Here is a 72,089-nt window from a genome sequence, read left to right as displayed (position 1 = left end):
AACTCATTAAGGCAATACCTAGAGCATTCAACATTCAGTCCTAACCGGAGCCATGTGGCATCTAGACATGGAAACCCAACTACATATGGAATCATCAAGTCTCTTCTACTGAATGGGGCAGATTAACTGTGGTTTACAGGTTCACAAAAAATCTCCCCAAGAAGTATCATCACGGAGGTGACACAGGACATGCCGACCACTGCAGCCATGATATACTGGGGTTGGGTAAATAAATTGTATGACCCAAGATGGGTTTGGGTTCTTTCCTGCTAAGGTAGCTTCCTGGTCTTGTGGTTAGACCATGTGGAGTATCTGTTCTTATCAGTGGTAGAACAGGGCCACGGAGAGAAACACCCAGAGGTGTATACCGGAGGCTGAAAGATTGCCACCCATAGGGGACCTCGGGCCTCTGGGTTGGAGTCATGAGCCAGGATGTTTAGAAGCCCAAGGTGCAGAAGTGCCCCAGGAGTGGCTCTAGAGGCTCTGCTTTCTCTGCAACACTCCACTTTAATTGACAGGGCCTGGCAGTGAAAATGTCCTCATGCCTAGCCCGGTCATTCAGAGTGCAGAGGGTGCAGCAGTTGCAGAGAGAGCAGAGCCTCTAGGTGTAACAAACGCCTCAATTTTTCTCAGCAATGCGGGCACATATGAACATGGGACCAACACAGATGCCTTCAGCTGCACATGTAACAGGTCAGCCAGTGTCATAGGTACAAATCTGCTGACAGATGCCCTTTAAAATACAGGTAGTTGCAGGGGTTGTCCCACAAACCCACAAAAAAAAAAAATATTCAACATTTTTCATACCTGTACTTGGATCTGAATACTTTTGGAACTGCATGTAGTTAAGCATTTTGTACAGCCACGGGGTTATTCACTGAAATCTATCTGCATACATGCTCAATTCTGTCCTTCCATTACCACCAGTTGAAGCAGAAAGGATGCGCTCCCTGAGAAAGGACACGCCCCATAAACTGCCAGCCTGAAATAAATCTAGCAGAGCAATTGAAGCAATAATTGGGGAGATCTCTGGATCCATATGAGGTACAGGGCTGGTTATAGCTTTGATAGAAAGAGATTGTCATTTACTACATGATTTCTGATTTTCATTTTGTTACATTAATCATGGGAAAACCCCTTTAACTCGAAAGACGTCAGTTAGCCACCGTTGCCTATTTAAAGGCAAACTTCTGAGCCGCTGGAAATTTGGTGAAAGAAATAAAAGCTGAAATAAATCATTGTCTCCATTATGATTCTCACATTTCCAAATATTGAAATATACGTAGTAGTGACCCTAACTGACCCAAGAGAGGGAATTTTTAAAAGTTGAGTTTTAATGAATGTGGCTAAGGCCGGGTTTTTAGCAGTTTCCATCTGAAATCCATTATTTAAGATGAAAAAAAAAAACTTTGTCTAAAATAAAGGAGCTCAGACTAAAATGGCTGAAACGGATGCAAAATGTGCATAACTGAGCATAACGGATGTTTAAAATACAGGATCCATTTTTTTTTAAATAATTACTTATGTATCAGAAGAATGGAAAACAAAATGGCGATGTGGACCTGACCTAAGGTGTATGTCAACTTATGACTTTAACTGTACGAGTAGATAGATAGATATCTGGCCCATTTTGGGCAGTAACTTTAGACATATCGCTGAGTTTGTCAACCCCCCAATGATGTCCAATAGACGCACACGTAACATCAAGGACCAGTTGGTGCGGGCGGACATTGGCACAAGTAAGGTCTCGTTTAGTGCATACTGTGGTGCGTCAAGAAAAGGTTGCTTTCCCCGCCATAGATGTGAATTGCCCATTGATGTTATTGGTGCTACTTTCACACATCCACGGACAGGGATGATTAAACATTACCTGACTTGTGACTCCTCCTACGTTGTGTATCTACTTGAATGCCCGTGTCATCTCTTCTATGTAGGCGAAACCACATGGGATGGTAAGACAAGATTGAACCAACATAGATACACTATTAGGAAAAAGAAATTAGACTTACCAGTGTCGAAACATTTAACGGAAGCGAAACACACTGAGAGGGATTTACGTTTCAGGATCATTGACCAGGTCGCCATGCCACGCCATGTGATAATGTACCCATACAAGGGGGCGTTTATTTATTTTTTTCTCCCTATGCATATTGTCTTCATATATCATTAATATGCAATTGACCAGAGAACAGGGGGATTTGACAAAAATGTTTTTTTTCCAAAAAGTTTTTCCATTGTGTGGTATGGCAATGTTATGTGAACTGGGCTTAGGGGACGTGCATTGGTCGTTGGATGAGGGAACTGAGGAGAGATGGCACTGAGGTGCCTCTGTCCTCGGGTCCGCACGGGCGCTTGCACGCGCCGGTGTGGAGCATTCACGACTGTACACTACCCCCTTATATCTGTATGGCATCGGGGGATGTAGTGGTTGAGACGGGGACAATGGCTTGCCCCTGAACCCTTACCACGACGGGGTTTATGCACTGAGGTTAATGCTTTACGTGTGTCCCGTTATGGACATCCTCCGGTCTCATATGACCTCTTGTTTTTCTTTGCCGCACACGATAATGGTTACTATGGTCACAGGATGACAACAACGTCAGACCCCGTTCCTCTGGTCATGCGCAGTGGTTGAATGCAACGCAGATTGACATATCCAGTGCAGGCGTGCGGTGCGCATGGGCGGGACGTGAGGAAATCTCGCGTGTCTGGGATATACGCCGGCGCCTGCGCCGTATCCGGCAAGGGGCGCCGAAGTTGGGTCACACGTGCGAAAATTCATGAAGTGGGTTCGTCCTCTTTTTTTATTGATTTATGATCTTGCACAGATGCACTTTATGTATGGATTAGTGGTAATTATGAATGCAACACTGAATCATGGATATAGGATAATTATTCATTATAATCATGAACACTATGTAACAACATTGTATTTTGTGCACATGTACTATACTGTAATGATGTTTTTAACCGTGTTTTTTATGGCATATTTGTATTTTCTTTTTGATGATCAATTATGGCACATTGATGAAAGTCACCTTTTTAATATGTTGAGAGCACTATATTCACTAGCTTTATTCACCACGAAGACTGGAGTGCTGCCCTCTTTTCATCATTTCTAGATAGATAGACAGACAGATATGAATTTAGATTGCCGACCCTGAATGGGGACAAGGACCGATGTGAGCGATTACAATCTCTGTACAGCTCTGCAGAATATGTTGGCACCATATAAATGCATTAGATAGATAGACAACGGTGAGTTGTCTTTCAGGTGCGAGTATGCATGAAACCTACACATTTGGCTTCCTTCCTGTGATACGGTTTCCGGCTTCCTCTACAGATAATGTCTGGAGGAGTGGTTATATATGGAGACTGCATACACAGGAGGGTCAGTTATTTACGGTGATCACCTGTGAATTTCGTAACTCATTGGCCACTTAGGTGGCATTTAAGAACTTGTCTGCACCACCTCTATTATTTCCCCTAAAATAAGCTAGAGAGTGAAACATACATGTCTGTTCGCAGGTCCGGAAGCCAGTGTCTTCATTGAACCTCATTTTGCAGTATTGCAAGGGTTAAAACTTCTTATGGTCCTGTGTGCAGCTGCTAGGCTGTTTCTAATGTGTTAATTAGCTTCTGATATATATACACCATGCTGTTTGTCTCATTCTCTGCCTGAGCAATTGGTCTGCTAGTTCCTGATAAGGTGTGCTGCATCTGATTGTCTGCCGATGTATCTACTTCTTCCAGATTTGCCCCAATCCTCTATGGGCCCCCTTGCTTCAGTCTGGCAGATCACAGTCCAGACTCCAGAGTGGGGAATTTCCAGGCTTAGGAGTCAGTCTATGGAACCTGAAATGGATATTACCAAGCATGGTCACACCCTGTTCCCCAGCTTAGGAGTCCCTGCTTTGACTCCATAATTTAGACTCTATTTTTGAAATGCTTCTGTGGGGATTCAAACTCACAACCATCTACATTAAAGACAAGAACCTAAACCATTGGCTATAGATCTCAGTGCTAAGTCAATGCTGAAAAACCTCATAGAAGTTTCTCTTGTATCATTCTATGAGGTTTTTAATACAAGAGAAACTTCTATGAAGTTTTTAATACAAGAGAAACTTCTGAGAGGGTTTTCAGCAATGCTTTAGCATTGAGCTCTATAGCCCAGTGGTTAAGTTTCTTGTCTTTAATGTAAATGGTTGTGAGTTTGAATCCCCACAGAAATATTTTAAAAATAGAGTCTAAATAAAACTTAAATACACAGATGTGACTTCATAAAAAATTTTTTTTTTCTTTTCATCGTGATATTCTGACCCTCATAACTTTTTTATAGTTATGTCTACATAGATGTATGGGGGCCAATTTTTTGTGGGACGATCTGTTGTTTTTGACAATACCATTTTGGGGTGTGTATGACCTGATCACTTTTTATTCAATTTTCTTGAATAAAAAAACGCAAATCAGACTTTTTTTAAAAAAAATTCTGGTACGGCTAACTTTTTAAAATATTTTAATAGTAGGGGTGTTTTCGCATGCGGCGATGCCCATAATGTTTTTTTTGTTTGTTTCTTTCTATTTTGGGGAATGGGGGTGATTCAAATTTTTACGTTTTTTTTATATTTTACTTTTTAATATTATAACTTTTTAATATTATAAGTTTTTTTATTTTTTACTTTTTGTTACAGAGGACCATTCATCTGTCATACTTATAGGAGCTAAATACCTGTACTTACGGGGGGCTGATGCTGCCACACAGTTAATTTTTTTTAAACATCGCCCCTATTGCTCCATTAGTCTGTATAGAAATCACTATATCACAGTTCAGTGCTGCCATCTAGTGGCCTAAACTGGGATATACTAACAATGAGCCTGGAAGCCGAGTACAGGCTGTGGCTTATTTATAGAACAGGGTGCTTTCTTCATTCAGCAGGTCCTGCGCTGACGTCAATGTGGTGAGCGTGATTACGTAATCAAAGGTCCTTTTGCAGGTCCTGAAAGAAGAAGCAAGAAGATGATGCCAGCTGCGCGATCAATTGGATAAGGTGAGTTAATTAATTTATTTTTTTAACCCCTCAATCCACATTTTACTAAGCATTCTGTATTAAGAATGCTATTATTTTCCCCTTATAACCATGTTATAAGGGAAAATAATAAAATCTACAGAATACCTAACCCAATCTCGAACTTTAGTGAAGAAGTCCGGGATCGGGTCTGGGTACCATATCCATTTTTTTCTCACGCGCGTGCAAAACGCATTGCACTCCCGCAGACGGCAATTGCGTGCCTACTCGCGCGGTTTTCCCTCAATGCACACGCAACACATCCGGGGCAAATCCGGAACGCCCGTGTGAAAGAGGCCTAAAAGGCAAATCAAGGTAGCAAAGATTGAAAAAGAGAGTAAAAATAATCCAAAAATATTGTTCAATTATATATATAATGAAAAATTTAAAACTGAAAGCATTGGCCCTCTCAAAAATTATCTGGCTGGAGGATGAGGAAAATGCTAAGGGACACATATATTAAGAGCAGTGTTTTAGACGCCGGTCTTAATAAGCCCTATACCTGGCGGTGGATCCACCGGAGTTATGAAGAGGCGCAGGCGAAAACTGAAACGCCGCCTAGTGTCCCATGTAGAAGAAATGTCCCCATAGTGGCCACCTTAGAATGTGTGCCAGTACAAAAAATGCTCCCATACAATGTGCGCTAAGTACAAAAAAATGCCCCCTTATGTGACAGCTCAAAAAATGCTTCCTTATAACGTGTGTCATTACAGAAAAACTACCCCTTTTAGTGCCCCCAGTACAACGAATGTCCCCATAGTGGTCCCCTTATAATGAAAGTGCTCATTGCCCATGGCCCTTCCGCTGCCCCCTCTTGGCCCTTACCTGGTGCTGCCTGAGGCGATCGCCTCACCTGGCTTCATTGATGGTGCACGCCTGCTCTTACATTTAAGCCATTTTCTACACCTAAAAGAGGCGTAGAAAATGATGAATGAGATGGGCCTGCCGGTCTGTCCCCTTAGCCCGCCCATGCCCTCTTTTTTAGACCTGGCATGAATGGGGAAAAGTTGCAGATTGTCAGCGCAAAAGACCTATGTGCCGCAATCTGCGCCATAAATACACCTAATTTAGGCGTATTTCTGTTTAATAAATGACCATCTAAAAACTAAATTATTACTACTAGATTCCTAAAAATTGGATGTTAATCCAGATATTTATTCTGATTTCCATATTTCAAGATGAGAAAGGATTGTTCCCCTAAATGTCAGTCACTTCATAAAGGTGTTTTTTTTGCTTATCTCTGGATTAACACAGTAGGGTTATTGTAGAACGTAATACACAGGTGTCCGCTTTAAAGAGGTTGTCCGGGTTCAGAGCTGAATCAAGACATACCCTTATTTTCACCCAGGCAGCCCCCCTGAGGCTAGTATCGGAGCATCTCATGCTCTGATGCACTCCTTGCCCTGCGCTAAATCGCGCAGGGAAAGGTCTCTTTTGTTTATCATAACACACTGCCGGGAGAAGCTTCCGCCCAGCAGCGTGTTCGGTGACGTCACCGGGCTTCCTAGCAGCCCCATGGAGATCCCCGGTACGTCACCGGATCTCCAAAAAATGCCTTTGCCCTGCGCATGCTCAAGTCAGGGGGGCTGCCTGGGTGAAAATGGAGGAATGGCCGGGTTCAGCTCTGAACCCAGACAACCCTTTTAATAAATCAAACCCCCCCCCCCTTCTTTTAAAAAAAACTCATGGACTGACAACACGAGCGAGTATTCTACGAGCAATGCGTGATCCGAAATACAGCCGGCTGGCACCCCATAGAACTGCCTATTATTGTCCACAATTGCAGACAAGAATAGAACATGTTCTATTTTTTTAGGGAGCCGCAGACTGGAAGATCGGGGCCGCGCCCTAGAAATGCGGATGCGGACAGAACACTGTGTGCTGTCCGCATCTCTTCCGGACCCATAGAGAATGAATGGGTCCGGATACGTTGCGGAACGGATCCGGATCCCATTCTACGGACATGTGAATGGACCCTTAAGGACTATTGTTTTATCTGGCTACCATATATATTATTAAATCAACCTGCGCTAAATTGCGTGCAATTGTTTGGCCGCTGCTGACAGTGACAACCTCTGCTACATCTGTTGTGTTACATTTGCGCATCCTAAATATCTGTGACATTCAGTGCAATTGTTTGGCCGCTGCTGACAGCGACATTACCTGCGCTACATCTCCTGTATAACATTAGCGCATCCGAAATAGTGACATTCATGTCAGTGACATTCAGTCTAATTTATTTGCGCATACACTTAAAAAACCTGCGCTACTGTACGTGTGACATCAGCGTCGGACTGGGGTACCTAGGGCCCACCAGTAAAAAATATTTTGGGGCCCACCGTAAGGATACATTCCAATATAATAATTAATCGAACACGTTTTTTATATCGTTTTATATGAACATAGGCTGGTTGAGGTGCTGTACATTGAATATATGTATGTAGTGCAGTAAATCTAATGTGTTATGTGCCACTTGTGCAGGGGTTTGAAGACTAGGGGCCCACCGGGGGTTTCCCCTGTACCCCTGTGGGCCAGTTCGAGCCTGTGTGACATACTTGCAAGCATATATACCATTTAATATGCTGAAGGCGAGCAGTAAGGGACGGGGAAGTGGCCGTGCTGCTGATGGTGAACGCAGAGGCCGTGGCCCTGGGCGCGGTGAAACTGTGCCTGCTGCCAGATCGCAAGAAACACACATTTATCCACGATACCTAGCTTCATGTCCCAGTTTGCAGGGTGGCGCAGGACACCACTCTCGAAGTCACACCAGTGAGACCAGGTGGTTGGTTGGATTATTATTAGATAATGCTTCCAGTCGGTTAAGCACCAACCTGTCTTCCACAAAGTCCAGTCTCAGTAGCCAAGAATCTGGTCAACAAAATCCTCACCCTGATCCTCATTCCTCCCACCATGGAGAGTCTTGGCAAGCAAGTGATTCCACACTCGGATATTCCGAGGAGCTCTTTTCATTGCCATTCCTTGATTTGGCCCTCTTGCCAAGCCCGCTTGAAGAGGGACATGAGGAGATCTTGTGCACTGATTCCCAAACTCTTGAGCATCCACAGTCAGAAAAAGATGACGGTGGGAAACGACAATTCGTGTTTCACGAGGTTGATGATGAGGATGAGACACAGTTGTCAATAAGTGAGGTTGTTGTTAGGTCAACAAGTCAGGAGGATGACCAGAGTGAGGAAGTGGAAGAGGAGGTGGTGGATGATGAAATCACTGACCCAACCTGGGAAGGTGGACAAGACGAGCGAGGACAGCAGTACAGAGGGGGAGGGATCCGCAGCACCGCAACAGGCTAGAAGAGGCAGTGGGGTGGCAAAAGGGAGAAGGTGGGCCACACCAAATAGGCCCGCAACTGTTCCCCGGAGCTGTGAAATGCTCGCTGCTCACAATGAAGACGGACGCTTTGCATGTGGAAGAGGTGGAAATGGGGGAAGACAGTAAACAGTGTGATATACAGACCACCCTCCATTCGTCTACCCATAGCAGGTTTATTCCATTGGTTCAGCGTGGATGGGCCGAAGAGAAGGAAGAGGATGGGGAGATTGAGAGTCATCCTCCTGATGAGGACAGTGAAGTCTTGTCTGTTGGGACTCTGGCAAACATGGCTGACTTTATGTTATGCTGCCTTTCCCGTGACCCTCGCACTATACGCACTTTGGCCAACACCGCTTACTTGTTGTTCACCCTTCTCAACCCCCGCTACAAAGAGAACTTCTTATCTCTCATCCCTGTGGTGGAGAGGACTAGCAAAATGGTGCAATACCTGAAGGGCTTTGTGGAAAAATTGCTACAATCATTTCCAGCTGACAACGCTGGTGGCAGAGTACGTAGTTCTTAGGCAATCGAGGAGGGTAGGGTGGGGTGGGGGACACAGCAGTTCCAACAGAGGCAAGGCAGCACTCTCCAATGCCTGGGACAGTGGCATGACACCCGGCCGGCACCCTGACCCTGATGCGCAGCCTAGTGTCACAAGGAGGGAAACGTTTTGGAAGATGGTGAAGGAGTACGTAGCAGACCATGTCTGCGTCCTCAATGATCACTCTCTGCCTTACAACTATTGGGTGTACAAGCTGGACACGTGGCACAAACTGGTGGTGGCCTGCCCTGCAGCCAGCATTTTGTCAGAGCGGGTATTTAGTGCTGCTGGGGGCATAACTGATAAGCTCATCCGACTGTCAACTTAGGTTGACTATTATCAAAATGAACAAGGCCTGGATTTCCCCTGACTTCTCTACTCCACCAGAGGAAAGCGGCTGAACATAAAGGCACTTTAAATGTGCCTTTTATGGTGTATTGAATACGCTGTATTCCCATGCACCCCTTCCACCACAAAAAGGGTATATGGTTCAATCTTCCTTTTCTCGTCCTCCTCCTCTTCCTCCATCATTTCAACATGCTTATTAGGCCTCATGCACACGACCGTATTTTGTTTCCGTGTCCGATCCGTTTTTTTTGCGGATAGGATGCGGACCCAAAAACCGTGTGCTGTCCGCATCAGTATGTCCGTTCCGTTGCTCAGCAAAAAAAATAGTGCATGTCCTATTTTTTTCTAGTTTGCGGACAAGGATAGGCATTATTACAATGGATCCGCAAAAAAAAGTACTGTCGTGTGCATGTAGCCTTAGGCTGCCCTCGCTCCTAATGTTTTTGAGGGTCAGCTCAGCAGCAGAACATCACCCCTAATGTTTTAGAGGGTCACCAGCAGGCCCTCGCCTATAATGTTTTAGATGGTCAGCTCAGAAGCAGACCCTCACCCCTAATGTTTTAGAGGGTCAGATAAGCAGCAGACCCTCACCACAAATTTTTTAGATGGTCAGCTCAGCAGCAGGCCCTCACCCCTAATGTTTTAGAAGGTCAGATCAGCAGCAGACCCTCACGACTAATTTTTTATATGGTCAGCTCAGCAGCAGACCCTCACGACTAATGTTTTAGAAGGTGAGATCAGCAGCAGACCCTCACCCCAAATATTTTAGAAGGTCAGATCAGCAGTAGACCCTCACCCCTAATGTTTTAGATCAGGCATGCTCAACCTGCGGCCCTCCAGCTGTTGCAAAACTACAACTCCCAGCCTGCCCAAACAGCCTACAGCAGGGCATTGTGGGAGTTGTAGCTTTACAACAGCTGGAGGGCCGCAGGTTGAGCATGTCTGTTTTAGATGGTCAGATCAGCAGCAGATCCTCACCCCTAATTTTTTTAATGGTCAGATCATGTCACGAGGGTGTCAAGAGCCACGCCTGACTCCGTTGTACCCGGGGTCAGGAGGTCGCAGCGGTTGGCTGCACGCTCTATGTAAGATAGGGATGTTTCCTTATTGTAGCTTTCTGGGTTTGCTTTGCGAACCCTTTTGGCTCACTCAGGGATCCGTAGCTCCTTCTCTCAGCTGTTCCTTGTCCAGCACTCCCAATCCTCCTTATATTCCCCTCTCACACTTCTCTGGTTGCCAGATATAGAGCTTCCTGCCTGGACATCTATTCTGACCCACTGGAGCTCTGTTGCTGCGTTCTCTAGTAGTTGATCCAGAACGCTACCCTCCGGATCCCTGTTGGACCTTTGTGGACAGTGTTTGTCGTCCACCTGGGTGTTTGTGTTTGTCTGTGTTTGTCTGTCCTCTCCCTGGTGTTTCCCTCTTAGTGTCAGTGGTGCGGACTAGCGATCCCACCGGCCTGTTCATTATCTAGGGTTCATTTCAGGGAAAGCCAGGGTTTAGGCACGTGATCGCCGCACGGGTGAGGAACCCGTCTAGGGACGTCAGGGCAGTCAGGTGCCAGCCGCAAGGAGAGTTAGGGGTCACCACCTTTCCCTCTCCCTTGGGCAGGACTTTCCCTTTTTTTCCTCCCTGTGCGTGTTGCCGGTCATTACATTATATCTGGCCCTTATTTTTGTGTTGGTAAAAAAATAAAATAAAAATTATTTTACCTACTTAGAATCCAGTATGGATCAAATTGCTGCTCTGTCTGAACAATCTCATGGCCTGTCTTTGGAGGTGGCAGGATTGAAGGCGTCGGTCCTCCAGCAACAGCAGCAATTACAACAGACCGCAAGTCCAGCGGTTGCTACTGGTAACCAGGTTGTTGCGGAACCCAAGGTCCCTCTCCCTGACAGATTTTCTGGGGGAAGGGACAAGTTTTTGATTTTCCGTGAGGCCTGTAAATTATACTTTAAACTACGCCCTTGCTCCTCCGGTAATGAAGAACAGCGGGTGGGGGTTGTTATTTCCCTGCTGCAGGGGGACCCGCAGTCCTGGGCGTTCTCTTTACCTACTGATTCTCAGGCGTTTCGGTCAGTGGATGAGTTTTTCGGGGCCTTGGGTCTCATATATGACGACCCTGACCGAGTCGCACTGGCTGAATCAAAATTACGGAGACTTCTACAAGGAGAGCGGCCGGTAGAGGAGTATTGCTCTGACTTCCGTAGATGGGCTACGGATACCCAATGGAACGACCCGGCTCTCAGGAGTCAGTTCTGCTCTGGGTTATCCGAAAGGGTTAAGGATGCGCTTGCATTGTATGAGACCCCCTTTTCCCTTGATGCAGTTATGTCCCTTTCTATCCGTATAGATAGACGTCTTAGGGACAGGTTGAAAAAACCGGAGCCATTGGTAACCCCTCCCAAGCAGCAGTTAGTCTGTACGGACTTAGACGAGCCAATGCAGCTAGGAGGAACTACTCGTCAGGTCCGTCCTCCTGAGGTTCGCCGTAGGCGTGGGGTTTGTTTTTTTTGTGGGGAGAGGGGTCATTTCATTAATGTCTGTCCTTCTTTCCTCAGAAACCAAAAAACCGTCGGAAAACTACTAACCCCAGGCTGTGTGGAGGATGTCAGCCGGGGGGTATACGTTTCCTCCATACGTACATCACAATTTGTGTTGCCAGCAGTTATTGTTTTTGGTGATAAGACAGAGACTATTTCTTTCTTTCTAGACAGTGAAGCAGGGGTAAATTTGATAGATGCCCATTTTGCCTGCACTATGGGTTTGTCTCTCTGTACACTACAGAGACCTATTCCCATATTTGCTATAGATTCTGCTCCTCTGTCTCAGAGAAATCTCACCCACATTGTTCATAACTTACACCTTCGGGTAGGGGACCACCATAACGAGATGCTCTCATGTTATGTTCTGGAGAGGCTTCCCACTCCGGTAGTGCTGGGCCTTCCCTGGTTGGTAGCGCACAATCCAGTGGTGGATTGGCAGGCCAGGGAGATATCGGAGTGGAGTGAGCCGTGCAGAGAAAATTGCTTAAATAGCAATTGCTTAGTCGCCTCCATAGCTACCCTACCTACTTTTGTTTCGGACTTTGAGGAAGTTTTTTCTGAAAAGGGTTGTCAGAAGTTACCACCTCATCGTCCTTATGATTGCCCGGTTAACCTTATTCCTGGCGCAAAATTACCCAAGACCAGGTTATATAATCTTTCAGGTCCAGAGAGACAAGCCATGAAGGATTATATCTCCGAGAGTTTGGCTAAGGGACACATCAGACCCTCTTCTTCACCCGTGGCTGCAGGGTTTTTCTTCGTTAAAAAGAAAGATGGGGGCCTGCGTCCTTGCCTAGATTTTCGTGAATTAAATCGGATAACCATCCGAGACCCATACCCTCTTCCTCTCATTCCTGACCTGTTTAACCAGATTGCGGGTGCTAGGTGGTTCTCCAAACTCGATCTTAGGGGGGCCTACAATCTGATTCGTATTAAAGAGGGGGGTGAGTGGAAAACAGCTTTTAACACCCCTGAGGGGCATTATGAAAATCTAGTTATGCCTTTCGGCCTGACCAATGCTCCTGCCGTCTTCCAACATTTCGGTAATGACATTTTTAGTCATCTAATCGGCAGGTTTGTGGTAATATACCTAGATGATATCTTAATTTATTCGTCTGATCTGAGAACACATGAGGAGCATGTCAGACAAGTACTACAGGTCCTACGGACGAATGAATTATATGCTAAAATTGAAAAATGTGTTTTTGCCGTTCAGGAGATACAATTCCTAGGTTATTATTTATCTGCGTCAGGTTTCCGTATGGATCCTAGGAAGGTCCAGGCAATTTTAGATTGGGATCTTCCTGAGAACCTCAAAGCTCTACAACGGTTCTTGGGCTTTGCGAATTTCTATAGGAAATTCATTAAAAATTATTCGGTGATCGTAAAACCCCTTACTGACATGACTAGGAAGGGGACTGATTTTTCTAAATGGTCTGACGCCGCTAAAGTTGCTTTTTCCTCTCTAAAAGAGAGGTTTACCTCAGCACCTGTACTAATCCAACCTGATGTCTCTCAGCCTTTTATTGTTGAAGTCGATGCATCAGAGGTGGGAGTGGGGGCTGTACTGTCTCAGGGTCCGTCTCCTGGCAAATGGCGTCCTTGTGCTTTCTTTTCTAAAAAACTATCTGCAGCAGAACAGAACTACGATATTGGCAATAGGGAACTGTTAGCTATTAAACTTGTGTTTGAGGAGTGGCGTCACTTCTTAGAGGGGGCAGTCCACCCCATCACTGTGTTTACGGACCACAAAAATCTGCTGTACCTCGAATCAGCTAAGCGTCTCACCCCTAGACAGGCTAGGTGGTCGCTATTTTTTTTACCAGGTTTAACTTTGTGATTACCTATCGTCCTGGGGCAAAGAATACCAAGGCTGATGCACTATCTCGTTGTTTCCTTGGAGGGGGTAATGTGAGTGATCCGGTGCCCATTCTTCAAAGAGGAGTGGTTGTCTCTGCGGTACACTCTGCTTTGGAGGGGAAGGTGTTAGAGGCCCAGGGGGACGCCCCGGTCTCTTGCCCCTCAGAGAAATTGTTTGTACCGTTGAACCTACGTCTCGAATTATTAAAGGAACATCATAATTCGGCACTTGCTGGGCACCCGGGTAGTAAAGCAACCTTGGAGCTATTGTCTCGTCGTTTTTGGTGGCCAAGGTTGCGTCAGGATGTATTGGATTTTGTGTCTTCTTGTTCTACCTGTGCGCGCACAAAAGTTTCACATACACGTCCTGCAGGGTCTCTATTACCACTCGTCATTCCCAATAGACCATGGACACATCTGTCTATGGATTTTATCACTGACTTACCTTTGTCTGCAGGTAAAACAGTTATTTTGGTAGTAGTGGACAGGTTTAGCAAAATGGCACACTTCATTGCGTTACCCGCACTACCCAATGCTAAAACTCTTGCTCAGGTATTCGTCAGTGAGATCGTGAAGCTTCACGGGGTCCCCTCCGATGTTGTTTCGGATCGGGGAACCCAGTTTATTTCTAAATTTTGGAAAGCTTTTTGTTCCCGTTTGGGGGTTCACTTGTCCTTTTCCTCAGCTTTCCATCCTCAGTCGAATGGACAGACTGAGCGTACCAACCAAAACCTGGAGACATATCTAAGATGTTTTGTGTCTGAAAACCAAGAGTTGTGGTCGTCATATTTACCCTTAGCTGAGTTTGCCATAAATAATCGCCGTCAGGAATCCACTGGCAAGTCACCATTTCTTGGTGCATATGGTTTTCATCCCCAATTTTGTACTTTCAAAGAGGGGGGGTCTTCTGGGGTTCCCGAAGAGGAACGGTTTTCGTCATCTCTTTTATCGGTATGGCAGAAAGTGCAAGCTAACTTGAAAAATATGGGAGGTAAATACAAATGCATGGCTGATAAGAGACGGTCGCCAGGTCCGGACCTAGGAGTGAATGACTATGTGTGGTTATCTACTAGGAATATCAAATTGAAGGTTTCCTCTTGGAAACTGGGTCCTAGGTTTATTGGTCCGTACAAGATTGTAGCCATCATCAACCCCGTGGCTTTTCGCCTGGAGTTGCCTCAGACTTTTAAAATCCATAATGTCTTTCATAAGTCGTTACTCAAAAAATATGTTCCACCTCTAGAACCGTCACTGCTGCCACCCCCTCCTGTTGTCGTGGATGGTAATTTAGAATTTCAGATATCCAAAATTATTAATTCTCGTCGGGTCCGCCACTCTCTCCAATATCTGGTGCACTGGAGAGGTTACGGTCCCGAGGAAAGAATGTGGGTTCCTGCGTCTGAGGTAAACGCCGACAGGCTAGTTCGGATTTTTCATGCCTCTCATCCTGAGAGACCTGGTCCTGAGTGTCCAGAGGCCCCTCGTAGAGAGGGGGGTACTGTCACGAGGGTGTCAAGAGCCACGCCTGACTCCGTTGTACCCGGGGTCAGGAGGTCGCAGCGGTTGGCTGCACGCTCTATGTAAGATAGGGATGTTTCCTTATTGTAGCTTTCTTGGTTTGCTTTGCGAACCCTTTTGGCTCACTCAGGGATCCGTAGCTCCTTCTCTCAGCTGTTCCTTGTCCAGCACTCCCAATCCTCCTTATATTCCCCTCTCACACTTCTCTGGTTGCCAGATATAGAGCTTCCTGTCTGGACATCTATCCTGACCCACTGGAGCTGTGTTGCTGCGTTCTCTGGTAGAGATCCCTGTTGGACCTTTGTGGACTGTGTTTGTTGTCCACCTGGGTGTTTGTGTTTGTCTGTGTTTGTCTGTCCTCTCCCTGGTGTTTCCCTCTTAGTGTCAGTGGTGAGGACTAGCGATCCCACCGGCCCGTTCATTATCTAGGGTTAATTTCAGGGAAAGCCAGGGTTTAGGCACGTGATCGCCGCACGGGTGAGGAACCCGTCTAGGGACGTCAGGGCAGTCAGGTGCCAGCCGCAAGGAGAGTTAGGGGTCACCACCTTTCCCTCTCCCTTGGGCAGGACTTTCCCTTTTTTCCTCCCTGTGCGTGTTGCCGGTCATTACAGATCAGCAGCAGACCCTCACCCCTAATGCTTTAGATGGTCAGATCAGCAGCAGGCCCTTGCTCCAATAGTTTTTGAGGGTCACCAGCAGGCCATCAATCACAATTTTTCAAGGGTGTGTATGATGCCCTCCTTTATGTGTAATAAAGGGTGTATTGGAGTGCCGGTTCCTTGTAATTTTTGGCAGTCCTTTCACTAAGTGCATAGGACAACATCGGTCCCAGCAGCGACCTGGGAGTCCAAGATGCATCCAGACATCCTCCCCATGCTGTTCCCGAACCATTTCAGTGGTGTTTCCATCAATTTCTGACCTTTTCCTTTGAACCAGTCACCCTGCCCTCTTCAAAGCAGGGGGTGCCTGGTTTAATGCTCGGGTTCTCCCATTGACTTCCATTGTGCCGAGCACCCGAGTATCCCAAAGTATTCTACCCGAACACCTGAGCACTTTGGTGCTCGATCAACACTAGTGGACACCAAATATTGCTCTTTTCCTAATAAAACAGGGTTTTATCAGATGTCTATGTTTCTATACCTCATTTGGAGTATTGTGCTCAGTACTGGAGACCATATCTCCAGAAGGATATTGATACTTTGGAGAGAGTTCAGAGAAGAGCTACTAAACTGGTACATGGATTGCAGGATAAAACTTACCAGGAAAGATTAAATGACCTTAACATGTATAGCTTGGAAGAAAGACGAGACAGAGGGGATATGATAGAAACGTTTAAATACATAAAGGGAACCAACAAGGTAAAAGAGGAAAGAATATTTAAAAGAAGAAAAACTGCTACAAGAGGACATAGTTTTAAATTAGAGGGGCAAAGGTTTAAAAGTAATATCAGGAAGTATTACTTTACTGAGAGAGTAGTGGATGCATGGAATAGCCTTCCTGCAGAAGTGGTAGCTGCAAATACAGTGGAGGAGTTTAAGCATGCATGGGATAGGCATAAGGCCGTCCCTCATGTAAGATGGGGCCAGGGGCTATCCATAGTATTTAGTATATTGGGCAGACTAGATGGGCCAAATGGTTCTTATCTGCCGACACATTCTATGTTCTATGTCTGATTTTTATCTTTTTTTGCCTCGTATTCTGATTCTATAGAAATAATTACATTATGGTTCCCCTTTAATGATCTGTCTCTTTCAAGAACCTGTATCACAGTCCAGCAGATATTTCTATAAAACTATGCGCCGCCCGCTTTGGTAGGAATGGTGGCATGTCTCATATGTGCCAGACTAGATTAGATTGGGGGGGCAGGAAATACTGTGAGAACTTGGCTGTCAGACCATGTCATTGATGAACTGGAGGTAAATGGGAGCTATATTTAGTGTGGGTGCATTAGACTCGTCTGCGAATGTCTTTCCATGTATCAAGGACGTCTGTTTTTAGATCCTTCAAGGTTATATCATAAATGTAAATCTGGATATTTCTATGCTCCCTCATGTGAATTACACAGGGCGCAATCTGATTGAAATAGATCGCCTGCAGCTTCATATATGTATTACAGCCAGAGCAAAGACATGGAAAATGGTGAAGTGCAAACCAGTAATACTGGGAACACAACCCATCAAATAAATAGGAATCTAGTGATTTACTATCGAACCACTAAAATGCCAAAGTTCTGATGTGTATTCTGCATGTGGCCTCACCCTAAAGCCACGCGACCATATTTTATTCCGCATCCGATCCGCATTTTTCGGAGGATCAGATGTCAAGTTTTGGGAAAAAGAATAGGACATTTCTATATACCGTAAGGGAAAAATAAAATGGCAGCATGCACGCAGCCAGTATCTGTGGTTTGCGGACCTCAAAACACAAACGGTCGGTGCATAAAGCCTAAGGCCTCTTTCACACGAGCGTGTCCAGATAAGGTCCGGATGCGTTGCGGCAAACCCGCGCGAGTAGGTACGCAATTGTAGTCAGTTTTGACTGCGATTGCGTTCCATTGTTCAGTTTTTATCGCTGGTGCAATGCGTTTTGCACGCTCGTGATAAAAAACTGAATGTGGTACCCAGACCCAAACTTCTCCACAGAAGTTCAGGTTTGGGTTAGTTGTAGTGTAGATTGTATTATTTCCCCTTATAACATGGTTATAAGGGAAAATAATAGCATTCTAAATACAGAATATATAGTAAAATAGCGCTGGAGGGGTTAAAAAAGAAATAACTAATTTAACTCACCTTAATCCACTTATTCGCGCAGCCGGCATCTCTTCTGTCTTCTTCTTTGAGGAATAGGACCTTTGATGAAGTCACTGCGCTCATCACATGGTCCATCACATGATCATTTTTACCATGGTGATGGATCATGTGACGGACCATGTGATGATCGCAGTGACGTCATCAAAGGTCCTTTTCCTCACAGATGAAGACAGAAGAGATGCCGGCTGGCGAACAAGTGGATTAAGGTGAGTTAAATAATTTTTTATTATTTTTTTAACCCCTCCAGCCCTATTGTACTATGCATTCTGTATTCAGAATGCTATTATTTTCCCTTTTAACCATGTTATAAGAGAAAATAATAATGATCGGGTCCCCATCCCGATCGTCTCCTAGCAACCGTGCGTGAAAATCGCACAGCATCCGCACTTGCTTGTGGATGCTTGCGATTTTCAAGCAGCCCCATTCACTTCTATGGGGCCTGCGTTGCGTGAAAGAACGCACAAAATAGAGCTTGCTGCGATTTTCACGCAATGCACAAGTGATGCGTGAAAATCACCGCTCATGTGCACAGCCCCATAGAAATGAATGGGTCTGGATTCAGTGCGGGTTCAATGCGTTCACCTCACGCATTGCACCCGCGCGGAAAACGGGGCCTAACAGTAACTGCATAGCCACATGTGAGGCCACACGTTATGGTTTTGCTGTAGCAGTCTGCATTGATTTTCAGAAATTTACTAAAACAAACGACAATAACATAATAACTTAAAGCACATACCTTTTCCTGGAGGAGCACTGCTTGGTCTATAAGATTACTTAGGCAACTTTCACACTTGCGTTGTTAATTCTGGTCAGAGGCCCCATTCAAGTCAATGCGTCCATAAAGTATACGGAACGCACACAGAAACACATCCGTATGTCATCTGTATTTTGCAGATCCATACTGTAGAAATGCTATGCGCAGCCCATATTGCTCATGTGTTTGGTGATTAATAAGTTACTGTTTCCATTTCAGATCTGCAAAAAATGGATCGCATACGGAAACCATACGGATATGTTTTGTGGAATAACAGAACAGAAGAGGACTTAAATCGGAGAAAAATAAACCTCAGATACGGAAAAACTGATCTGTGAAAAACGGACCGCAAAACAACAACGGTCGTGTGCATGAGCCCATACATTGTTTTCAGTGCTGGATAATTTTTTTTAGTTTTTATAACCAGACACAAAACTTCAGCTTGCAGCGGTTTTGTGTCCGGTCACAAAACAGAAAGTTGCCATAACAGAAGACGTCCTGATGCATCCTGAACGGATCTCTTTCCAGAATGCATGCGGACCAAACGTAAACTTTTTTTTCGGTATAGAGATCCTCTGGAGATACTGGAAAACAAGAACGCGAGTGTGAAAGTAGCCTTAGGCCCCTTTCACACGGGCGAGTTTTCCGCGCGGGTGCAATGCGTGAGTTGAACGCATTGAACCCGCACTGAATCCGGACCCATTCATTTCTATGGGGCTGTGCACATGAGCAGTGATTTTCACGCATCACTTGTGCATTGCGTGAAAATCGCAGCAAGCTCTATTTTGTGCGTTTTTCACGCAACGCAGGTCCCATAGAAGTGAATATGGCTGCGTGAAAATCGCAAGCATCCGCCAGCAAGTGCGGATGCAGTGCGATTTTCACGCACGGCTGCTAGGAGAAAATCAGGATGGGGACCCGATCTTTATTATTTTCCCTTATAACATGGTTATAATGGAAAATAATAGCATTCTGAATACAGAATGCATAGTACATTAGGGCTGGAGGGGTTAAAAAAAAATTAAAAATAATTTGACTCACCTTGATCCACTTGTTTGCGCAGCCGGCATCTCTTCTGTCTTCATTTATTAGGAAAAGGACCTTTGATGACATCACTACGTTCATCACATGGTCCGTTACATAATCTATCACCATGGTAAAAGACCATTGTCACAACCAGACTATTGAGAAGCTCTGACAGAAGCCTTTCAGAACCTCCTCCTTGAGTTTCTTTGTTGTGATGTTCAGTTCCTCATCTTGTTAGCCTCTCTCAGCTGTCATGTGGTTGGACTGATTGCATCCCTTTAAATTCCGCCCCATAATGCATTACTGGGCGGCTTATACTACTTCCTGGAGTGTGTGTGCATGCTGATCTTGTTTTCCAGTCTGCTACAAAGTTAAGTGCTGAACATTTATCTGTTATTTTCTGTTTGCTGGATCCCAGGTGACCCTGACTCCCTCCGTGTCTGGTGTAGGGAGCCGGTGGTCGTGTCGCCTCACTATTGTAGGGTGTTCAGGGGTTATATAGTCGAGGTACGTGGATATGCAACCATCCACCTCTGGGATCGTTGCATAGGCTGAGCAGCCAGGGAAAGTCTCAGGTCTTGTGCAGGGGTCTCCCTTATGGTTCCTTAGCTTTGGATCCAGTGAGTCATATATGCATGTTGCTTTGTCTTGTTTCCTGTACACCGTTCGTGACATTATAAGCCGCCAAAACCGTCTCAAGCATGGATCCGGTTTCACTTTTGGCTGAACGCTTCCAGGGTCTTTCATTGGAGGTAGCTGATCTCCGTAAGACTTTTTCTCAGCTTCAAGTGACCGGTTCAGCTTGCGTTCATGGAGTTTGTTCTGAGCCTAAGATCTCGCTCCCGGATACGTTCTCCGGGGGTAGTGAGAATTTTGTGCGTTTTAGAGAGGCTTGCAAACTCCATTTTCGCCTTCTTCCCCATTCCTCTGGTGATGAGGAACGGAGGGTGGGGATCATTATATCGCTGCTCAGGGGTAACGCTCAGTCTTGGGCCTTTTTCGCTGCCGGAGGGGGCACGGCCTCTCCGTTCAGTGGATGAATTCTTTTTAGCCCTGGGTCAGATATATGATGATCCGGATCGTATTGCTCTGGCTGAGTCTAGACTACGTCTATTATGCCAGGGTAAACAATACGCAGAAATATACTGCTCAGAATTTCGGAGATGGGCAGCTGATACTGGTTGGAATGATGCTGCACTCCGAAGTCAATTTTGCCATGGTCTTTCAGAGGGATTGATTGAAAGATGCATTTGCCTTTCATGAGAGGCCTATTTCTTTGGACTCTGCTATGTCTCAGGCCGTTCGTATTGACAGGCGTCTTAGAGAGAGAGGAGAGATGTCCCCTTCCTGTCATACTCAGTCCCAGGACAGTGCAGCGGTCTCATTCTGTGCGCAGGGGTCTCGGTCGCTGTCAGCCCCTGCTGAGCAGGAGCCCATGCAGCTGGGGTTGATTGCCTCTGACAATAGAAGATTCAGCTCGCATGGGAGGGTTTGTTTTTGTTGTGGAGGTATAAATGATTTGGCAAATGTTTGTCCTTCTAGGAGATTCAAGCAGTTTTCTGGGAGTAATAAAGAAACAAACAGGAAAAAATCTTTTAAAAATATTCCGTCTGTTACTATTGGCAGGGTTGAGGCGGAGATTGAAGGTTTTCCGTTTGCTTGTAGTTCCCGTTTTGTCCTGGCGCTAGAGAGCAAGAACATTTTTGGTGAGATTTTTGTGGATAGTGGAGCAGCTGTCAATCTCATTGATAATCAATTTGCGATAACTCATGGTTTCCAGGTATGCACTTTGGGAAAGGATATTCCTGTTTTTGCTATTGATTCCGCTCCACTTTCTCAGAAATCATTAAAGGGCATAGTTCACAATATCCGTTTATTTGTGAGTGATGCTCATGTTGAGGATGTGTCATGTTTCGTCCTTAGCGGTTTGCCTACTCCTCTAGTGTTGGGGCTACCCTGGCTCACTAAACATAACCCCACCATTGATTGGCAAGCGAGGCAAATAAATGGTTGGAGTGACTTTTGCAGAGAGAATTGCCTCACGACATCTGTTTCTGAGGTTGCTACTAAGACTGTACCATCTTTTCTCTCTGAATTTTCAGATGTCTTCTCTGAGAGTGGAGTTCAGGATTTGCCCCCGCACAGGGAGTACGATTGCCCTATTAATCTCATCCCAGGCGCCAAACTGCCTAAATCTCGTTTATAAAATCTTTCCCAACCTGAGAGGATCGCTATGCGTGCTTATATCTCTGAGAGTCTGAGAAAAGGACACATACGACCCTCAAAGTCACCTGTTGCCGCTGGTTTTTTCTTTGTTAAGAAAAAAGATGGTTCTTTAAGACCTTGTCTGGATTTCAGGGAGCTGAACAGTATCACTATTCGTGACCCTTATCCGCTTCCTCTGATCCCGGACCTGTTTAACCAGGTTGTTGGGGCTAAAGTCTTTTCCAAATTAGATCTAAGAGGGGCATACAACCTGGTCAGGGTCAGAGAAGGAGACGAATGGAAGACGGCCTTCAATACCCCTGAGGGCCATTTTGAGAATTTGGTTATGCCTTTTGGTTTGATGAATGCCCCAGCCGTTTTTCAGCATTTCGTGAACAGCATTTTTTACATTTGATGGGAAAATTTGTATTAGTGTATTTGGATGACATTTTGAGTTTTTTCTCCTGATTTCAAAACTCATAAGGAACATTTACGTCAGGTCTTGCTCATCCTGCGGGAGAATAAATTATATGCGAAACTGGAGAAATGTGTGTTTGCGGTTCCAGAAATTCAATTTCTGTGGTTTCTTCTCTCCGCTTCTGGTTTTCGCATGGACCCCGAGAAGGTCCGCGCTGTGCTTGAGTGGGAGCTTCCTGAGAATCGAAAGGAGCTGATGCGTTTTTTGGGCTTTGCCAATTATTACAGGAAGTTTATTTTGAATTATTCCTCTATTGTTAAACCACTCACTGATATGACCAGAAAGGGGGTAGATTTTTCTTCTTGGTCAGTAGAGGCGCGTAAGGCTTTTTCTAATATCAAGGAGAGTTTTGCTTCCGCTCCCATCTTGGTGCAACCTGATATTTCTTTACCCTTCATAGTTGAGGTTGATGCTTCTGAGGTGGGTGTGGGGGAGATCTTGTCTCAGGTTCCTCTCCTGCCAAATGGCGACCGTGTGCCTTTTTCTCGAAAAAACTCTCCTCCGCAGAGAGAAATTACAATGTGGGAGATAGGGAATTGTTGGCCATCAAGTTGGCTTTTGAGGAATGGCGTCATTGTCTAGAGGGAGCCAGACACCCTATTACCGTATTTACTGACCATAAAAATCTGGCCTACTTGGAGTCAGCCAAGCGTCTGAACCAGAGACAGGCCAGATGGTCTTTGTTCTTTTCTAGGTTTAATTTTGCTGTCACGTTCCGCCCTGGAGTTAAGAATGTGAAGGCAGATGCCCTGTCACGTTGTTTTCCGGGAGGCGGGAATTTTGAAGACCCGGGTCCCATTTTGGCTGAAGGTGTGGTGGTCTCTGCTCTTTTTTCTGAATTGGAGGCAGAGATGCAGGCAGCCCAGTCAGAGGCTCCTGATCTTTGTCCTCCTGGGAGGTTGTTTGTGCCTCTCGCTTTAAGACACAAGATTTTTAAGGAACACCACGATACGGTCCTTGCTGGGCACCCGGGGGCAAGAGCCACACTGGATCTCATCGCTCGGAGATTCTGGTGGCCTGCGCTTCGTAAGTCGGTTGAGGGTTTTGTGGCAGACTGCGAGACTTGCGCTCGTGCCAAAGTCCCTCATTCACGGCCATCAGGTCCTCTCCTTCCCTTACCCATTCCTTCCCGTCCTTGGACACATCTGTCCATGGACTTTATAACGGACCTGCCTCGTTCCTCGGGGAAGACTGTGATTCTGGTGGTGGTGGACCGTTTTAGCAAAATGGTGCATTTCATCCCTTTTCCTGGTTTGCCCAATGCTAAGACGCTGGCGCAGGCATTTATTGATCACATTGTCAAATTGCACGGTATTCCTTCAGACATAATCTCTGATAGGGGCACGCAGTTTGTTTCCAGATTCTGGAAGGCTTTCTGTTCTCGCTTGGGGGTTCGGTTGTCATTCTCTTCTGTGGTTCAATTTCTGTGGTTTCTTCTCTCCGCTTCTGGTTTTCGCATGGACCCCGAGAAGGTCCGCGCTGTGCTTGAGTGGGAGCTTCCTGAGAATCGGAAGGAGCTAATGCGTTTTTCGGGCTTTGCCAATTATTACAGGAAGTTTATTTTGAATTATTCCTCTATTGTTAAACCACTCACTGATATGACCAGAAAGGGGGTAGATTTTTCTTCTTGGTCAGTAGAGGCGCGTAAGGCTTTTTCTAATATCAAGGAGAGTTTTGCTTCCGCTCCCATCTTGGTGCAACCTGATATTTCTTTACCCTTCATAGTTGAGGTTGACGCTTCTGAGGTGGGTGTGGGGGCGATCTTGTCTCAGGTTCTTCTCCTGCCAAATGGCGACCGTGTGCCTTTTTCTCGAAAAAACTCTCCTCCGCAGAGAAAAATTACGATGTGGGAGATAGGGAATTGTTGGCCATCAAGTTGGCTTTTGAGGAATGGCGTCATTGTCTAGAGGGAGCCAGACACCCTATTACCGTATTTACTGACCATAAAAATCTGGCCTACTTGGAGTCAGCCAAGCGTCTGAACCCGAGACAGGCCAGATGGTCTTTGTTCTTTTTTAGGTTTAATTTTGTTGTCACATTCCGCCCTGGAGTTAAGAATGTGAAGGCAGATGCCCTGTCACGTTGTTTTCCGGGAGGCGGGAATTTTGAAGACCCGGGTCCCATTTTGCCTGAAGGTGTGGTGGTCTCTGCTCTTTTTTCTGAATTGGAGGCAGAGGTGCAGGCAGCCCAGTCAGAGGCTCCTGATCTTTGTCCTCCTGGGAGGTTGTTTGTGCCTCTCGCTTTAAGACACAAGATTTTTAAGGAACACCACGATACGGTCCTTGCTGGGCACCCGGGGGCAAGAGCCACACTGGATCTCATTGCTCGGAGATTCTGGTGGCCTGCGCTTCGTAAGTCGGTTGAGGGTTTTGTGGCAGCCTGCGAGACTTGCGCTCGTGCCAAAGTCCCTCATTCACGGCCATCAGGTCCTCTCCTTCCCTTACCCATTCCTTCCCGTCCTTGGACACATCTGTCCATGGACTTTATAACGGACCTGCCTCGTTCCTCGGGGAAGACTGTGATTCTGGTGGTGGTGGACCGTTTTAGCAAAATGGTGCATTTCATCCCTTTTCCTGGTTTGCCCAATGCTAAGACGCTGGCGCAGGCATTTATTGATCACATTGTCAAATTGCACGGTATTCCTTCAGACATAATCTCTGATAGGGACACGCAGTTTGTTTCCAGATTCTGGAAGGCTTTCTGTTCTCGCTTGGGGGTTCGGTTGTCATTCTCTTCTGCTTTCCACCCGCAGTCAAATGGCCAGACAGAGCGCGTCAATCAGAATCTGGAGACATATCTGCGCTGTTTTGTGGCGGAGAATCAATAGGATTGGTGTTCTTTTTTGTCCCTTGCTGAGTTTGCTTTAAATAACCGTCGTCAGGAGTCCTCTGATAAGTCGCCATTTTTTGGTGCATATGGGTTTCATCCGCAGTTTGGGACTTTCTCGGGAGAGGGGTCTTCTGGTTTACCTGATGAGGACAGATTCTCCTCGTCTTTGTCATCTATTTGGCAAAAGATTCAGGATAATCTAATGAGCATGAGTGAGAGATATAAGCGTGTGGCAGATAAGAGACGTGTGCTTGGTCCGGACCTGAATGTTGGTGATCTGGTGTGGTTGTCTACCAAGAATATCAAATTGAAGGTTCCCTCCTGGAAGTTGGGTCCTAGGTTTATTGGGCCTTACAAAATCCTGTCTGTCATCAATCCTGTTGCCTACCGTCTTGATCTTCCTCAGACTTGGAAGATCCATAATGTTTTTCATAAGTCCTTATTGGAACCTTATGTTCAACCCATTGTACCCTCGCCTTTGCCTCCTCCTCCGATTATGGTTGATGGGAATCTTGAATTTCAGGTCTCTAGGATTGTGGATTCTTGGCTTGTCCGCGGTTCTCTCCAGTACCTTGTTCATTGGGAGGGTTATGGTCCTGAGGAGAGGATGTGGGTCCCAGTGACAGACATTAAGGCCTCTCGTCTCATCAGGGCTTTCCATAGGTCCCATCCTGAGAAGGTGGGCTCTGAGTGTCCGGAGTCCACTCGTAGAGGGAGGGATACTGTCACAACCAGACAGCTGAGAAGCTCTGACAGAAGCCTTTCAGAACCTCCTCCTTGAGTTTCTTTGTTGTGATGTTCAGTTCCTCATCTCGTTAGCCTCTCTCAGCTGTCATGTGGTTGGACTGATTGCATCCCTTTAAATTCCGCCCCATAATGCATTACTGGGCGGCTTATACTACTTCCTGGAGTGTGTGTGCATGCTGATCTTGTTTTCCAGTCTGCTACAAAGTTAAGTGCTGAACATTTATCTGTTATTTTCTGTTTGCTGGATCCCAGGTGACCCTGACTCCCTCCGTGTCTGGTGTAGGGAGCCGGTGGTCGTGTCGCCTCACTATTGTAGGGTGTTCAGGGGTTATATAGTCGAGGTACGTGGATATGCAACCATCCACCTCTGGGATCGTTGCATAGGCTGAGCAGCCAGGGAAAGTCTCAGGTCTTGTGCAGGGGTCTCCCTTATGGTTCCTTAGCTTTGGATCCAGTGAGTCATATATGCATGTTGCTTTGTCTTGTTTCCTGTACACCGTCCGTGACAACCATGTGATGGACCATGTGATGAGCGTAGTGACGTCATCAAAGGTCCTAGTCTTCACAGATGAAGACAGAAGAGAAGCCGGCTGCACGAACAAGTGGATTTAGGTGAGTTAAATTTTTTTATTTTTTTTTAACCCCTCCAGCCCTATCGTACTATGCATTCTGTATTCAGACCATGTTATAATGGAAAATGATACAATCTACACAACCTTGAACCCAAACCTGAACTTCTGTGAAGAAGTTCGGGTCTGGGAACCACATTTAGCTTTTTATCATGTGCGTGCAAAACGCATTGCACCCGCGGAATAAAAAAATGAACGAAATCGCAGTCAAAACTGACTGCAATTGCGTACCTACTCGCGCGGGTTAGGCCTTATGCACACAAACGTATTTTCATTTCGTGTCCATTTTTGTGGACCTTATACAGAACCATTAATTTCAATGGGTCCGCAAAAAAAATGGAAGTTACTCTGTGTGCATTCCGTTTCCGTATGTACGTATTTCCGTTCCGCATTACAGACAAGGATAGTACTGTTCTATTAGGGGCCAGCTGTACTGTTCCGCAAAATACGGAATGCACACGGATGTCATCCGTATTTTTTGCGGATCAATTTTTTTGTCGGACCGCAAAATACATACGGTCATGTGCATGAGGCCTTACTCCTACTAGCTTTCAACAAGGAGAAATAATATCCCCTGGAACCCCGACATAGGCCTCTCTGTCTGTAGATGGGGTACTGGTTTAGCTAGAACCCTGAATGGTGTCTCATGACAAGGCTTCAGCGAATCGGGTTCGGTTTGCTCTCTCTCAGGGATGTTCAACCTGTGGCCCTCCAGCTGTTGTAAAACTACAACTCCCATCATGCACTCCTGTTGGCTGATAGCTGTAGGCTCTCCGGGCATGCTGGGAGTCGTAGTTTTGCAACAGCTGGAGGGCCACTGGTTGGGAATCCCTGCTCTATCCAAACCCGATTTGTTAGAAAATTTTATTAATAATATCAGCTCCGTCCTACTGTAAAATGTATGGCCGCCGCAGGGGTATTTCTGAAGTTTCAGCAAATATTGCAAGACTTACTTTGTCTCGCCTCTCTAACGAAGCCGAGTTCAGCTTCATATTTTGATACAGTAATTTATAAGAATAAATGAAGTGCCACTTAATAGTGGCGAGACAAAGTAAGTCTTGCGATATTTTCTAAAACTTTGGAAAGACCTCCACGGAGGCCATACATTTTACATTAGTATGGAGCCCATATTCTTAAAGTAGTTCATTAAAAAAAATTGGATTTGGATACAGCAGTCCGAACCCGATTCACTCAACCCTACTCATGACCCATTTAAAAGGTCAAACATTGACTTGTATGTAGTATGTAGCTACTTTCCAACTGGTGGCACATGTTTTCGTTTTCATACCATTTGTTATTTATCAAATCATATATGTCAGTTTTATGGCAACGGCGCCATTTTCTGTGGAATTCGGTCAATATTTGCTACATTTGGTGCCACTTACCACTTTTTCAAGAATAGGACATGTTCTATTTTTTTGCAGTGCTGCGGAACGGAAGTGCAAATGCGGACAGCACACGGTGTGCTGTCGGCATCTTTTGCAGCCCCATTGAAAATGAATGGGTCCGCACCTGTTTCGCAAAATTGCGGAACGGATGCGGACCCATTTTGCGGACGTGTGAATGGACCCTTACAATGTGCAATTTTGGTAAAAGTCATAACCTATGCCAAGCAACCCCCTGCTGTACTGTAAAACCACATTACACTGACGACATATATATTTTTAAGGTGCGCCAGGTCATAAAGTTGGCGCAGGCACACAAAGTAAATGCAAACTTGTAACTGACATAAAAAGCAAACGCAAATGATAAATGTCCCCCATGTCCCTACTTATCAATTATTTCTGATACATACATGGCATAATCATTGTACAGTTCTGTACATAGATCGACATCGTCCTCACTGTTCTCATTTGGGATCACAATATAAATTCCTTATCGGCATGTATTAAGAGTGTAGGAGGAAACCAGAGCAGACAAAGGAACCTACACAAAATAGGGAGAACATATAAACCAAGCAGATGTTGTCCTTGGTTGGATTTGCACCCAGTACCCCATCACTAAAGGGTAATAGTGCTAACCACTGGGCCGCACCTAGAACCTTGAGGTTGTGCAGGGTCCCACTTATGCTGCTAAATGTCATATTTAATGTATTGTGCCACATAAAAGGTTAGTATATAAAATTAGAATGTTCAGACTGGGAGAAGACGTCTGTACGTTCATTGATTACAGCTCGGCCTTTAACACCATCCCTCCCAACAAGTTGGCAACGAAACTGAACAACTTGGGTCTCAGCTCACACCTGGGCAAATCGTACGCCTGGGCAAGCACTTTTCTTCATCCTTAACACTAAACACTGGGGTACCGCAAGGCTGTGTGTTGAGCCCTCTCCTTTACTCCCTCTTCACAAATGACTGTAAACCTATTCACAATACCAACACCATTATAAAATTTGCAGATGACACAACCGTGATAGGCCTAATCTCCAACAATGATGAGACAGCCTATAGGAAAGAGGCCGAGAACCTAGAGAGATGGAGTAAGAACAACAACTTCATACTCAATACCAAGAAAACAAAGGCGCTAATCCTGGATTTTAGGAAGAAGAAACAAAATGGACACCATCCATTAGCATTAATGGTGGAAACGTGGAGATAGTTCAAAGTTTCAGATTCTTGGGAGTTCATATTAGTCAGGACCTATCATGGATAAAAAAACACAACAGAAATTACCAAAAAAGGCCTTCAGAGGTTTTATTTCCTGAGGAGTCTGAAGAAAGCACAACTCCCAAAACAGCTGCTAGTCAATTTTTACAGGTGCACCATAGAATCTGTTATCACATCCTGCATCACAGTGTGGTCCTCCGGCTGCTCTTCTGAGGACAAGACCCTCAAGCGCATCATCAGAATGGCTGGAAGAATCACTGGTACTCAGTTACCATCACTGGATGACATCTTCACTGCTCGCTGCAGCTACAGGGCAAAAATTATCTGCGGGGATCCAACTCACCCCGGCCACAGCCTTTTCACTCCCCTACCCTCTGGTAGGCGTCTTAGAGCCCTACATGCCCCCACCACTAGACTGAAGAACAGCTTTTACCCCAAAGCAATCAGTCTCCTAAATGCTCGGAGATTATTGCCCCTTCCTAGGATAGAAACTACCACAGACTGAAAGTGACTGCTGCATTCATGAACCCATGATGACCTCTTGTCTGCAGTGGTGTCTGAATCAGTGTGTATATACTCACAAGCACTTCCTACTTTGCGCTTGCTATATATATACTGTGAACTGTGAATAGTAATGCCTTCTACTGCAATGTTTAGTTTTTTTTCTAGTGTAATGCTTTAGTTTAAATGTCAGTTCTTGTTCCTCTGTCCATGGCATCTAGGATTGCTCCAAACAACATTTCATTGTATTGTACATTGTATTACATTGTATTGTACAGTGACAATAAAGGCATCTTATCTTAAGTAATTGGCTCAATGATAGAAAACAGAGGGTGGTTATTAACGGTACACACTCAGATTGGGTCACTGTCACTAGTTGGGTACCTCAGGGGTCATTATTGGGCCCTATTCTCTTCAATATATTTATTAATGATCTTGTAGAAGGCTTGTAGAAGTTATGCACATGGGAAGGAATAATGCAAGTCACCCGTACATACTAAATGGTAAAACACTCGGTAACACTGACATGGAAAAGGATCTAGGAATTTTAATAAACAGCAAACTAAGCTGCAAAAACCAGTGTCAGGCAGCTGCTGCCAAGGCCAATAAGATACTGGGTTGCATCAGAAGGGGCATAGATGCCCGTGATAAAAACATAGTCCTACCACTTTACAAATCGCTAGTCAGACCACACATGGAGTACTGTGTACAGTTCTGGGCTCCTGTAAACAAGGCAGACATAGCAGAGCTGGAGAAGGTCCAGAGGAGGGCAACTAAAGTAATAACTGGAATGGGGCAACTAGAGTACCCTGAAAGATTATCAAAATTAGGGTTATTCACTTTAGAAAAAAGACGACTGAGGGGAGATCTAATTAATATGTATAAATATATCAGGGGTCAGTACAGAGATCTATCCCATCATCTATTTATCCCCAGGACTGTGACTGTGACGAGGGGACATCCTCTGCGTCTGGAGGAAAGAAGGTTTGTACACAAACATAGAAGAGGATTCTTTACGGTAAGAGCAGTGAGACTATGGAACTCTCTTCCTGAGGAGGTGGTGATGGTCAGTACAATAAAGGAATTCAAGAGGGGCCTGGATGTATTTCTGGAGTGTAATAATATTACAGGCTATAGCTACTAGAGAGGGGTCATTGATCCAGGGAGTTATTCTGATTGCCTGATTGGAGTCAAGAAGGAATTTGTTATACCCCTAAAGTGGGGAAAATCGGCTTCTACCTCACAAGGTTTTTTTTGCCTTCCTCTGGATCAACTTGCAGGATAACAGGCCAAACTGGATGGACAAATGTCTTTTTTCGGCCTTATATACTATGTTACTATGTATTTCCCTAATATAAGGCTGGCATTGTCATTACATATATTCACCCCTAGGTGGTGCTGGCACCACATATTATATATAGCTTGGGGTGTGTTTAGAACAGGAAGTGAATTCAGTTAGTTCAGAGTGTAGCAGGAGAGGAGAAGGAAGTGTATGGAGGAGGAGAACAGGCAAGTTCCACAATGTAGCTGCTTTTCTTTCCTCTGGGCCCTGTTCAAGCCTGATGATGACAGACCAAGAAGTCACAGCAGCCCAGCACAAGACAGTAAGTCTAAGTATGAATATAAAGCAAGTCTAGTGAAGATTAGAGCTGAGTTTAGCCAGGGGACTTCACCAGCACAAGTGACCGGGAGGAACTTAAAGGAGTAATCCCATGTAATGAAGTATGAATTATTGTGTTGTTTATGCCACTACATACAACTTACGAAATACATGTTGTTATTGATTCCTCCTCCTTTCCACTATATCTGACCTTCTTTCACCGCGTTATGTACTTGTCAATGATTACGGCCACCCCAGCGATACTGTCGTGGTGGCCGCGCTTGCACGTCATCCTCCTGTGTATTTATTGTAGGCAGCCTGCCTCACGGGCTTGCGCATATCCGCGCATACATGATCAATTTCTTGCCTCCGTCCTGTTATTTTCTCTAATGAAATCTCTGCGCATGCGCGGTCGTTCTTAATCCTGCGCTTGTCACTCCCGTCTATGAGGCGGCTAATGAAAAGAATTATGGCTCACATACAGGAGACAGAGTTAGTAGATCAGCAGAGCGCTGATACGGCTGTCAATCAATAGAAAGGACAACGCCCCCTGACTGAGCAGTTTATTGAAGAGAACAGAGCAGCCACGGCATGGAAAGCAGAAGGTGGGATAACTCATTTAAGGGTACCTGGACACAATTGGATAATTAGTGTGCAGAATTGTCCTTTTTCACTAAATGCCTTAAGGGAACATAGTGGACCTGAATATTTCAGGAGCGCATCCTGCATCAAATAATGTAACGCCCTTATTGGATTGCTCAAAATAAATAGGAAACCATTATATTCAGTACCTGAGTGCTAGAAAGTGGACTTAGTGCAAAACTACATAAGCAAGAATTTTCATTCTGCCTGTTAACCTCTTAAGGACACAGTGCGTACAGGTACGCCTGATGTCCTGGTACTTAAGGACACAGGCCGTACCTGTAAGCCCTGTGTATTTTGGATCACCGCCGCGCTGCGAGCGGTGATCAGAACAAGGTGCCTGCTCAAATCATTGAGCAGGCACCTTGGGTCAATGCCGAGGGGGCTCCTGTGAACCCCCCGTATCGGCGATCGTGGCGGATTAACCCGAGTGGCGGGGACTCGATGTCTCAGAGGGCAGCCCGATTCCGTGCAGAGGCTTCCCAATGCCTTGCACGGCATCGGGACCTGCCTTCTACGGGAGCTGAGGAGATCCAGCCTCAGGCTGGGTCTCCTAGGCAACCTATTTGTGTTCTACTCACTGTAGTACATGAACAGGCAATGCATTACAATACAAATGTATTGTAATGCATTGCAGAGGGAATCAGACCCCCAAAAGTAAACATCAGAATTAAAGCAAAGAATAAAAAAGTTAAAAAAAATGTTTTTAATAAAATTAATAAAGTAATAAAATTAATAAAGTAAAAAAAGAAAAAAATAACACCCCTTTCCCCTTATTTTATAATAAAAAACAGAGGAAAAAAACACACTTATTAGGTATCGCCGTGTCCGTAATCACAGACTCTATAAATATATCACACGATCCACCCTGTCCGTCCAATAAATACCATAAAAAATACAATTAAAAACAGTGTAAAAAAATTCAATTTTTGTCACCTTACATCACAAAAAGTGCAACACCAAGTGATCAAAAAGGCGTATGCCCCCCAAAATAGTACCAGTCTAACCGTCACCTCATCCCGCAAAAAATTAGCCCCTACCTAAGCCAATTGCCCAAAAAATTAAAAAAAACTATGGCTCAGAATATGGAGACACTGGAGATGCTGGTATTGTGTAAAACTTAAGTATAAAAGTATACATATTAGGTATTGCCGCGTCTGTAAGAACCTGTTTTATAAAAATATGACGTGACCTAACCCCTCAGGAAAACACTGTAAAAAAAAAAGTGTAAAAAAAGCAATTTTTTTTCACCTTACATCACAAAAAGCGTAATAGCAAGTGATCAAAAAGTCATACGCACCCCAAAATAGTGCCAAACAAAGCGTCATCTCATCCCGCAAAAATCATACCCTACCCAAGATAATCGCCCAAAAACTGAAAAAACTATGGCTCTCAGACTTTGGAGACACTAGAACATGATTTTTTTTTGTTTCAAAAATGAAATCATTATGTAAAACTTACATAAATAATAAAAAAGTAGACATATTAGGTATCTCCGCATCTGTAATAACTTGCTCTATAAAAATATCACATGACCTAACCCCTCAGGTGAATATCGTAAAAAATAAAAATAAAAGCGGTCTAAAAAAAGCCATTTTTTGGTCACCTTACATCACAAAAAGTGTAATAGCAAGCAATCAAAAAGTCATACGCACCCCAAGATAGTGCCAATAAACCGTCATCTCATCCTGAAAGAAATTATCCCCTACACAAGACAGTCGCCCAAAAAATAAATAAAACTATGGCTTTCAGAATGTGGAGATTTTTTTTTTTAAATGCTTTGTTATGTAAAACTGAAACAAATAACCCAAGAAAGTAGTCATATTTGGTATTGTCGCGTCCGTTACAACCTGCCCTATAAAAATACCACATGATCCAACCTGTCAGGTGAATGTTGTAAATAACAAAAAATAAAAACGGTGCCAAAACAGCTATTTCTTGTTACCTTGCCTCACAAAAAGTGTAATATAGAGCAACCAAAAATCATATGTACCCTAAAATAGTACCAGCAAAACTGCCACCCTATCCCGTAGTTCTAAAATGGGGTCACTTTTTTGGAGTTTATACTCTAGCGGTTCATCAGGGGGGCTTCAAGTCGGACATGGTGTCAAAAAACCGTATGGCATTCCTTTCCTTCTGTGCCCTGCTGTGTGCCTGTACAGCATTTTACGACCACATATGGGATGTTTCTGAAAACTACAGAATGAGGGCCATAAATATTAAGTTTTGTTTGGCTGTTAACCCTTGCTTTGTAACTGGGAAAAATTGATTAAAATGAAAAATCTGCCAAAAAGTGAATTTTATCTCTATTTTCCATTAATTCTTGTGGAACACCTAAAGGGTGTAAAAGTTTGTAAAATCAGTTTTGAATACCTTGAGGGGTGTAGTTTGTAAAATGGGGTTATTTTTGGGTGGTTTCTATTATGTAAGCCTCACAAAGTGACTTCAGACCTGAACTGGTCCTGAAAAAGTAAGTTTTAGAAATTTTCGGAAAAATTTCAAGATTTGCTTCTAAACTTCTAAACCTTGTAACGTCCCCAAAAAATAAAATGCCATTCTCAAAATGATCCAAACATGAAGTAGACATATGGGGAATGTAAAATAGTAACTATTTTTGGAGGTATTACTATCTATTATAAAAGTAGAAAAATTGAAATTTGCTAATTTGCAAATTTTTCAAAATTTCGGGTAAATTTGGTATTTTTTTATAAATAAAAATGAATTTTTTTTATAAATAAAAATGAAAATTTTTTATAAATAAAAATGAATTTTTTTACTCCATTTTATCACTGTAATGAAGTACAATATGTGACGAAAAAACAATCTCAGAATGGCCTGGATAAGTAAAAGCGTTATTCACACATAACGTGACACTGGTCAGATTTGCAAAAAATGGCCTGGTCCTTAAGGTGAAATATGGCCGTGTCCTTAAGGGGTTAAAAGCCAAATTATTAAGAGAACTCCTCAACTGACAATTGCCAGTCCTGTATTAAGGAAGTACAGCTAAAAGTATCATATGGATAATTACCATTGATATATTGATGAACTGTAACAACTGTCCTGAGACCATTGATTCAGTAAATATTCAGATGTTTTACAACTGACTCCTCATCCTTTCTACTACTACTGTCAACATTTGCACCTTACGTTGCTGGCGTCACGAACGCAGGGGCCCAGCCACCAAAGCACCTTAAACACCTAAACCATAAAGGTCACCTCAACTTCCATCTGGCTGGTGTTCCCTGCAATAGAGAGTGCCCCGGAGGATTTAGTGCTGTCTTCCTCATCACTGCGCGCCGACCCATAGAGGCTCTGCTAACCGTGAGTAAATAAACTACTATCCCCATCGGCCCACCGTAACTCATGCGTTGCCCCTGCGGTCCGGTTGTCGCAGTTGTGCAACCAGTGCTGACAATTTTGAGCTTTGTGGGAACATATTCTATCAACAAATAAAATCTTAAATTATTCTTAGATTTCCAGGAATAACAGAGGAACAAAGGGGAGTTATAAGCAGAAGTCCCCCAGGAATGTGTTTTCATCAGGAATACTGATGAATTTACTAAAGCAGACATGTCAGCAGAGTCTACCGAAGGCTCTTTAGGGGATTTAAAAAATGTGAAAAATGTTTTTCATAATGTTTTATTTCTAGCCACCAATTTGATTGCTTTAAGTTAGGCCGAGCCTGTGCTACGAAGAGATCCTGATGACAACATGACCTAGTCAGTTTTTTTGTCTGGGATATTATGGCACTTATGTTATGGCTACATGACGGCAAAAGGGTACAACTACACCGAGATGTGTTGTGCAAAATGTTTTGTAATTATATTCTATGGTGTCGAACTGCGACATGCGACATTCTGTGACTACTTGGATGGATTTTTGTGTGACTGTCGTGTCGCAGTCGCAGCATGTTGCATGTCACAGTGCGACCCCTATCATTACCAAAAATGTTGCGCAACAAATAGTAGAGTGACAAATGTAGTTGTGTAGCCCTAGCCTTAGAACCCAAACTGCTAAACATAAATAATCTCTATTGATATCTACAAGGGTGAATAATGGTAAATATACTTGATTATATGTGGACCTGATTATGGATAAATATGTGAACATGTGGTCACGTAATGTATAGTGTTGATCGAGCATCAAAGTGCTCGGGTGCTCGAGTAGAACACTTTGGGATACTCGGCTATTCTACCGAGCACCCAAGCACAATGGAAGTCAATGGAAGAACCCAAGCATTAAACCAGGCACCCCCTGCTCTGAAGAGGGAAGGGTGTCTGGTTCACAGGAAAAGGTCAGAAATTGATGGAAACACCACTGAAATGTTTTGGGAACAGCATGGGGAGGATGTCTGGCTGCATCTTGGACTCCCAGGTTGCTGCTGAGAACAATGTTGTCCGAGTAGTACGCGACTTTTACAGACTGACAATAATACGCACAAAACCGAAGATAAAATTGATTTTAGAGAAAAAATTGTTAGGAAACATTCTTTCCTGTATATTTACTTGTATATAAAGTGCAAGTGCTGCCAAAAATTCCAAGGAAGATGTACTCCGATACAACCTGTATATCACATAAAGGAGGGCCTCATTCACATTGTGGTACAATTGTTCAGGTAGTGGGACTCCTACACTCATAAAGCCTATGCACTAAGTGAAAGGGCTGCCAAAAATTACAAGGAGCCGGCACTCCAATACACCCTTTATTACACATAAAAGAGGGCATCATACACACCCTTGAAAAATTATGATTGATGGCCTGCTGGTGACCCTCAAAAACATTAGGGGCGAGGGCATGCTGCTGATCTGACCATCTAAAACATTAGGAGTGAGGGTCTGCTGCTGATCTGACCTTCTAAAACATTAGGAGTGAGGGTCTGCTGCTGAGCTGATCATCTAAAACATCATGGGCGAGGGCCTGCTGGTGACCCTCTAAAACATTAGGGGCGAGGGCCTGCTGCTTGCTGATCTGACCATCTACATTAGGGGCGAGGGCCTGCTGCTAATCTGACCATCTAAATCGGGGCTGGCCAACCTGCGGCTCTCCAGCTGTTGTAAAACTACAATTCCCACCATGCCCTGCTGTAGGCTGATAGCTGTAAGCAGTCTAGGCATGCTGGGAGTTGTAGTTTTGCAACAGCTGGAGAGCCGCAGGTTGGCCAGCCCTGCTCTAAAACATTAGGAGTGAGGGCAGCCTTATAAGCATGTTGATACGATGTAGGAAGAGGAGGACGAGAAAAGGAAGATTGAGCTATATACCTTTTTTGGGGGTGGAATTGGTGCATGGGAATACAGTGTATTCAATACACCATAAAAGCCACATTTAAAGTGCCTTTATGTTCAGCTGCTTTCCTCTGGTGGAGTAGAGAAGTCATGGTCAACCCAGGCCTTGTTCATTTTTATAAGAGTCAAGCAGTCAGCCTTTTCAGTTGACAGTCGGATGCGCTTATCTGTTATTATGCCCCCAGCAGCACTAAATACCCGCTCAGACAAAACGCTGGCGGCGGCGCAGGCCAGCACCTCCAAGGCATAGAGCGCCAGTTCGTGCCACGTGTCCAGCTTGGATACCCAATAGTTGTAAGGCACAGAGGGATCACTGAGGAGGCTGACACGGTCTGCTACGTACTCCTTCACCATCTTCCAAAACGTTTCCCTCCGCGTGACACTAGGCTGCGCATCAGGGTGAGGGTCCTGGCGGGGTGCCATGAAACTGTCCCAGGCCTTGGAGAGTGTTGCCTTGCCTCTGTTGGAACTGCTGTGTGTTACCCTCGTCTCCCGTCCTCGGTTGCCCAAAGAACTACGTATTCTGCCGTCAGCGTTGTCAGCTGGAAATTTTTGGAGCAATTTTTCCACAAGGTCCTTCAGGTATTGCACCATTTTGCTAGTCCTCTCCACCACAGGGATGAGAGATAAGAAGTTCTCTTTGTAGCGGGGGTTGAGAAGGGTGAACAACCAGTAATCGGTATTGGCCAAAATGCGTATAATGCGAGGGTCACGGGAAAGGCAGCATAACATAAAGTCAGCCATGTGTGCCAGAATTCCCAACAGACAAGACTTAGCTGTCCTCATCAGGAGGATGACTCACTCTTCTCATCCTCTTCCTCCTCTTCTGCCCATCCACGCTGAACCGATGGAATAAACATGCTATGGGTACTACCCTCTGTAGCGGAGGCAACCGTCTCTTGCTCCTCCTCATCATCATCATCATCCAATTCGCGCTGAGACGACGAACGGAGGGTGGTCTTGCTATCACCCTTTGTACTGTCTTCCCCCTATTTCTACCTCTTCCACATGCAAAGCATCCGCCTTCATTGTGAGCAGCGAGCGTTTTAGTAGACACAGAAGTGGGATGGTTACGCTGATAATAGCGGCATTGCCGGCCACCATCTGTGTCGATGTCTCACAGAGGTCAGACATCCATGCCCACGACCATGGCGACGACCATGTTTCAGCTGGTATTCCACTACTCCATTCTGCTGCTCACAAAGCCGGGCCAACATGTGGAACGTGGAGTTCCAGCGCATGCTCACGCCGCACAACAGTCGGTGAGCTGGCAATTGCAAGCGCTGCTGCAGCGTTGCCAGACCGGCGGCAGCTGTAGATGACTTTCGGAAATGGGCACACATGCGGTGCACCTTCACCAGTAGCTTAGGCAAATTGGGGTAGGTTTTGAGAAACAGCTGAAGCACTAAGTTGAACACGTGGGCTAGGCATGTTATGTGTGTGAGCTTGCTGAGCTCCAAAGCCGCAACCAAGTTACGGCCATTATCTGACACAACCATGCCTGATTGTAGGTTGAGTGGCAAGAGCCACAGCTCAGTCTCGTCCCTTATACCCTGCCACATCTCTACGGCAGTGTCCTGTTTGTCACCTAAGCAAATTAGTTTCAGCACGGCCTGTTGCTGCTTCCCCACTACAGTGCTATACTGCTTCCAGCTACTGACTGATGGCTGACTGGTGCTGCAAGATGAGAATTCAGAGGTGGAGGAGGAGAAGGTATTGGACGAGAAGGGGGGTTGCAGCCACTATTGTAGGTGGTGGTGGAAATCCTGATGTAAGTAGGGCCCGCAATCCTTGGCGTCGGTAGCACCAATGCCATTCCAGGGTACGACTCGCTCCAGGCCTACACAACATTCACCCAGTGTGCCGTCAGGAAAATGTACCGTCCCTGGCCACAAGTATTTGTCCATGTGTCAGTCGTTAAGTGGACCTTCCAATAACTGCGTTGGTCAGAGCACGGGTGATGTTACAGGACACATGCTGGTGTAAGGCGGGGACGGCACACGGGAAAAACAGTGGAAGCTAGGGACTGAGTAACGAGGAACGTCCGCCGCCCTCAGGCTGAGGAAAGCCTGCGTCCACAAGCCTAAATGGCAACATTTCCAGGGCCAGCAATTTGGAAAGGTGAGCATTTAGTGCTATGGCCTGTGGGTGGGTGGCTGGGTATTTGCGCTTTCGTTCAAAGGCCTGGGGTATAGACATCTGTACGCTGCGCTGGGACACAGAAGTGGATATGCTAGCTGATGGTGCTTTCAGTAATATACCGTGTTTTTCGCCCCCTATAAAACGCACCTAGGTTTTTGAGGTGGAAAATAAGAAAAAAAAAAATTTTAACCAAAAGGTGTGCTTTTGGTGGGTTTTGAACTAATTGTGGTCTGTGGATGGCGCACTGTTATGGAGGATCTGTGGATGGTGAACTGTTATGGGGATCTATGGGTGAACCTTATGGGGGATCTGTGGGTGACACTTATGGGGGATCTGTTGGTGACACTTATGAGGGATCTGTGGGTGATACTTATGGGGGATCTGTGGGTGGCTCTTATTGGGGTCTCTGGATGGCACTGTTATGGGGATCTGTGTATGACAGTGTTGTAGTAAAATATTAATATTAATCAGCTTGCATCAAAGTTTGTGTAAGGAAAAAGACAAATCCATCCTCCATCAGCTGCAGCTAGAGAACGACCCACGTGCTACCATCTTGATTCAATTCTGAGCAAATCCTCCTCCTCCTTGCCCAGTGTCCGTTCTTTATTGACTAAACAAAAGGTGTAAAAGGGGCTGGCCCAAGACAAGGATACAGGAAGTGATGACATACAGGAAGTGATGACATAGGAAGACAAGCATTTAGACTAACATAGCTAGCTAACAAACACATGTATACAATACCACTGGAGCAAACTTTATCCAGCCTTGCTCAGTGATCAATGCCAGATAAAGTTACTATGATCCACATGCAGGTTTATTTACAGTACAGCGTCATTATCTCCAGCGGCTGATCAGGCGCACTAGAGACAACAAGCGCACGTTCCTTTACAGGACATACACGGGAAGATATCCACTCCAATGGTTTACCCTGACACTGAGAGACATGCTGACAATACACAATATATTAAATACACATCCTAAAGTAAAATGTCCATATAATAAAATTTCCACAACAACAGTTATGGGGGGAGATCTGTGGATGACACATATATAGCATCTTATGCTATGTGTCATCCACACATCCCCTCCATAACAGTGTCCTGTAGTGAATGACCCTCAATACAGGGGGTGGGGGTCGCATCTGCTTTTATAATGACAGCGGGGCCCGTGCAGTGACTGTATTCTACTACATGGTATAATCGTATCTGTAATAGTTAATTATGTATATAATTGCATAATCAGCGCCTGTATTACTTACAACTACAAGCGCTCGGTAGGTAGCAGAGAGGAGGGAGGAGGCAGGCCGGGAGGACGGGCGCTGGCAGTGTGAGTCATACGTCATGCGCCCACGCTGCCTGCTTCTATCATAAAGTGGGCGGCGCAGGCGCGCGACGTGGTGACTCACGCTGCCAGTGCCCGTCCTCCCGGCCTGCCTCCTCCCTCCTCTCTGCTACCTACCGAGCGTTTGTAGTTGTAAGTAATACAGGCGCTGATTATGCAATTATTTACATAATTAACTATTACAGATACGATTATACAGTGAGTGGGGCCCGTGTAGTAGAATACAGTCACTGCACGGGCCCCACTGTCATTATAAAAGCAGATCTCCTCCCCCACAGCTGATACACCCGCCGCGCGGCATCGCGGCGGGTGTATCATTGAAAATTTTTCAAAATCAGCAGCATTCGCCCCATAAGACGCACTGCTATTTTTCCCAAACTTTTGGGGGGAAAAAAGTGCGTCTTATAGGGCGAAAAATACGGTACTATTTATACTGTTATGCCTATGAAGAAAATAACTTTTAGGCCTCTTTCACACTACCGTATGGCTATTTCAGTGTTTTGTGGATACGTTGTTCCGTTTTTTTGTTTCCGTTGTGTTTCGGTTTCCGTTCCGTTTTTCCGTTTCATTTTTCCGTATGGCATATACAGTTTACAGTAATTACATAGAAAAAATTGGGCTGGGCATAACATTTTCAATAGATGGTTCCGCAAAAACGGAACGGATACTAAAGACATGCGCATGCATTTCCGTATGTGTTCCGTTTTTTTTGCAGACCCATTGACTTGAATGAAGCCACGGAACCATTGAAATGAAACGGCCTGCAAAACGGAAAAAAAAAACAGTAGTGTAAAAAGAGGCCTTAAGCACTGAAAATCCAGCTTTTCCAACAAAGCATGTCTGTAGTGTAATGGTAATTCTTCTTTCTGCCATACACAAGGTCTGGGGTTCAAGACAAGACCTGTTAATTTATTTAGTAAAGTTCTATGTGCCCCTTCACTAACCCATATTCAGCACAGCTTCATTAGTATTCACTGAAGTGAATATTAATGAGGCTGCTGATTCTGCTTAGATCTGTGAAAATCGAGCTGGGAGGGGAAGGAGAGGCAGAGACCTGATGCTACAAACACTCCCCGAGAGTATTGCACTGGAATGTAAACCTAGGGTGCAAGTCACAGATCGCAACTTCATCTTCTGATTTATATAATGCAATAAGGTTCAAAAAATGTCTTTTTTGTGTGTGTAACCAGAAAATTAGGGTTCAGCAAAGCGCACTTCAGTTAAAACTTTGTTTCAATGCTGTACGGAGATCCGTCTCCATACAGCAGTCAGATGTATGGGCTATGCCGAGGTTAAATTCGTTATCTCTGAAGTCTCACGACACTTCGATGAATAACTTCTGACTTTGATTTTATAACTTGAAAAAAATGTAAAACTGGGATCCAAAGTCGGCTTCAGATCCCAGTTTTAAAATTGTTTTTAAGTTACATAGTAATATAGTTTATAAGGCTGAAAAAAGACATCTGTCCATCCAGTTCGGCCTGTTATCCTGCAAGTTGATCCAGAGGAAGGCAAAAAAAAACTGTGAGGTAGAAGCCCATTTTCCTCACTTTAGGGGAATTCAAAATATCTTCCCGACTCCAATCAGGCAATCAGAATAACTCCCTGGATCAACGACCCCTCTCTAGTAGCTATAGCCTGTAATATTATTACGCTCCAGAAATACATCCAGGCCCCTCTTGAATTCCTTTATTGTACTCACCATCACCACCTCCTCAGGCAGAGAGTTCCATAGTCTCACTGCTCTTACCGTAAAGAATCCTCTTCTATGTTTGTGTACAAACCTTCTTTCCTCCAGACGCAAAGGATGTCCCCTCGTCACAGTCACAGTCCTGGGCATAAATAGATGATGGGAGAGATCTCTGTACTGACCCCTGATATATTTATACATAGTAATTAGATCTCCCCTCAGTCGTCTTTTTTCTAAAGTGAATAACCCCAATTGTGACAATCTTTCAGGGTACTGTAGTTGCCCCATTCCAGTTATTACTTTAGTTGCCCTCCTCTGGACCCTCTCCAGCTCTGCTATGTCTGCTTTGTTCACTGGAGCCCAGAACTGTACACAGTACTCCATGTGTGGTCTGACTAATGATTTTTAAAGTGGTAGGACTATGTTCTCATCACGGGCATCTATGCCCCTTTGGATGCAACCCATTATCTTATTGGCCTTGGCAGCAGCTGCCTGACACTGGTTTTTGCAGCTTAGTTCGCTGTTCACTAAAATTCCTAGGTCCTTTTCAATGTCAGTGTTACCGAGTGTTTTACCATTTAGTATGTACGGGTGACTTGCATTATTCCTTCCCATGTGCATAACTTTACATTTGTCAGTGTTAACCTCATCTGTCACTTATCTGCCCAAGCCTCCAATCTATCCAGATCCCTCTGTAGTAGTATACTGTCATCATCAGTGTTAATTACTTTACACAGTTTAGTATCATGTGCAAAAATAGATATTTTACTGTGCAAGCCTTCTACCAGATCATTAATAAGTATATTGAAGAGAATAGAGCCCAATACTGACCCCTGAGGTACCCCACTAGTGACAGTGACCCAATCTGAGTGTGTACCGTTAATAACCACCCTCTGTTTTCTATCACTCAGCCAGTTACTTACCCACATACAGACTTTTTCTCCCAGTCCGAGCATTCTCATTTTATATACTAACCTTTTATGTGGTACAGTGTCAAATGCTTTGGAGAAGTCCAGATATACGACACCCACCGATTCGCCGCTGTCAAGTCTAGAACTTACCTCCTCATAGAAACTGATTAAATTAGTTTGACAGGAGCGATCCTTAATGAAGCCAAGTTGAATAATTGATGTCCGCAGTCAGGCCCCTTTCACACGGGCGAGTTTCCCGTGCGGGTGCGATGCGTGCGGTGAACGCATTGCACCCGCACTGAATCCGGACCCATTCATTTCTATGGGACTGTGCACACAAGCGGTGATTTTCACGCATCACTTGTGCGTTGCGTGAAAATCGCAGCATGCTCCTCTTTGTGCGTTTTTCACGTAACGCAGGCCCTATAGAAATGAATGGGGTTGCGTGAAAATCGCATGCATCCGCAAGCAAGTGCGGATGCGGTGCGATTTTCACGCATGGGTTCTAGGTGACAGTCTATTCACTGTATTATTTTCCCTTATAACATGGTTATAAGGGAAAATAATAGCATTCTGAATACAGAATGCTTAGTATAATAGTGCTGGAAGGGTTAAAAACAATAAAAAAAGTTAACTCACCTTCTCCTCTTGTTCGCCTAGATGCCGGTCTGTTCTTTAGCTGTGGGCTGAAGGACCTGTGGTGACGTCAGATCACATGCTCCATCACCATGGTGATGGACCATGTGATTGGAGCAAGTGATCTGACATCACCTCAGGTCATTCAGTCCACAGCTAAAGAACAGACCGGCATCTAGGCGAACAAGAGGAGAAGGTGAGTTAACTTTTTTATTATTTTTAACCCTTCCAGCACTATTATACTAAGCATTCTGTATTCAGAATGCTATTATTTTCCCTTATAACCATGTTATAAGGGAAAATAATACAATCTTCAGAACATCAATCCCAAGCCCGAACTTCTGTGAAGAAGTTCGGGTCTGGGTACCAAACATGCGCGATTTATCTCACGCGAGTGCAAAACGCATTACAATGTTTTGCACTTGCGCGGAAAAATCGCGCATTTTCCCGCAACGCACCCGCCTCTTATCCGGGCAAAAAACATGACGCCCGTGTGAAAGAGGCCTTATTCAGCAAGTCTTGCGCGACTTCTGAGATAACGAATTTCACCTCGGTGGAGCCTGTACATTTGAATCCTGTACGGAGATGGATCTCCGTACAGCATTCAAAGGAAGTTTTGACTAAAGCGACTTCGGATCCATGATCCAAAGTGCTCTTCGCTCATCACTATAATTGACAGTGACAAAATATAACTGATGAACATGTGGACTCATTGTGAATATATATATGAATAAATACATTGATGGATGAATGGATAGATAGATAGATAGATAGATAGATAGATAGATAGATGAGTGGATGGATAAAAGAAAGTATTGTGACTGTCTGATCCTGACCAATCTTTTCTTGGCAGTAACCATAACTTCCAGTTGCAAAATAATAAAATAAGATGGGTAGATTTATGGTGGATGAATGAATACATGGATAGAATGATGCTTGGTGAGATGAATGAGTTAATGGATGGATTGATTCATGGTGGCGGAATAATGGATTGGTAGAAGTATGAATTGGCAGACTTGGTATATAAGGTGTGGTTGCATCACTGCATAACTAGATATATCTGTCTTCCAGGAATCGGTGAGACCAGCCCGAAAAGTCACAAAGATGTAATAATGTAATATTAGTTGTCACACAGTTTTCCCAGAAATATATACACTACTCACAAAATGTTGGGGATATTTGGCTTGTGGTTGAAATTTCAGGATGAACCTAAAATGCCCTCTAACCTTTACAGGTGAACTTAATGTGACCTTCTCTAAACTTTTGAATGCACATGTCCAACTGTTCAATGTTTGAGTACTTTTTGCACAACTTGCTGTTCTCTAACAAGGAGCTTAATGGCAAAATTCACAACAGATGTTTCACCCAATAAATTTCCTGGTTCAATTACAAATGGTATTTAAACAGTCCTCCTCATCATGCTGTTCACATTTTGACACCATGAGACCAAGATGACACCTAACAATTGATCAACAGTACCTCGGAATTGCGAGGCTTCAAGCCAGAAATTCTCAGATGGAAGTGGCCACTGAGCTTAGAGTGGCAAGGTGTCATCAGCAGGTTGCAACGGAGATTCAAAGTGACTGGAAGAATCAAAGAAAGGCATAGAAGTGGACATACTTTGGTCACATCCCACATGATGACCTCTTCATTGTGAACAATGCCCTGCGTAACCGGATGATAAATGCCACACAACTCCAGGAACATTTAATGGAGGTGAGAGGCACCCAAGTGTCACGTCAGACCATTCGAAACCGTTGACATCAGCGAGGTCTGCGGATTAGACGACCTGCAAGGGTACCTGACCACACCACCAGGCACAGGCGTCATCGTCTTGCATGGGTCTAGGGAGCATCTATGCTGGTCGAGGGACCAGTGGGCCTCAGTGCTGTTCACTGATGAAAGATGATTCATAATGAGCAGTGGTGGCCGCCAACGATGTTGGAGACGTCAAGGAGAGTACTATGCATTAGCCACTGTTTGCCTTGACGGTGATGGTGGTGTTAGAGTGTGAGCAAGTGTGTCTAGTCAATACAGAACCGCCCTGCAATTTGTGAATGGTCCAGTGACAAGCCCTTACTACTTGAAAAACATCATTTATCCAGTCATTGTGCCTCTGCATGAACAACACAGGCCTAATTTAATCTTCATGGATGACAATGCGCCAGCTCATTGAGGTCGCATCATTAGAGAATGGCTGCTGGAGACTGGGTGACCTCAGATGGAGTGGCCTGCACCTTCTCCAGACCTGAATCTCATTGAAAACCTATGGTATCAGCTGAGTCGCAGTGTAGAGGCTCGTAATTCTGTACCCTAGAACCTCAATGACCTGAGGGCCGCCCCTTCAATAAGAGTGGGATGCTATGCCTCAGCAAACAAGAAGTCGACTTGTAAAGCTGTAATTGATGCTTAATGACAAGTTATTGAGACATTGCCATTTTTGTGGGGGTATACCCACCACTGGTGTTGGCTTTTGTTTCAATAAATTGTTTGAGATGAGGAAATCACCATTGCATGCTTCTACTTAAAGGGAACCTGTCACCAGTTTTATGGTGTCCTAACTAAGGGCAACATAAAACATAAATAAGTGACTGATTCGCTTAGTAAAATGCTGGGTCACTTTCTTTAATTGACCCAGTCAATCTGCCAACATCTTGTATTGAAAATCTCCAGCTGATAATGATGAGTCATGAATATTCATGAGCTCCTGACTCTCCCCACCCACCTGCTGCTGAATGACAGTTTGTTTCCATATGAATCAGCAGCAGGTGGGCAGGGGAGTGGCTATAGCTGTTAATTAAATATACGCTGGACTCAATGACATCACGCTGGACTCAAATCAGCTCATTAGCATGTGGCATCTTTGTGTGTATATTATGAGGTAACCACCTGTCACACCAGTAAGTGAATACATCTAAGGTACTTTTTAGTAGTTAATGACTGTATATAATTAGTTAGATTGTAATCAAATATCCACATGACAGGTTCCCTTTAAATGCCCTACTTTTATGATATAATATCACTGTAGAGTGAACTTTTTACATTTTCCATAAATTTCACCCAAAAGCCAAATATCCCTAACTTTTTGTGAGTAGCGTATAACTCTGTATTCAGAAATTTTAAACAAAGACGTCAACTGCGGACAAGTGGGTTAAACCTTCATGGCAACCCCTACTGTAAAAAAGGACCCACTGGAGATCAGAAAATCACAGCAGATCTTGTAGCTAAAATAAACTTAGGATAGTCACACATATCTCCTACAGCGACCACTACAGGGTAAATGTGGTATTACGCAGACAACTGTGTAAATGCATGGTTGTGCTCAGTCCTCCACAGCTCTCTGATCGGGTTAGCAGAAGGACTCTTACCCTTTATGATCATCCTAACAGAGGATATGGACAAGGGTCATCCTAAGTGGTGATTTTTGAGCTAAGATGTACAAGGTCAGAAAAAAAATATTATCAGCTGCCTTGCTTAAATATATAGAATTCTCATTTTTGTTTGCAGAGTTTATTTCTGAAAAATACAAAGAGAGTTGTATGAATATTTTGGAAGGCGATAAGGAAGGGGGTCAGCTTAGCTGTGTCTGATTTGCAGAGTCACTCTCCCTTTCTGTCTGGCCAGCACAATGGTTGGGAACGTGTGTCTAATTTTCCATGTTGCGGAAAGAATGCCTATGCCTAACATGCTGCAAATACTAGGGCCGTGAACAAGGTCTAGGATTGCGAAACGTTGGCCAGTGGCTAATTATGAATTTTCATGGACGGATAAGAAAAAGAATAAGACTAATGAAGTAAAATAAAATAAGAAGCTTAAAAGCATCTATAGAGTGCCGTGGTTTTTTGAAATATTTTTTCCAATTTTTGTCTAATTTCCCAAACCTGAGTGCGTAGAATGACAAAACAGGTATAACACTTGGAGTAATGTGACTAATCAGGGACAATGACGGCACGGGTTGTGCAATGTTATAAAGCAGGTGCCAGAGTGAAGCTTTTGATGTTTTTGCATTGACCTGGCAGTGATACTGGTGGTGGACACACGGCATCCCACGACTTCCAGGAACTTTCACAACATGATGAGTGCAAAAAAGTACAATGATTGACATAAAAAACAAGGTAACGTATTCATTAAAGGGGCCTGGGATTTATTTGAGGAGGATGTTCTGGTGCAGAGCAGGAGAAGCAATTCTTCTGCACAGTGCCCTGCCAGTGACCTCCACCCTGACCTGCAGGGGCCACCCTCTGACGGGGCGAGAAGCCATGCAGACTGCACTCACGTACTGATGGTGCAAACTCTTTAATTATGTGTGTGCTAGTTTTATGATGTGACGGTGGGCTACTGTCCACTGGGACTGAGCTTAGGCCACACATTTCATTTCATATGGGAGAAGCTGGAGGAACTTGGGTGAAAGGGCAGTGCTTTTTGGCAATAAGTCACCCAGATTACACCCGGTGTGGTTTTTAAGAATGAAATGAGTACAGGAACAAAGTGTGTGAGACGTTCCAGACCTCTGACCCTTTCACATTACACGACTGCTCACTCACTTCCGAACTGCTAAGGGGTGGAGTGGCACCAGTCAAACCAGGGCTGCGAAATGCTGTGCGACTGGTGGCAAAGTCAGAGTGTGTCAAGAGAGAGAAAGGAGAGAAGGAGAAAAAGGAGGAGAGTAGCAGGAAGATGGAGACATAAGGAAGGAAGGAGAGAGAGAAAGCAGGAAAGAGGAAAAATAGGAAGGAGGTAGAGAGAAAGAAAGGGGGAGAGAGAAAGAGGGAAGAAGAAAGTTATAGGAGGAAGGAAAGAGAGAGAAAAGAAAGGAGGTAGAGAGAAAGGATAAGGAGAAAGAGAAGAACAGAAAAATAGAGGAAGAAAGATATAAGAGGAAAGGAAATAGAAGAAGAGGAGTAAAGAGAGAGAGAGGGAGAAGGAGAGGGATGTAGAAGGAAGGAGGGAGAGAAAGAGGTGAAATGGGAGAGAGAGAAGGAGAGGGATGTAGAAGGATGAAGAGAGAGAGAGAGAGTAGGGAGACAAAGGGAGGGAAGGAGGGAGAGAGAAGATTGTTGAAGGGAGAGAAAGGAGGAGGAAACAAGAGAAAAGTAAGGAAGTAAAGAAGGAAGGACGGAGGGGGAGAGAAAAGAAAGAAGGTAGAGAGGAAAGGATGGGGGGGGGGGGAAGGATAGAGATAGAGGCTGAAAAAGATATAGGAGGGAGGGAAAGAGAAAAGAGGTAGAGAGAAGGAAAGGGAGAGAAGGATATAGAAGGGAGGAGGAAGAGAGGAAAAAAGAAAGATGGAGAGAAATAAAAGGTGGGAGAGACATCTAGAATGAATAAAGACAATAGAAAATGAGGGAAAAAGAGAATACAAAGAAAAATGAAAGTTTAAAAGAGACAGATGAAAAAAAGAAACAGATAGAGACAGTGAAAGACAGACCCAGAGAAGGACGAGTGAAGGGATAAGAGGAAAAGAGAAGAGATGAAAGGAAAGAAAAGGTAGCAGAGAAAGGAAATAGAACAAATATAACAAGATAGAGAGATAGAAATAAGAGGAGAATGGGAAATATGAACAGAGCAGAAGAGAAAGAATGAGGTCAAAGGAAAAAGAGAGGGGATAAGATTGAGAGAAGGGGAAAATAGAAAGTGAGAGGCTGAGAGAGAAGGGGCCCTGGAGCATGAGGTCCACCTCCTAGGCAGTGAAGGACCCCACATCCCAGACTTCCAGAGGAGAGGAAACTCTGCGGAGACCACAGTGACTAGAGTAGACCCTGCCTATAATTATTATTGTGTCCCTCACCCTGGTCATAGTCCTGGGATCTCTAATATGTTCTGTAAAGTCCATGTCCCCGGCATCTATGGGGATCAGATGTTCACCAGTGACTCCAGCACCAGGAAAAGGAACCAGAACTACACCGAGAGGAGAAGAAAGAAGGAGACACCGGGGGAGAAGAAAGAAGGAGACACCGGGGGAGAAGAAAGAAGGAGACACCGAGAGGAGAAGAAAGAAGGAGACACCGAGAGGAGAAGAAAGAAGGAGACACCGGGGGAGAAGAAAGAAGGAGACACCGGGGGAGAAGAAAGAAGGAGACACCGAGAGGAGAAGAAAGAAGGAGACACCGGGGGAGAAGAAAGAAGGAGACACCGAGGGAGAAGAAAGAAGGAGACACCGAGGGAGAAGAAAGAAGGAGACACCGGGGGAGAAGAAAGAAGGAGACACCGGGGGAGAAGAAAGAAGGAGACACCGGGGGAGAAGAAAGAAGGAGACACCGAGAGGAGAAGAAAGGAGACACCGGGGGAGAAGAAAGAAGGAGACACCGAGAGGAGAAGAAAGGAGACACCGAGAGGAGAAGAAAGAAGGAGACACCGAGAGGAGAAGAAAGAAGGAGACACCGGGGGAGAAGAAAGCAAAGGAAAATAAACTGAAAAATAAAATAAAAAAGGGACGTAACTAGTTGGATAAAAGGTGAGATAGATAATAGATAGATCAATAGATATAAGATCGAACAATAGATAGATGTCAGACATATAGATGTTAGATGTTGTCAGACACACAGATGATGTTAGAGGTTGTCAGACATATAGATGTTAGATGTTGTCAGACACACGGATGGTTAGAGGTTGTCAGACACACAGATGGTTAGATGTTGTCAGACACACAGATGGTTAGATGTTGTCAGACACAAAGATGGTTAGAAGTTGTCAGACATATAGATGATGTTAGATGTTGTCAGACACACAGATGAAGTTAGATGTTGTCAGACACACAGATGGTTAGATGTTGTCAGACACACAGATGAAGTTAGATGTTGTCAGACACATAGATGTTAGATGTTGTCAGACACATAGATGGTTAGATGTTGCCAGACAGACAGATGGTTAGAGGTTGTCAGACACACGGATGATGTTAGAGGTTGTCAGACATATAGATGATGTTAGAGGTTGTCAGACATACAGATGATGTTAGAGGTTGTCAGACATACAGATGGTTAGATGTTGTCAGACATACAGATGATGTTAGAGGTTGTCAGACACACAGATGGTTAGATGTTGTCAGACACACAGATGGTTAGAGCTTGTCAGACATACAGATGATGTTAGAGGTTGTCAGACACACAGATGGTTAGATGTTGTCAGACACACAGATGGTTAGATGTTGTCAGACACACAGATGGTTAGATGTTGTCAGACACACAGATGGTTAGAGGTTGTCAGACATACAGATGATGTTAGAGGTTGTCAGACACACAGATGGTTAGATGTTGTCAGACACACAGATGGTTAGAGGTTGTCAGACATACAGATGATGTTAGATGTTGTCAGACATATAGATGTTAGATGTTGTCAGACACACGGATGATGTTAGAGGTTGTCAGACATAGAAGCAGAGCAGACCGGGAGCAGCGGCTGCAGACGCTGCAGGCTCCTGTGCCGCCGTTAGAGGGCGCTGCCCCGCCTCGTATCTCTCTTCCTGCTGCTGAGTGTGAGGTGGAGAGCGGCGGCAGGAGGACGGGGCTCGGAGCTGAGAAGTGGCACGATGCCCCCAGAAGCCATAGCAGGGGGTGCAGCCGGGTCATGTGCCAGTCTGCAGGTGCTGGCTGCCCCCTCACCCAACCAACTGTCGGCTAATATTAGCCCTCCCGTCCATTGTAATGGGATCTTTTCTCTCCCGCAGTTGGTGCTGTTATCAGGGAGTTATGTGCCCGGCCGGTGCCCAGGAATGCGGGCGGCATCCTCCCCCGTCCTCTGCCACTTCCAGGGAGAGACAAGGGCAGCAGATAGATAGGAAATGTCGCCTCCTCACTTTCATTCAGCCGTGCCAGGAAAACGGAGAGTCCGCCAACTTGGGAGGGCACGGTGCCAGGCTGGCCCTTCTAGAAGTTCATTATCGGGGGCAGCCATCTCTGAGAAGAGACCGCCTACGATGCCCATGCCTGTCTAATACTCCAGACAGACTGCCTGTGTGTGTGTGCGCTGCCTGGCATTCCTCATGCCAACTCTGATGCCCTCCTGCCTGGCACCGCCAGTCTCTTCTGCCCTCCTATCTGGCTGTTTGCAAAAATCCCAACCAAAAGAAAAAAAAAATATGTCACCTGATTCACTGTGAATTTGTTAAAAAAAAAAAAACTCCCCACCCCCAAACAGACAGACACACTCATACACACAGGCAGGAGACCGCCCACCGCAGACAGCTAAGACCCCCTTATAGATTTAAAGAGAGACTGCATTGCCTGACGTTCATTCAATAGAGAGATCCCAGCACTCCACAGCATCACCTCTCCACTCTCTGGGCTGCACTGAGGATGTCACATCGCCAGGGCTTGCTAGGACTTCTTGTCACTATGTCCCTGTGTCATTTCATGGAAGATCACACAGTCCAGGGTAAGCAGATCTCCACTCATCTTCTCCTTTCAGGGTTTTTTTTCTCCATCATTTTTTTATGTTTTGCTTTTTTTTCTTATCTGTTTGGGGAGACTGATTTGTGACAAAAAATCTTAAAAAAAAAAAAAAAAAGTTTAGAAGTTGGACCAGAGAAAGTTTGCTTTCCAGGAGTTTGGAGACATGGTTGCAGTGTCCCCCCGACCTTCTTATCAAGGGGGTGTTAAAGGGACGGTAGACCTAAAGCTGATCTTCTGCTGGCCATTGAGAGGGATGGATGCCTGGATGTTGGTCTGGATTAACAACGGACGATCTTCATGATAAAGGATGGGGGGGGGGGGGGCGATTGGTAGAGATACCTGAGGGTGGACTCGGGTAGGTGATTGAGAAAGGTGGCGACCACGTGATTTTTATGGAATTTGATCGATGGGTCTCCATCGTCTTATCCCCATAGGTTGTAAGGATTGGTGTAAATTGGGGATGCTCTGAGGTCGGATGGAAGATATTATTTTGCCACTGTTAGCTGCATTGGTCGTGTAGTTATAGTAATGCACCACTGACTGTATATTATATATATATTATATCTATTGTTCTCTCTATATTATATATAGTTCTATATTTTATACGTATTATATCTACTGTTCCCTCTATATTATAGATACTTATATTATATATATATATATATATATATTATATATATATATATCTGTTTCCTCTATAATATATATACTTCTATATTTTATATACCGGTGTGTGTGTGTGTATATATATATATATATATATATATATCTGTTGTTTCCTCAATATTATATATACTTCTATATTATATATATATATATGTATATATATATATATGTTTCCTCTATATATATATATATACACATGATATCTCTTGTTCCCACTATATTATATATAGTTCTATATTTTATACATATTATATCTATTGTTCTCTCTATATTATATTATTATATATACTTATTTTATACAAATATTGTACCTATCGGAGACTGATCATGTCCCTGTGATCATTGTTTTATCTCGTATACTCCTGTGGCGAGAGACGTTGACCTACATACAGGTGACGGGGAGGATAGATAAGTTGCACTTTCAGAGACGGCTTGGCTTTGGTGCCCCTTTAACTTCTCGCTCCTGCCTTGTAGCCCGGCAGAGTGGCGAGCGTCAGCCCCGCTGTACTTTTATACCCTTTATTTCACTTTTAAGCAGTGTTATTTTTGTGAGGGCTCCAGCTCGATCGGATATGTCGAAAGAATGTGCAAATGTCCCGAAGCCCACACACAGATTGCAACATAAAGGCACAAATAAAATGGCATTGAATCACTTTAGGAGCGGACGCACTTGATGCTGTAATAAAGGCAGGAGGAATGCTGTTTTATATGTGGCTAAAGCCTTGTGTCAGCCGGGGGGGAACGGTGCGAGCTCTGCTGTGCAGCTCCTGCCTCTCAAGGGGTTAACCCGTGCACGGTGCGGTGTGTCTGGGGATAGGCTGGCGTTACTACTGCGGGTTATGAAACAGGACAAAATAAAAGTAAACAGTCTAGTGGAAGTAGCGCAGAGCACACGTGTTTTGTCTGGGTGGCTGCTAAGTGACACTGATATGGCTGGGGCGCTGTGTCTTGCAGCTGGAAACTGTTGGCTTCAGCAATCCAAGAACGGACGGTGCCAGGTTCTCTACAGGACTGAACTGAGCAAAGAGGAATGCTGCAAAACGGGCAGGCTGGGCACCTCCTGGACCGAGGAAGACGTACCCAACAACACGCTATTCAAATGGATGATATTCAACGGAGGAGCTCCCCACTGCATCCTCTGCAAAGGTAGGGCACGGGCTCTCTGTGAGACATGTCAAGAAGTGAATGACTATTACAGCATGCTAACAATGGGTTAATACATAACGGTAGTGCCTATGGACATTATTGGACTATAGAGTGGGAGGGCGGAGGCGGGCGTGGGGGGGGGGGGGGTCTGTTTCCCATAGATCACACCACAGCCATTAGGGCTAAGTTCTACAAGCTGTTCTGTATTCGACGCGCCTACCCTCCTGCCTACATACCTGAGACCCTCTAGTCTGGGCTCTTGCAGATTGTGGCCACCTAGAGTTGATTATTAAGTGTTAGTTTTCACGGGGGGATTTATTAAAGCGGTGAAGGGGACATCTGCACTCAATTTTAAAGCAGATTTCTGGAAGAACTTGTGCTCCCTCTCTGTAGATCATGTGCACCGGTGGGAAGGACCTTTCCCTCGCTGTAGTTCTGGGTTGTTTCTTAGAGCTTTGTGTTGATACTTTATATGATACGTTGTATGACTGTGTTCGCTTGATTGTAAGCTCATAGTAGTGTTTATCTGCAAACAGAAACGTGTGAAAACGTGGACTGTGGACCCGGAAAAAAATGTAAAATGAATAAGAAAAATAAGCCAAGGTGTGTCTGTGCCCCGGACTGCTCCAACATCACCTGGAAGGGCCCCGTGTGTGGTCTGGATGGCAAAACGTACAAGGACGAATGTGCTCTACTCAAGGCCAAATGCAAAGGAGTCCCGGAGCTGGATGTGCAGTATCAAGGCAAATGCAAAAGTACGTTATCAAGTTATGTATGCACTACATGTAAAGATGACTGGGGACATGTCACACCATGAGTCCTCTCGTGGTTTAGGTGCCCATTTGATTTTTGTACATATGTCAGTGTTAATAGTGATGGCTTTCAGTGGAGCTCCTTTTCATTTCCGTGTCTTTTTTTCTTTTCTTCAGAAACATGCAGAGATGTCCTATGTCCAGGTACCTCCACGTGCGTGGTGGACCAGACCAACAATGCCTACTGCGTGACATGTCATCGGCACTGTCCGGAGCCTACCTCCCCAGAACAATATTTATGTGGAAATGATGGGATTACGTACGCCAGCGCTTGTCACCTGCGGAAAGCCACCTGTCTCCTGGGCAGGTCAATCGGTTTGGCGTACGAGGGAAAATGCATAAGTAAGTTGTCTCCAGAAAGGAGTGATGGTTCTTTGATGATAATAGCCTCCTAGTTTTGTTCATCTGACCATAGCTCTGTAGCTGCTGTAGTACAACAAGTCCATCATGGTTGACCATCCATGTAAACTGTGAAGCTCTAAGCAGCTGAGATGTGGTCTACTACACATTCCATCTCCAAAGAAGCCATAGTTATCTCATAATGGGTTGTAATATGAGCTTCCAATATTATTAGTGTCCAGGTCACCCGTCTGATTCTAAACTTTAATGGCTGCCTACATGGATGAAGCAGTGAGATAGCAGAAAGTCATCATGACTGTCCTTTCATGGCCATAGAGATGTAGGCATTGTGTATTCTGGAGAGATTACTGACATGTGATTCCTATTTGCAGAGGCCAAGTCATGTGAAGACATCAAGTGCAGCATTGGAAAGAAGTGCCTGTGGGACAGCAGAGTGGGCAGAGGCCGCTGCGCAGCGTGCGAAGATTACTGCCCGGACAGCAAGTCTGACGAAGCGGTTTGCGCCAGCGATAACACCACCTACCCCAGCGAGTGTGCCATGAAGCAGGCCGCCTGCTCATTGGGTCTACTTTTGGAAGTCAAACACACCGGATCTTGCAACTGTAAGTGACTTACTGCAAACAAAAAACCCAATCTAAGATTTCGAAAGGCAACCCCTCCGTAATGAAGACTAGAGAGAATTGGATATCAGCACAATGGCTAGCTATGTATCATACCCGTTTACTAGCAAGGATGCAGCCTTGCCAGACTATGAAAAAAAGCTATATTTTCTATTTACCAGGGGTTGCCTGAGAATATCTTTCCCTCTATTTTTCTAATTTTCTTCGCTTCTATGTGCTTCGCTGAATGCTTCATTAACGCTTTGAGTGATCTAACTCCATGAGATTCACCGGTTGATCCGGTCCCTGTCTTAGCGCAGCGGCCGCTACTAACTCTGAGGACCCAAGCAGTACACCTAGAACACGAGCGCTTTTTGTCTGATTACAGGAACCTGCAATAAAAGCCTGATCCATTGGGTTCTTCAGAACTTTCCGCAGCTTAAGACTTCATAGATTAATTTAAAAAGTAAAAAAAAAAAAACAGGAAAAAAAAGTATTAATTAAGAGTTGATGCCGAAATGCATCGCTGCAAGACACATACAATGCAACGCTGTTTTATGGCTGTTCAGAGAGCAAAAAAACAGACAAAAACAATCATGCACTGAGCTTCTGCGCTGTTGTTGTCCTTATTTAAACAACAGCTCCCCTATATTCCCCTATATAGCCATTAATGAAGATCCTGATGAAGACGACGAGGAGGAAGACCCCGACTACAGCTTCCCATTATCTTCAGTCCACTGGTAAAACTGTTGGAACAGCCTTTGGCAAGGAGTGATGTCCATACTGTATATAGGTGTATGCTATTTATTTTGAGGAAGAAGAAGAAAAAAAAAGTATACATATAGTTGAGTCTGGTAGACATTTATTTATACTGTGTCATGTTTTATAATTTATACATAAAATGTCTGTTTTTTTTGACTGTACACCTTGTTTTGAAGAAATATATTCGTCAAAGGGAGAGCAGTGTTATTTATTGTGAGAAACCTTTGCTTGTAAAGTTCAGCTTTTTCGTGTAAGTCCATTCCTGATAACTGACCAGTACTGTCCACTCCATACACTGATGCTAGAGAGTAAGCGTGGGCAGGGCCGGATTATTGGAGGAGAACGCTCCACCATGTTGGGGTTCTAGGAGGCCACCCTTTCTACTCAGGCCCCTTAAAATCATGGAAAATTTTCTGTGGGGGCCTGTATTTTCTAGTTATGCCATTCTTGGGACCCTTACTTCTTTACTGATGCTCCTATCCAACTAAGAAGAGATCGGAGATTGCATGTAGCATGTTCTTTTGAAGTCTAAGGGAGGTTCCTCAACAGTCTTCATACCTCCCATAGACTTAAGCAGAGGGGGCCACCTCTCTTATATGTGATTGCAGTAGAGGTCAGGTAGAAGAGGGATGACTGCTCCAACAATTCTTTTTTGCCAAGGGACCTCCAGCAACCCTAGTCCGGCCCTGTGTGTTGGCAAAGTTCTGCAGCCCATAGCTTGGTGAATGTCATTGTCCTGGTAGACCTCAATGACAGGGATGAGACCATTCAAGAAGCCCTGGTCTACAGAACGGTTCCTGCTTTAGAGCTTTTTCTTGGATTTCTTCACATTTGCATGTCAGTTCCAGTATGTTTATTTATTGGATTTTATCTTTCGTCCTGTACATACATCCTTTGGGTTTTGTTTACAAGGAATCTTGACTGACCAAAAGAAGCTGCAATCACTATATCAACAGAGGTTCATGGATGGAAATTTGTTTTTTTGTTTTTTGTTGTTTTTTTACGGCCATTTATATGTGGCCCAGTGTATAACCGCAACCACAAGGACTCTGTGGGAACTCATCCCTTTAATCTGTGAACCCGTGGCTAAATATCAGTGTTTGGTTGTAACCATATCAGAGCTTTATCAGTCCAAGTTTCTTGCTTTTCACAATACTCTTCTTTGTTTCTGGTTCAATTTTCTATTTTCAGAACATGGCAAGTGAAATATAAAGTCATTTAAATATATAGTTTTGTACTTTTTTACCATGTAAATGTGCAATGTATATAAAAGTTATAAAGTGTATGTAAATAAATTATGGTTGAACAATAAAATGGAAATTTCCTATGTAGCCGTGTCATCTGTGTGGATCTGCTTTGGTAGTGTAGTTACCCTTGGGAGGGGGAGGGGTGTGTCATCAAATCTGTAGCTCATTCATTAGACAAAGCACACATATATGGCTGATTGGGAGTAAACAGTAGAGTCTATGCATGGGGTGCGAGGTTAATCAGGACAGTATCCCAAGTCCCTTCTACAGTGAAACTCTCCTCTGTTTGCTCATGTCTTAAAGTATACAGATCAATTCCGTTTGTCTTGTCTCTCCCCATCCCTCCTCCCGGAGACTTCATCTGTCTGGCGCTCTGCAACTTCCAATCTTATCAAGTTATCTTAAGCACCCTTAAAAGTGAGAAATACAAACAGCTAGACGTTCCTAATTGCCCATCCAAAATTAAAAGCGAAACCCAATTAATGATGGAGCCGATGGCAGAAAAAGCCAAAAAAAGAGGGAGAGAGAAAAACACTTGGTATTTGAAGAAAGTGCGGTTTATTAATAGTTCCGTTTACATCACTGCACATACTAATGAGGATCTGTCGTAGGGTCACAGCTCACCCCCTCTCCCTCCCGTTGAATCCAGAGCATCTTCTTCTGATGCAGGTACCAGCTCCGTCCACCAGTTCTGGAGATTTGGACTTTTTTCCAGCGCCATCTTTAAAGTCTATCTCTGGTTATTGAAAATGTTTGCTTTTCTATTGATGGGGGGGGGGGGTCCTTGAGCTGGGGGCCACTAACCACTAGAATGATGATTCAGCTTTTAGCTTAGCACTAATGGTGATGGGACCAACATAGATTTTTGTAGCTTTCCAAAACTTGAGGTATAGTTTCAATAGCAACTCCCTAGGAGTATTACAGACCTGCGATACAGTACCCATACATATCTAAGGACCTATATTATTATATACAGAGCTTACAGTTGTTTTTTTGCTTGCAGATGTTTTTTCCATGCTGTGACTCTAAGGATGATCCACTTAGTAGATAGCTCACCATGTCTTTATTTTAATCTATATGCAATAAAGATGGAATATTAAACAGACGAGTGCAACCATTTGATGCTGCATTGTCCCCTAAGAACATTGCTTTTAGTACAGAAAATGATGTAATACAGAGTCATCATGCAATAACATGGAACTGTAGGGTCTCCATGGGTCTAATGGTGGTGGTCTTATAGCAAAGCTGGTGACTGACAATTTTAAAGGGAGTTGTAAATGACAACCGGCAAGGAAAAGAAAGTGATGTCTCCTAACATATACAGTACAGACCACAAGTTTGGACACACCTTCTCATTCAAAGAGTTTTCTTTATTTTCATGACTATGAAGGCATCAAAACTATGAATTAACACATGTGGAATTATATACATAACAAACAAGTGTGAAACAACTGAAAATATGTCATATTCTAGGTTCTTCAAAGTAGCCACCTTTTGCTTTGATTACTGCTTTGCACACTCTTGGCATTCTCTTGATGAGCTTCGAGAGGTAGTCACCTGAAATGGTCTTCCAACAGTCTTGAAGGAGTTCCCAGAGATGCTTAGCACTTGTTGGCCCTTTTGCAGTGGCGTACCGCCCATAGAGGCAGACCACGCCACTGCTATGGGGCCCGCGGCACTGGGGGGCCCGTAGCGCAGAGGAAGCCCCGCCCATCCTATTTGGCCCCGCCCACTCATGGCACCGGCTGCTTTTCTCAACTCATCTTATCTTCTGCACAGAGTACAGACACCCCCCCGGGCCCCCCCTTGACCTGAGACTGTCTCAGACGTGACCTGACCCTCCTCCTGACCCGGCGCTCGAGCCGCTGGCCAATCAGCACAAGGCAACTCTCTGTTGAGGCAACTGCTGATTGGCCAGTGGGCGGCGCAAGGGGGCGGGCGGGAGAATCGACTCGAAATTCGCCGACGGCGACGGCTGTCACCCCACCAGAGTCAGTGCCTGCCCTGGCCTGAGCTGAGGAGAGACGAGCTGAGTGCTGACTGAGCCAGAAGGAGAGGGAGGAAGTACGGAAGATTCTGAATCTGAAGTGACTTGAGGAGGTTGACTGAGCAGTGTGCACCGTCCGTGTCCCTGGCTGGCTGGCCTGAAGAAGTAAGTCACAGTCTGGGGGGGGCCCCCTCTATGTTTGGGGGTCTCCTCTGGCTCCGCTCCGCCTCCTTCCCTTTCTATCTGTCCACTCCAGGCACTGTAGGAGGAAAGCACACTGTCCTGAGCATTTTGGGGGGCATTAAGGGTTTGGGGGCTCATAGAGGACAGTCTGCTTTCCTCCTACTCTGTCCTGTATGAGCCTCCCCCCCCCCCCCCCTGAATCCTCTATGAGCCCCCCTTATGCCCCCATTACCCCAAAATGCCCAGGGGGAAGGAGGAGTAGGAGACAAGCACACTGTTCTGAGTCTCTCCGCCCCCCCTGAGTCCTCTATGAGCCTCCTGCCTCCCAACCCCTAATGCCCCCATTACAGCAAAATGCCCAGGGGGAGATGAGTAGAAGGAAAGCACACTGTCCTGAGCATTTTGGGGGGCATTAAGGGTTTGGGGGGCTCATAGTGGACAGTGTGCTCTCCTACTCCTCCCCCCGGGCATTTTGGGGGGCATTAGGGATTCTTTAATGGGGGTGTGGCATGGGAGGAGCCAGGACAGGAGGTGGGACGGGCCAGGGGTGGGTAATGGGCGGGGTTAGGGGGCCCAATTCAGATGCTTGCTATGGGGCCCAGTGATTTCTATGTACGCCCCTGCCCTTTTGCCTTCACTCTGCGGTCCAGCTCACCCCAAACCATCTCGATTGGTTTCAGGTCCGGTGACTGTGGAGGCCAGGTCATCTGGCGCAGCACCCCATCACTCTCCTTCATGGTCAAATAGCCCTTACTTTTAAAGTTTTCCTAATTTTTCGGCTGACTGACTGACCTTCATTTCTTAAAGTAATGATGGCCACTCGTTTTTCTTTACTTAACTGCTTTTTTCTTGCCATAATATAAATTCTCACAGTCTATTCAGTAGGACTATCAGCTGTGTATCCACCTGACTTCTCCTCAACGCAACTGATGGTCCCAACCCCATTTATAAGGCAAGAAATCCCACTTATAAACCTGACAGGGCACACCTGTGAAGTGAAAACCATTTCAGGTGACTACCTCTCGAAGCTCATCAAGAGAATGCCAAGAGTGTGCAAAGCAGTAATCAAAGCAAAAGGTGGCTACTTTGAAGAACCTAGAATATGACATATTTTCAGTTGTTTCACACTTTTTTGTTATGTATATAATTCCACAAGTGTTAATTCATAGTTTTGATGCCTTAAGTGTGAATATACAATTTTCATAGTCATGAAAATAAAGAAAACTCTTTGAATGAGAAGGTGTGTCCAAACTTTTGGTCTGTACTGTACATGCATGAACGACAGCAGCTTCTAAGCCATATGTGGGGGTGCTTCATTAATAGTACCAGGCGCCCTATGGCAGATCACAACTCCTGAGCTAATGTTTAGCAAATTAAGCAGCCTTCCCCATAGGCCCGCCTCTGATGGGATCGGTAGCCAAATACTGAAACACTCAGAGTAGGGCTGCATTTATCGACTATTTTTGTAATCGAGTATTCTATCGATGAATCCAACAATTATTTGAGTACTCTCTAATAACAAAAAACTAATTAAAATAATGTTTTTCTTTATAAAAACACATCAGCCCCCTCAGTGCCATCAGCTGGCCCTCTCAGTGCCATCAGCTACCTCTCCTGTAGGGGCGCCGCTCCACAGCTGCTTCATCTTCTTCTCCGCGCGTCACACAGTGTCAGGTCATAGTGCACTCTTACGTGCACTATGTCCTGGTGACGTGTCAGGAGGAAAGTGCAGTGCGATGAATAATAGCAAGCGCTTCACTCCCGCTCTGTGGTCACATGACACAAATTAATCTTCAATGGAAAAAATTTGCATCGATGATTTTTTTTTGTATCAAATTCCTTGATTCAATCGATTAATTATTTCAGCCCTAACTCAGAGGCTCACAGTGCTGGAAGAGTCCAGTGCATTCCCTTAGGGCAGGGATGCCCAACCAGTGGCCCTCCAGCTGTTGTAGAACTACAACTCACACCATGCCCTGCTGTAGGCTGTCCGGGCATGCTGGTAGTTGTAGTTTTGCAACAGCTGGAGGACCGTAGGTTGGGCATCCCTGCCCTAAGGGATAAGGATGGAGCCTCGCGATGACCAAAGCTGAGCAACAAGTCAGGGAAAGAACAGGATAAGTGCTTAGGTCAGCAGTTTCACCACCTTTCTCCTACCACTACTTTCCCCTGGCACAACTAGGATGTAATCTATTGCAAAGTGCAACCCCCCCCCCTCTCTTTTTACACCAGCCTACAAGGATTCATTGGTAAAACCATTAGCGTCTCTGTGTACATTACTAACAACTACTGGTCTCTTGTTTGCCCATTCTGGTTGTGTCAAGCAATCATCATAAAACTCCACTTCCAATTGCCTTTTGTGTTTGAGGGCGGACTGGAGGTGTAAAACACATCTCATTTTTGTAACGGGGTTGTTTGCACTCAATTACTCTTCATTATCATCTGTAAAATAGCCATTGTTTCCTACAGCTATGTCAGCAAACACATCAGTATCTTGAATGATACCTGGAGATGCAGCAGAGCTAAAGTTGCCATTGGACGCAGTTTTAACACTACTACAATATCACAAGGCACAAAAGAAATGGTTAAAGGAGCGGACGACATCGAGACCAGTCCGTTCTATATACTGAGAGTCAATGGTTCATGTCCTTGGCCGCTTTGTAGTCACGCTCAGACACAACGCATGTATTGGCAGCGAAGGAGCGTGAAAATAGAAGGTCTATATCTGTCGCTCTTGGTATGTCTGATGATAAATACGCGGGACTAGTACGAGACAATTAGGTGAAGTGGGTTACGATTATTCATAAGCAAAAGACTTCCTGAAAGGGAAAGGGACAATGCAAGATGGAGCTGATTAATCAGAGGCAGCCCCATGTCACATCAATGTCCCTGCTCTCAGCCAAACAGACAATATGGCAGAAAATAAAAATCTAAAATTCAATATGTCATCCTACTAGTATCTCTGTGCACTAGAATGGTATCGCTAGGAGCTCCAGCAGAACGATAAGTTCCAGCATGTCTTGGTGATATAAAGTTAAAAAGACAACCTCGTATTCAATTAATGTTGCCCCTGTAAGTAGCAAATAATTGAGGGTCTGGCATCCAACCCCCTAGTAAACAGCTGATATAGCCTAAAGACCCCTTTACACTGCACGATGTTCCGGCAGATTATCGCTAACGAGCGTTCGTAGGTGTAAAGCGCCGATTACCCAATGAAAATACTGAACTCTCATTCATCAGGTAATTGGATCGTTCATGCAGTCACCCAAATCATCTCTTGCCGGCAGCAGATCGTGCTGTCTAAACAGCCTCTGCTGCCAGCAGACAATGATTCTGTATGGGGACGAGCAATGGCATTAGCGATCGCTCCTTCCCATACTGTGGAGGAGATTGCTGCATGTAAATGCAGGGGTCTCCTTTACTGACAAGCAGGCGATTGCCAGGAAGGAATGTTTTCTACCTGACAATCAATTGCTATGTGTAAAGGGGCCTTAATAAAACTGTGGCTGGCTGTGCAGTACATTTCCTTTTGCAGAGGCCACTGAGATGACCATGTGTAAAGTGGATGAGCAGGGTCTGCCATAGTGAAGTTCAATTCCTGGCTAATATAAGAGGTGTCCCAAACAGGGCCGTCACCCCCCAATGACGTCCAAGTCATTGTGGGTCACCTAATTTATACACTGTTTTTCTTTTGTTGATCCGAGGCTCTGTTCCCAAATTATTATACTTTTTCTTGATATGCAAATTAGCCCTTTGGTGCAATGATGACGTCACTAGTGTTGAGCGAGCATGCTCGGCCGAATACCAGTTCGGCTCGAGCATTGCTATGCTCGGCACATGGCGGTACTCGGCCGAGTACCGCATGTGCTCGAGCGCAATACTGGAGTCTCTTCCCTGCAGGTTTAGCGGCTGCTAAGCAGCCAATAAACGAGCAGGTAAGTACTGCCCTCACTGTAATGCCAGGAGCCATGTTGGGTCCTGGCATTACAGTGATTGGCTGGCCAGAACGCGTCATTGGGTGCTAAATTGCTCACTGTTAGGGAGCGCTGTGCATGGGAAGGGACAGACAGTGTTGGGAGTGTAATAGGAAGATTTTTATACAAAAAACTTTTCAGAGACCCAAAAGTCCTTTTAAAGACTATTGTGTGTGACAGCAGCAAAATATATTTTTAGCGCATCCTTCGCAAAATACCGTGTAATAGGCTGCTGCGGACAGTTAAATTATTTGCGCCACATCTCCTGTGTAAAGTGTGCGCATCCCTAAAATATCAGTGACATCCAGTGCACTTTTTTCGTAGATGGTGTCCACTTCTGACAATGACCTGACCAGGCCCACATCTGCTGTGTAACGTGTGCGCTTCAATTTTTTTTTCTGTGACAAAAAATTGAATTTTCAATAGACGGTGTCCTCTTCTGACAGTGACCTGACCATGCCCACATCTGCTGTGTAATGTGTGCGCTTCCAAATTTTTCTGTGACATACATATTTTTCTTAATAGACGGTGTGGGTAATTTGCGCGCACCCCACTTGTCTTCCTTGGATGTGGTAGCTGTTTCTCAGGCTCCCTCTCTGGAATCGAACACTGATTCCCCGCTACCCGTGGTCACCATGTTAGGAGCATAAAAGAACATTGAAAGTTGATAGGGCAGACATCCAAATGGATCATCGACGTCACAGGGACATGCAATCAGGCAAAAGTTATCTAGAGTCAACAAAACGCCAGCAGGCCCTCACCCATAATGTTTGCTATGGTCAGCTCACCTGCAGGCCCTCAACTATAATTTTTTCGATGGTCAGCTAAGCAGCAGGCAGTCTCCCATAGAGTCTGGTCAACACAATCCTCACCGCCGGGGGTCACGTAACTAATTTGCACGGAGGTGTCTCGTTGGTTATTGGGATTAACCAGACAAATCACTCAACCAACTCAGAACGGCCTTGCACCACCACCCACAGAATCGAGAAAGAGCTATCAATCTGTCAATCCTTTCCGTGTCCGGGCCGGGTGAGGTTTGCCGTGTTGAGTCAAATTAAGCCACAGGCTCCACTCCTGGTGGTGCCCTTCCGTCAATTAGTTTAAGTTTCAGCTTTGCAACCATACCCCCTCTGAAACCCAAAGACTTTGGTTTATCAGAAGCTGCTCGGCAGGTCATGAGAATAACGCATGTCGGATCGTCTTCGAATCTCCGAATTTCGTTGTTGATTAATGAAAACATTCTTAGCAAATGCTTTCACTGTGGTTCGTCTTGCGCCGGTCCACGAATTTCACCTCTAGCGGCGCAATACGGATGCCACCAGCTGTCCCTCCTAATCATGGTCCCAATTCCGAAAATCAACAAAATTTTTGGCAGCACTTGCACTTTATATACAAGTAAATATACAGGAAAGAATGTTTCCTAACAATGTTTCCTCTGAAATCGATTTTATCTTCGGTTTTGTGCGTATTATTGTCAGTCTGTAAAAGTGGCGTACTACTCAGACAACATCGTTCCCAGCAGCGACCTGGGAGTCCAAGATGCATCTAGACATCCTCCTCATGCTGTTCCCGAACCATTTCAGTGGTGTTTCCATCAATTTCTGACCTTTTCCTATTAAGCAGGCACCCTCCCCTCTTCAGAGCAGGGGGTGCCTGGTGTAATGCTCGGGTTCTCCCATTGACTTCCGTTATACTCGGATGATCGGTCGAGCACCCGAACATCCCGATGTGTTCTGCCCGAGCACCCGAGCACTATGGTACTCGATCAACACTAGAACTAGACGTCACCTTTGCTCTTGTTGAACCCAAGCTCCACTCTTTTCTCTGGCCATCCCCTCCATTGCTGCTTTGATTGACAGGGCACGGCAGTGGCAAAGGAGCGGAGCTTGAGTGCAAAGATGGAGAATATTAGTTTACAGTAAATTAGAAAATGTTACTACAAAAAAAATTGTGTGCAGCATTAGGATGGATTCACACACCGTAGTATTAGTACAGCACTAGTACTATGATTGGTGGCATATTTACAAGGCCAGATTGTCAAGAACAGTCGTTCCGATAATCTGCCCTATTCTCGGGCCCTATAAATGCACCTTAAAGGGGTTTTGTCACTTCAGTAAAGTGGCATTTATTATGTAGAGGAAGTTAATACAAGGCACTTCCTTGTTTTCCTGGTTACGACCACCCTGCAGTCCATCAGTAGTGGCCGTGCTTGCACACTATAATGCTGACCGGGACTGTGCGAGCACTCATAGGCTGTCACTTTTTTTTATTGTATGCGAGCACGGCCACGCTGATGGATTGCAGGGTGGTCTGTAACCATGGAAACGAGCAGTGTATAATGTGATAGAAAAATGAATCCAGCCAGCAAAGGAAGCAATATGGACAATCACAATACATTAGTAAGTTCCTTGTATTAACTTTCTCTATATAATAAATGCTGTTTGTTGAAGTGACACAACCCCTTTAAGTGTATCGAATGGATGTCATTGTTGAAGGTGCTGCTCCTGAGAGGCAGCCTGTTCTTTGGTACTTTAATACAGAGCTGCAATCACCATTTTACAGGCAATGTAAACGTCATCACACCTGGCCCTGTCAATCAAAGAGAGGGCACAGCAGTTGCAGAGAGTAGAGTCTCTAGGTGTAATGGCAACGCCCCCGTTGCTCCTAGAGGCTCATTTGCATATATAAAAACATCATTTTTCTCAGCAATGCGGATACATATGAACATGGGACCAACACAGATGTCTTCAGCTGCCCAAGCGCACGTGCAACAGCTCAGCCAGTGTCATAGGGACAAATCTGCTGACAGATGCCCTTTGACATGTCCTTTTTAGTAACATCCGATTACGCTATACCCTGGTGTAAAGACTGCACTTCCCAGAATGCAAATCACTAGAGCAGGTATTGAGTCAGCAAAGAATTCTGGACGATTTCAGCTCTGGAGCCTGTACAATTGTGAATGAGGCTTTAGGCATAACACAGACTGTAATTAAAATGCTTTGTAGTAATTCTTTGTTGTTATTTTTATTGCTTTGACATTATATGGATAACTAGTGCAAATATGATAGGAGACAGGTAAGTGGCAGGGGGAGGAGAAGGTCAAAGAAGCTCCTGAATACCAGGACTCATTGGCATGAGCTGAAGATGTTAGAACCTAGCAGCATAAAACTGGTGACAGATTCCCTTTAGAGGGTTTGTGTCATGAAAAATATTGTACATTTTTCAAACCAGCACCTGGGTCTGATTACTTTTGCAATTGCATGTAACTAAAAATGTATTGTAGCCAGTGAGCGATTCAATAAAATGTATCTGTATAGCGCCACCTGCTGTTTGTTCTTTTCCTTATTTCTTGTCTTTCTCACTGATTCGGTCGCACGTGCTCAGTTTAAATCTTCATCTGCCACCGGCCATATGTTCTGTTAGGAGCTGTTGCAGTCATGAGTAGAGAGCTGCAGCAGAAAGGACACGTCCCCTGAGCTGCCAGGCTGAAGATAATCTAGCAGAGCAACTGGAGCAGTGAATTGGAAGATCTCTGGATCCATGTGAGGTACAGGGCTGGTCCTAGCTTTGTTAGAAAGGTATTGTCATGTACTATATGATGTGTTTACATCCATCATGCCATAAAGTGTATGGGGACCTCGTGAATATTTTCAGCCAGTCCTTTTGTTCTCCCAGTAGATAGGCCCCTGCTGGGAGTGTCTGGTGGTAGCTTTCTCTTCTCTCCCCACTAACTATACATACATGTTCGGCCGAACCGAATGCGAACATATTTGGAGGAGTCAGGAGAGATAGCCATCAATCGGCCGTCGGCTACTAAATGTGTTTGGCCGGTTTTACGTACTGCTGGTAAGATGTCCAACACATTGCACTAAAACCTGAGCACACAGAGGATGGAGAACCTGCTATTACATAGGTTATTACTATGCCGCTGCCACAGCTTTCATAAAGGGAACCTGTCGTCACCTGGTTTGGGGCCACTAAAACACCAGCATGCTGTTATGCCGCTAGGGTTTAGGGTCCCAACAGTGCCCACATCATACATGTCTGTTATGAATAAATGAAGATCTAACTTACCAGGAGATGGGTCCAGGATTTTTCTCCAGTGGCATCCGGTACATGCACATTGAACCAATGTAGCCTAACAGGCTCGGACTGGCCCACGGGAGTACAGGTGAATCCCCCGGTGGGCCCCTGAACAAGGTGGGTCCCAAGTCTCCCACCCCCTGCACAAGTGGCACATAACACAGTAGACTTACTATACTACATACATATACTCAATGTACCACACCTCAACCAGCCTGTGTTCATATAAAAAACTTGTTAAATATTTATTATATTTTAATGTATCCGTACGGTGGGCCCCCAAAATAAATTTTACTGGTGGGCCCTAGGTACCCCAGTCCGACCCTGTAGCCGAAGACGGTACAGCTTGCTTTACTTTGCATGTGCTCAATGTGCATGGCATACTGGCTTCATCGGTTCAATGCCACTTAAGAGGAGTCCTGGACACATCACCTGGTAAGGCCTCGTGCACACGACCCTATCAGTTTTGTGGTCTCAAATGGCGGCTCCGTAAAACATTTATACTGTTCGTGTGCGTTCTGCATTTTGCAGTTCTGCATGTCCTCCCCTTTATTAGAAATGCCTATTCTTGTCTGCAAAATGGACAGAAATAGGCTACTTTCAGACTTGCGTTTGGAGCGGATCCGTCTGGTGTCTGCACAAATGGATCCACTCCTATAATGCAGACGATGGGATCCGTTCAGAACGGATCCGTCTGCATTATATTTCAGAAAAAATTCTAAGTCTGAAAGTTGCTCAGACGGATCCGTCCAGACTTTACATTGAAAGTCAATAAGGGACGGATCCGTTTGAAATTGCACCATATTGTGTCAACATCAAACAGATCCGTCCCCATTGACTTACATTGTAAGTCTGGACAGATCCGTTTGGCTCCGCATGGCCAGGCGCTGAGCGGAACGGAGGTCAAACGGTGCCAAACTGAGGCATTCTGAGCGGATCCGCATCCACTCAGAATGCATTCGGGCCGTACGGATCCGTTCAGGGCCGCTTGTGAGCGCCTTCAAACGGAACTCACAAGCGGAACCCCAAACGCAAGTGTGAAAGTAGCCATAAGACATGTTCTACTTTTTTGCTGGGCCGTGGAACGGCCGTGTGTTGTCCTCATCTTTTGCGGCCCCATTGAACTGAATGGGTCCCCAACTGTTCCGCAAAAAATGTGGATCGGATGCGGACCAAAACTAAGGTCGTGTGCCTGAGGCCTAAGGCTGAGTTCACATCACCGTTTAGCTTTCGTCAGGAGGACATAAAAATAAAACAAAAAACGGATCCGTTATTTTGAGCATCGGTTATGCTCAGTTAGCAGCAGTTTGTGTCACTTCCGTCAGAGATCAGTTATTTTTGATGGGCATACAGTACTGCTCTCTGATGGAACCTGATCGTAACGGATGTTCAAAATACTGGATCTGTTTTTTTTTTTTATATTCTGTTCTTCTGACGGATAAGAAGAAAGGAAAGCTAAACGGTGATGTGAATTCGCCCTATTCTTCATTTCTTATCCTTTGCAGGGACGGACAGGTCTGATACGGGCAGGTTTGGGACCCTAAACCCCAGGTACATAACAGCATTCTAGTGGTTCGAAATCAAATCTAATAATGGAAAAAAGACAATACAATTCAGAACCATAGAAAAGCAGTCAGCTATAATATTTTACATATCATATATCTTATAATCCAACTGCAGAATGACTGTAATTATCTGCTGAGCTCAGCACAACCACCCAACCATTTAACAAGCAGGACTTGATCCTCTATTGTGGATTTTACTAACTTTCCCGTATATTTAGCAAAGCCGGTCAACCATGCGACTAGTAAGACTTCTTCTGCACAAATGGCCACACTTCTTGCCAGACGGAAAAGGAGATTTGTAACTTTTTTGTGCTATAAAGTATGTATTATAGCAGGTTCCCGAGTGTAGTTTACTGTGCACCCACCATAAATGAAGCCGCACACCCACACTTCTATATACGTTGCAGATGTTAGACTAACACAGTTCACAGCTGTTATTTTCTCCGGTCTCAGCCGGGGTAAAGAGAAGAATGCATTGGGCTCAAAGTAAAACGCTGTTAGGCTACATTCACACGTCAGTATTTTTCTATATCCCGAATTTCGGTCCGTTTTTTGCGGATCCGTTGTTCCTGAAAATGTTTCCGTATGTCATCCGTATGTCATCCGTTTTTTGCGGATCCGCAAAAAACGGAAACATGTATAAATTTCACAAAGCAAATAAAGTTGTTTGGATTTCTTTGAAATAATTAAATAAATAAAAAATGAATAAGTGATTTCTGTGGGCAGGATTTAATTTCCAGGAACGGATTCCGCATAAAACGGATGATATACGTAATGACATACGAATGTCATCCGTTTTTTGCAGAACCATTGACTTTGTATTGTACCAGGATCCGATTTTTGCGGAAAAGAATAGGACAAGTTTTATATTTAATCGGACATGCGGAACGGAACAACGGAAACAGACAGCACACATTGTGTTGTCCGATTTTTTTCAGGACCCATTGAAAATGAATGGGTCCAGAACTGGTCCTGATCTGTTCCGCAAAAAACGCAACAGATCAGGAAAGAAACAACGGACGTGTGAATGGACCCTAAGGAAGAGTAAGGCTGGTTTCACATCACCGTTTCTTTTTCCGTTCTTCTGATCCATCAAAAGAACAGAAAAAAAACTGGATCCTGTAAAAAAACAAACCCTGAGCATCAGTTTGAGTCATTTCCATCTAAGATCCATTTTTTAAGACAAAAAAAAAGTTCTGCATGCAGGACATTTTTTTTCCGACTCAAAAAACAGATCTGAGATGGAAATGGCTCAAACTGATGCACAGGATCCATTTTTTTCTGTTCTTCTGACGGGTCAGTGAGGTGGACATATTACAGATCAGATGTGCCAATGTGAGGGGAGGACACAAGGCTCATTGTATCTTGTAGTTACCAATGTCTCATCATGCAACTTTGAAATGCAGAAAGGACACTGATGGGTATAGGCTGATGTAGAGCATTTATGACTCGGCCCATTTAAATTGTAAGCTCTTAAGGTCTCCATACTGTAGGGCTTTGCTCTGGTAGATAGGGTAAGCGGACGCAGTACAGAGGCAAAAGACAAGTTCTTAACGCAAAACTAACGTGTTTTATTCACACTTGAGGCAAATGCACAAAACAATTATTTACTTTGCAGTCTTGGTGTTTACTTCACACACAATGGAAAGTACATCTTGGTGTTACTTCACACAAATTGGAAAGTTCATAAGTCACCTTGAAGTCAGTTCTGCCTCCAGCAGTCCACGGCAGGCTTTAGGGGGCCTGATTCCTTTAGCCCATGGGTCTCAGCCCTCAAAACCTGGCACCAAGCCTCAGATACCAACACAGAGATCCTGCTGCTGAGCCCAGCTGCCTATTTAAGGACAGCCAGGTGCTGCCAAAAACTTGAGCCGGCAATTAAAATCCAGTCCGGTATTTGACCCCACCTGGCTGCAAATCAGCCCAGCAGCACACGCTGGGAGAAAAATACCTGTTTTCCCAGACCATTCCCTTACCGTGTCACAATACACATTAGTGTATTGTCAGTTGAAACTGCCAATATCGGCCAGACCGGATGATAAACTAATGGGTATGGGGAGCAGACTCCCACGACAACATCTGACCATCAGGCAAATGTAATCCTGAGAGAATAAGCCACCACCAGTGATGTCTCACAGCGGTCTACTCCTCTCTACCCACTGAAAACACATACATGTGTAGGCGAATCCAGGATGAATGTGTATGGGGAAATTGGGAGAGATTGAAGGTGTATGGGGTCCTTTATAAAGGTTATCCGGGATTACAATATAGATATTAGATAAG

General features: G+C 44.8%; 1 protein-coding gene across 2 annotated transcripts; it reads left to right on the top strand.

Moving 5' to 3' along the window:
• Positions 1–52,169: 52,169 nt before the first annotated feature.
• Positions 52,170–58,096, top strand: FST (follistatin). 2 transcript variants are annotated; one of them, XM_044292598.1, is made up of 6 exons: positions 52,170–52,405; positions 54,043–54,234; positions 54,771–54,989; positions 55,164–55,388; positions 55,778–56,008; positions 56,394–56,661. In XM_044292598.1, coding segments are annotated over exons 1-6 (948 nt in total). In that variant the 5' UTR covers positions 52,170–52,326; the 3' UTR covers positions 56,396–56,661. The 2 variants fall into 2 exon arrangements, with proteins under 2 accessions (XP_044148533.1, XP_044148531.1); XM_044292596.1 differs by lacking the exon at positions 56,394–56,661 and adding an exon at positions 56,670–58,096 and having other exon boundaries at positions 52,174–52,405.
• The last annotated feature ends 13,993 nt before the right edge of the window (positions 58,097–72,089 follow it).

The sequence above is a fragment of the Bufo gargarizans genome, chromosome 1, assembly GCF_014858855.1.
Source record: "Bufo gargarizans isolate SCDJY-AF-19 chromosome 1, ASM1485885v1, whole genome shotgun sequence".
Classification (NCBI taxonomy): domain Eukaryota; kingdom Metazoa; phylum Chordata; class Amphibia; order Anura; family Bufonidae; genus Bufo; species Bufo gargarizans.
This window is presented reverse-complemented; position numbering and strand designations above follow the sequence as displayed.

Coding starts and splice junctions, on each gene's coding strand:
- FST (XM_044292596.1), top strand. CDS start 52,327: ATGTCACATCGCCAGGGCTTGCTAGGACTTCTTGTCACTATGTCCCTG. Junction 52,406..54,042: donor GGAAGATCACACAGTCCAGG/GTAAGCAGATCT, acceptor TGTGTCTTGCAG/CTGGAAACTGTTGGCTTCAG. Junction 54,235..54,770: donor CCACTGCATCCTCTGCAAAG/GTAGGGCACGGG, acceptor ATCTGCAAACAG/AAACGTGTGAAAACGTGGAC.